This window comes from Lytechinus pictus, chromosome 16 (genome assembly GCF_037042905.1).
Source record: "Lytechinus pictus isolate F3 Inbred chromosome 16, Lp3.0, whole genome shotgun sequence".
Taxonomy (NCBI): Eukaryota; Metazoa; Echinodermata; class Echinoidea; order Temnopleuroida; family Toxopneustidae; genus Lytechinus; species Lytechinus pictus.
Genome location: NC_087260.1, coordinates 3743366 through 3815454, shown reverse-complemented (window position 1 = coordinate 3815454; position 72089 = coordinate 3743366). Strand labels below are relative to the sequence as shown.

Here is a 72089-nt window from a genome sequence, read left to right as displayed (position 1 = left end):
ATCAAAACACAACCCTTTGTAAGCAGGGTCAATGATGAGGAAATCCTGTGTGCATAACATGTACATGTAGGAAGGCTGTAAATTAATTCCCATGTGTCTGGTGTGGTGGGGTAAAAAATAGGTCGAGATTTATCTAGGTCTGTTGTATAGGCCTACTGTTTATATTCTTATTGTTTTACATACATTTTGGTGGAGGGGAAGGGAAGGTACATGTATTTCATTAAGATTTAAAGTGATTGGTTAACATTGGTTTGACTTAAAAAAAATCTGAGCTAGAAGGTCACACTTGTCACCTGTGTCTGTGATACTGTATGTCACAAAAATGAAGCCCAGAAAAATTGCGTTCGAAAATAGTTATTTAGTGCTTCAAAAATTGAAATATAAAGTGACCGAAAACACCATCTTAATTTCATCCCATACACTTATGTGTACTATTTAGGCGTCTATAAGACGCCTATTTACAAAATCGGGGTTTGCCTTGTAGTTTTAGCTTTTCATTCTCAATAATGGTCGTTTTCAGGGTTTATTAGTTCTAAATTTCTAATACATGCACTTGTACACATGTTTCATCTTGGTTTGAGAATTTTTTTAATCGGCTGCTCACAAAGTTAAACAATACCTTTAAGTATGACTTAAAATGATTTACATTGTTTATGAATGAGATCTTCCCGGCGATGCCGCCACGACGACTGTGGACAGATTGGTAATACCGTACGTACCCCTTTTCGTTTCAGTTTATGGATCGTCCTGTCGGCAGGACTTGGATACAAGTTGAATTATTCTGAGTACAGAACAATTTATTCAGGATATTTTTGATGTACTTACACAGTTTGTATCAATGTTCTATTTTAAGTATAAAGAGTGTGGCCAAGCATTAGCCAATCACAGAAGTCAAAATTGTGCGTTAATAATGCACGGTGTGGCAAAATCATCAATATTCATGAGCTGAGCGATAGTCGGCTATTAAGAAAATAGTATGGGGTTAAGAAAGACAGTGTGAAACCAAAAAAAGATAGTATGGGGTTAAGCATAGTCCAGGGTTAAGGAGAGTATGGGTTTAAGGAAATGCAGTGTGAAAATGGCTCATAAATAAGAGGTTATAAATACGACATCTTGCATTCAACTTTTCCTCACAAAAACAAATGATTTTCCTTGTCTATGAACAAGATATTTTTTCCATGTTTACTTATCTTCTGATGAAAATGATTATTTATGGCTGGAACTAGGAAGTTCATGGAGCTGGTATATGTTACAACATAATTAACATAGGTCTCTGTAACTTGTCATTTAATTTCTTTTGATTTCCTTGTTGATGTTGATCAGTAGAATTTCCTATATCCATAAACAGGATCTAATTCCTCAATTGAAATTAGTCCATCATTACTTCATGACGACTTGCTTTTGTTTGCTGTGGTGATAGTGCCAGATTTTATGATCAGGAAATAATAAGCTTTAGATCACATACCTATGTTGACCCAATTTAATTTAGCCTTTATAAAATCATTATGCCATTCATATCACACAGCCTTTCGAAGAGGTCTGACTATGTTTCTAAATTTTTATGCACTTGTAATTTGAACGCATAGGCCTACAGTACATGTACATGTACATAGTTAACTGCATGTAGCCATCTACATGTATGTGTTGCCCCTGAATGGAACAAGAAATTATACAATATACACCTGTAACTACATGTAATAAAAACAATAAAAGATAAGTGCAGTTTAACATACTTTAGATTGATTCAATTGTGCCTTGTGGTACTATAAGTTCGAACAGAGTCCAAAACCAGAATCTAGAAGTAGAATGACTATTTAAATATTTGAAAATTAAACAAATATATATTTGCCAGACAATTCTGGTAGAAAATGTGTAAAATTCTGCTTTTAAATATTGAAAATGAAAAAAAAATAAAACCATGTACATTTTTTTGTAAGCATTGCATTTCCAGCCCGTCTGCTCTATTTCCAAGCAGTAATAATATACATGTAGCTGTCCCACATGTACTTATCTGTGTTGGTGTTCTTTAGACTTCAGTGTGATAATTTTCCATCTTGATTTTAGCGTGGATCCTAGTAGGATTCATGATTTTAGAACCAGATCTACATGTATATCTTTGATGATATGGTGAGTTTAAAGACTTCTGAATCCATTGTGAAGAGCATGTACCGGTAGCTTCGAGGTTTATTGAGTATCATTGACCAGTATTAACAATCATCACTTTCAATTCAAATCGCAGATGGCATCAATACGTCACTGGGCATTTTCACGGTAACTGACATTACACGGCACAATGTTTTCACACCTTTCATTGTGTGTATCTCTAAAACAACAAATGATGGGAGTTTGCTTTTGATAGAGTTAATAAAGTGAACCTTGCTGTATACTCTGATACTAAGTTTTCCTATGTTACCACATTTTTTTACGCATCAGCAAGCAAAAATGTGTCGGTAAAGGACATGCAATTTCAGGGTGTTCATTAAAATTTAGATATCTCATGTCCCTGAGTAGATAGAGTAATAATTTGAATATATAAATATACCTCCGTTACTAGGTTAAGATGTGTCAAAATATTAAACAATTCGTTTTTGTCTTTTGGGGGCTATGATAATTTTTCCACAACCATGCTGGTAACTGACATTACGGTAACTGACATTACACTTAATTTGCCATAGAGATTACACATGGAAGTCAAATGTGTGGAATCATTGCATTGTATCTTCTGTGTAGGGCTTCACATGAAAGTGAGCTTGATGTGGAAGTATACCCGAGTTTCTAGGAACATTTTAATGAAAAAACTTTTTCTTTTTCTTAATTCCTTTCTTTGATTTGAACATTTTTATCATTACTTGTCGGTAACTGACAATACACATTAACATTTACCAGTGCTATATGATTTTCAAAGGCATAATTTTCTTGTTACTTATATGTAAGGCTTTTTAAAATCATAAAAGTTTCATAATACTTCACATTTTTAATTATCAAAAGATAAGAAATGTATGTTTTACTTACTCGGGGGGGGGGGGGGGGGTGGGGTCATAGCAGCTACATGTTTTCCTATAGTAATTTAATGTTGCATTGACTGTACACATGGATTTTTCTGACTATACACCCATAATATATTCATCAGTTTTATATTGACTTTTTAAACCTTTTCCTTCTCCAACCTCCCCCTCCCCTCAAAAAAGGCAAAATGAATAAGGGTCTCCTCCCCTAGGCTACACGTACCCCTCCCCCGAATCTCATGCAGCCATGTAGTTTTATTGATTTCTATTCTGGTCAGTGCAAGCAATGCTTGTTCATATCTGTTGGATTTCAATTCTCTTCATAATTTGTTCAATCATTTTCTTTGCTAATTTCTTTTAAGCTGTCAACAAAAAAATAAACTCCAGCTTCTAAACTGAAACTGAACTATTTGTAAATTAGAAGAAAAAAACCCACAGTTTTAGTAGATCCATGCAACATTGATCAGAACTGTCAAATTTCACTCATCTATAGGGGAAGGCGGGGTAAGTTGAGCATAGGGGCAAGTTGAGCCACCGCCCCCAGGCCAATAATAAATTAGTTAGACATTATGGTGGTGTCATGTATTGATGACCCATTACATAACCCTTAACCCCACCACATTGTTTTCAACTTTGAAACAAAAAGTACTTTTTTAGAGGGAAAAATACAAATTTCAGCCAAAAAAGTAAAAAAAGGGTGTGAAATAGATAAGTGTTTTTTACACACACACTTCTTTACATATAATAAAGCATATGAACAACATTGTCAGTCCAGGTATGGATCTTCATTCTCGTCACAGTTTTTTACATGATGGATACATAAGAAATATGTGGATGCGAAATTATCGCATTAAGTTCGGACAGGGGTAAGTTGAGCCAGCAAACATGGGGCAAGTTGAGCCATGGTAATTCTTATGGTAATGTAAATAAAAACACAATCAAACCTTAATAAGTCATCGATATGCAGGCAGAAAAGAGCAAATTCACATGACAGTTCTTTTACTTTTAGAGACTGTTAGTATTTTTAGAGAATTAGCAAGTGAAAAGACTTTAAATAAAATATTGACATGCTGGTTCTTCCCGCATACATTTTGTACATAGTTTTTGTGGCTCAACTTACCCCCGAAGGTGGCACAACTTACCCCACAGATGGGGCAAGTTGTGCCACTTGACATCGTTTTTTTCAAAGGTCACAACGACTTTCAGTGTGTGGGTAGAAAGTTGAATATAGGTGAAAAAGATTTCCCAATAATCATATTTAAAGGCAAGGTACTTATTTCTACAATATCATTAGTCATATCAATTCTATCATGCAAAATGCAAAAAGTGTCACAACTTACCCCGCCTTCCCCTAACTTGTAAACCAAAAACAAAATTGTATCACACATCCACACTACTAACAGGTATAAAAACCAGGAATTTACTTTTAGCGAGGCAATGCTCAAAAGAATCCTAGAAACTAAAAAAGGGACCCTGGAAATCCCCTTCATCACAATGTTAAGCTTAAAAAATGTTGCAGATTTTAGGCAATAGGTTGGGAAAAGTACCCCCTACCCCCCCCCCCCCCCCCCGAAAACCAAACAAAAAATTGTCTGATACAAACAATTAGGTACTTGGTAAGTGCATGTACAAACAGTTTCATAGTAATTTTTTTTTGCACGATGGGAATGCAACTTCCTTCATAATTTCATATAGTATTCCTTGTGAACTATACCTTTAAAAGTCAATAGCATTAGCAAGCTCCTTCTGGTGTGAATTTTAAAGTGAAAGACTTAAATAACAAGTATACAATATTTCTTCACCATAAAATTGACCACATATTTGCATTTCGATATTGGTAACCAACATTTTATCGTGGTAACTGACATTACATATATTTAATGGTACCCTCTGGCTTCATTGTTAATTGGTAATCTTTAATTTTGGTGTAGAAGGGAGGGGTGTTACCTAGAGAGGAAATCTACCAAGTTTCATATAATAGATCCTCTTTTCCAGGAAATGAGAAAAAAAAGTTCATGTTTTCGGTAACTGACATTACATACCATATCACATACTTCATCAATGTTTTTTTATCAGATGAATGAATTACTGGTGTTTCTTTCTGTGGGATTTTAAAAAGTGTTATAATAGCAAGCTAAATCACAGGCGAAAACATCATGATCAAACCTGTTCTTTAAAAATCTGTCAAAACAAAATATCTATCAATATACTATTTTCAACACTAATTTGTATCCATACTTTGGCAGCCATTTTGAAATAAAAAATGGCTGCCAGAGTCGGAAAAAAATTTTGTCTCAGAAACTTCAGGTCTTGTTTTATTAAAAAACATAAAGCATTTGACATGAATATCAACTTGATTTTTTTGCCTCTGTGTCCATCTGTGGTGAAAATGCCCCACTGCAATTTATATTTCTACTCTTGAGTAAAAGTACATGTACTCCTAGGCTACAGTAGCTCTGAAAGTACATTGTATGTACTGAAAATAGATATTGCTTTTATAGCTCCTGAAGTAGATTGGTGCTGAAAATAGATAATTGCTTTGTAATCTCTTGTATCTTCAATTGGTTTTAACACTTGTTTCCATCCTGGCTGCTATTATAGTCTCCCTCTCCAGTTTTATCCATGCAATTCAGGCATCAAAGATGTAGGCTATATTAAGAATAATGATATGTGATGCTTTTGTATAACAGTTTTAGAAGATAATTGTTTTAAAGATAAATGCCAGTTGTGGTAATGATCTCAAAATTAGTTTGAACAAAATCCAATCAAATGACCACCCAAGTGTTTGTACATGTACATGTAAATTAATAAATAAGTGCCAAATGACTTTGGAAGAAAATGTGTAATGCTGAGAAATAAGCAAAATAAGCATGGAATTCCATCAAATGTCGGGTATTTTTCCAAGCAATATTAATACACTGTCCCACATATGCCTTTTTGTGTAAGTGATCATCAGAATCATAGGTTTTCAGCTAAGGTTTAATAATTTCACAAAGATCAGTTTATTTCAATGTTCCAGATCTGTATGTACCTCTATGATAATATGGGGACAATTAACCTTGCTTTTAAAGACTTTCTGATGAAATAATTGTTAGCTGCAAGTCCTGCAGTTACTCCTGTTTACCTTCAATTTTGATATTCATGTTCCACAGTGACAAATGACGACTTGTAAAACATGCTTTTCAAGGACGTCTTTATAATTCAAACCATGGTTGTGTACAAAGACACACAAGAAATGTTAAGATCAACACGCAGTCATAAGGATGCATTGTATTTCTGCAGGACCGTGGATAAGGGCGAGTCAAGCCCAGAAAAGGGTTGATTAAAATGAAAAGAGAAAGATCAAACTGTGGCAATAACACTGAAAATTTCATCAAAATCGGGTGTAAAGTACGTTAGGTTTTTGCTTCATTTCACTATTACATGTACAGCATGCTACATCCTGGTTAGTATACAAAAGAGAGACTGATGACATCACCTGCTCACTATTTCTTTTGTATTTCATTACACGGAACATGATTTCTTTTTTCCTTATTTATCATTTGGAGCAAGTTTTTACTCATCGAATATGTGACGTATGTATTTCAGAGATGCCAAGTTAAAAAAAATGTTATGCGTGAGATTTTCATGACTCAGCGTCTCTGCGCGCGCGCGGCCAGTACTTACCCTTGTACGTTTCGAAAAGAGATATGGGCTTCATCATGATATCGATCCATACTACAAAACCATGCGATGCACGCACGCGATTCATCGTATCACGTACTACATGTAGCTGTGCGCTGACTGCAGTCTCGATTCGTCTCACGTGCCGGGTAGACGCGACGGCATGCGAAGGCGGTCGGCCAGTGCGTATAATCTAGCAAATAATGCTACTACATGTATTTCCTTTTTTTCTGTCGGGTCCCGATGTGTGAGAAAAATGGGTGCCATGCGTGAGATCGTGAGATGGACCCTGGATGCGTGAGTCTCACGCATTGTGCATGAGACTCACGCATCCAGGTAGCTCTGGTATTTCCATGGGTGCAAGCAACCTCATCTGCTTCATGAAGATGCTTATTTCAAGTGTGCAATAATATATCTTTCGTATTATGAAGTACAAAAGAAATAGTGTCATCATCAACTCTCTCATTTGCAATACTGTGTTGTGCATAATTGTTTTGTAAAAAAAAAAAATTAAAATGAAACTTTGAAATGTCACGTCTTATTTCAAATTAGACTTTGATGAAATATTCAGCATTATGCATATTTGAGTTTTTTCTTTTGATTCATATCTGCTTTTTTCCGGGGTGAACTTTCAATTTAAAAGTCGATTGAACACAGCAGAAATCTAAATTTTCGATCATGATTTTACAATGGCAATCATGATTTTACAATAGCATTCTTCCAGTTGAACCCGGACATGAATTGCATATATAGACCAAGTTTGATCTTAATTAGGACCATTCTGGTTCAAAGTTCAAACTCACCAATCTGTGAGGCCGTTCTCATTATGCTTTATAAAACTACTGGAAACCGATTCAGGAAACCAGTTTGGAAGATTGCTTTGTTAGCGTTCCCATTTGATCACACGAAAGTGGTTTTCAAAATCACTTCACGTAGAGCGATCTTGTTGCTATGGAAATGCTCTCAGTGGGGTGACACCTTTCGCGCGAAAATCGAAACCGCAGCGTAGGCATTCTACACCTGTTGTGTGGAGTAGTGCGCTCAAAATGTGCGAAGATTGCTTCCCGAAGAACGGTTGTGTCCTCACTTGCACTAAAACCAGTTTAACGAGGTGAAGCGAACTAGAATACTACATCGTGAGGTGGTTTTCTGAACCGGTTTGGAAGATCGCTTCCAAGAGTGCTTCGACTGTTCTCACTACGCGTTAAACTAGTTTCCAGTATTAAGTTTTAGGAACGTAGTGAGAACGGTGTCTGTGATACATGCTGGATGGAATTGCATGTGTGCACTGATTATAAAAATGGAGAGGGGGGGGGGGTTCAATGGAACACTCAATCTTGAAATGAACATATTTTGTGTTGGTGTATTGATACTACATGTACATGTATGATGTGTTTCTTGTCAAGGATGCATTTCAATACATGTATCGATATCGATCCATTCATTTTTGTGTCGATCGATCGTGTGAAGATTTCATTGTGCATGTACTTATCCTCATGGAAGTAAATAACACAAAAATTTTAAAATGTAAAAATGCATATAATTCAAAGTGCTACATGTATCTAGTTTCTCTCTAACCTACTGCTCTCTGTAACCTCTCAAGTTAGACTTTTAAAGGTAAAAGAAAGTAGTTGCAGCAGTTCTGTTTCATGAGAAAGTCTCAATAAATCATGGTTACTTGTCAAATATTATTATACATCTACATGTAGATCTGGGGCCCCGTCTTACAAAGAGTTACAATTGATCAGATCAATCGTAACTATGGAAATCCATCAGTGTCATAATTTTTTTCTACAAAAAATTTGCACAATGTTCTTTGTTTGCAAAGAGAAGTGCAGTGAATTTTCAAGAAAACAATGATTGCATGAATATACATCATAGCTAGACAATATTTTGAACAAACATGCATACATGTAATAGATGTTGACGTCGCTGGCTGTCCATAGTTGCGATTGATCGGATCAATCGTAACTCTTTGTAAGACGGGGCCTGATCTTTGTAAAATCATGAAATCTTTATTAGCTTAAAATTGATCACTAACACAGAAAAGCATATATGTGGGACAGTGTATTAATATTACTTTATTTATTTATTCATTTATATTTATTTAGTTTTATTTATTTTATACTGCAGGGTAGGCCTGTTCAGTTCTTAAAACTGCTTTACAAAGGCGCCCTGCAGTTTAAAATACATGTCAAGATAACTATGAACAACAACAACAAACAACATCAAAAATACAAAATACAAAATATCTAACATCAGAAACAATTAACAGCAAAATATAGAGTGGGAAGTGACAATTAGATTTACTTCGAAAAATCCTTACATTTGATGGAATTTTGTGCTTATTTTGCTATTTCTCAGCAATTACACATTTCCCTCCAGAGCTATTTGGCACATATTTTTCATTTATACATACAAACACCTTGTTGGTAATTTCATTGGATTCTGTTTGAACTCATTTTGAGATCGTTATCACAACTGAGGGGTGTTTCACAAAGATTTAAGTCTGACATAGAGTCGCACTGAAATACCGAGTCGCATACGGTATGAAAGGCTTGACCGCATTGGTCAGATCGTGTCACGAGGAAGCACACTACTGCGTATCTATCAATAAGATGAGGCATTGCATATCATGTACGCGTCGGCATTTAAGTGCGACTTAAGTCATACTTAAATCTTTGTGAAACACCCCCCTGGTATTTATCTTTAAGTACATGTACTTGCAGTCGATGATGAGTTTGAAAATATAGTGATAATGTTCTACTTAGAATGACACTCAAGATGCAACTCGTGAGTGGTTGTCAATTTGCAGTGCGGCGAACCGTCCGCATCGTGTCAATCGAGAATGCATGCGTGCAGGAGCTATTGCATTGGTAACGTGAGCATTGTTTTGATCAAGCTCGGGAATGCTAATGATCATTGGTAATAATAATGTCTGACTCATGCGTGGGAGCGCAATGGACATGGCTATATGTCTTCTCTGTTAATATTCAGTCAAGTGCACCAGAGGAGATCTGAGCCCCGTCTTACAAATAATAATAATAATGGTCTTTATTAGGCATCAAAAAATTCTTGGCAGCCAATGGCTGAATTATAAATGTTTGTACACGGTAAAAAGATTCACATACAAATTTGACAGAACAGTATACAAAATATATATGAAATATGATTAATCAATATACACAAGAAAGGGCGGACTCCATCCAAACTTGCAATGATAACTAGAAAAAAAGAGGAAACATTTGATTGGTAGTACGGTACAAGGTTGATTAAGCAGTTTGAAAAAAAATATTAAAGTGACAGGAAAAAAGAGAGACAAAGGAGAACAAAAGCGTAACCATGGGCATGGTTGAGTCGGTTTGTTGGTAATTGGATTAAATTGGGTAAATTGAATGGTTTTAAATATACAAAAGGCGCTTTGCAAAGTTGTGATTGATTGATTGGATCAATCGTAACTATTTGTAAGACGGGCCCCTGAAAAGGGGGGAGGGGTGATACTTTGGGTGTTATGGTGAATTTTAATCCATACAGGTACAGAACTTTATTTAAAGAGAAATTCCAGTAGTTGCAGTAAACACTGATTTCATGAGAAAGTCTGTAAAACCAGGCTTAATTGTCAGTATATCATCGAGGATCTAGATCTGGTACAGTTACATAAACTGAACTTTGTGAAATCTTGAAATCTACGCTGAAAACTGTTCAGACTGAACTTCCCCAACACAGATAAGCGCACGTGGGACTGTGTATAATTATTGCTTTGAGCGTCGGGCCCGACGCTCTACCCGAATCCTGTGCTTATTTGCTGATTTCTCAGCAATTACACAATTTCTTCCAGAATCCTTTGGCACATGCGTTTTATTTATACAAACAGACACTTTGGTGGTCATTTCATTGGATTCTGTACGAACTCATTTTGATATCGTTACCAAAACTAGCATTTACCTTTAATACATGTAGCCACACTGACGTGAAAACTGGACATTTTAAGCATTATTCTGTCGGATTTCTATTGTATTTTTTTCACAAAAACCTATTCCTGAGCTGTGTACATAGTAATATTCTCAAGGAAAGGAGTTACTTTCCTCGGTGTGAAAATACCTTTGGGTTTTTAATTTTTTTAAAGTACCGTATTACAAACTGAAAGTGATAAATCTAGGGGTTAAAAAGATGAGGTGCACCAATTTGACATTGCACCTTTATGAAGTCTGTACATGTGCTTGCTTTAAAACTTATCTCTTTATTTGTATGTAGAGTACAGTACCGCATCAGTGCATCCCTCAAGAATATTAGGCATATGCCTTCATGTATGTCTGCAGTACATATATTACTATATTTTGTTATCATTGGACTCATTTTGCAGTAATATCAATTAAATGTACTAGTAGTGTACATATACATGTATTTAAGTAAAAGTGAAAAATTTCAGCTCTATAGAAAAGGTTTCATTTTTTTTAAATCATTACTGAAGTGTAAGAATGAAAGCTGTAATTAACACAAAATACTTTTCTATGGCTTCTCTTTATAAATAATCACATTCCATGAGCATTATGTACTTTTTGACTGCGAGGCGACTGAAGCACAAGGTCACCATATTTGATGAATTGTGATCAAATCTGCAATGTGTGGTTAGGAAAAAAAGCTGAAAAAAGAGAGAAAAATTGGAAGTAATAAGCATGATAATGAGGCCGATGATATCTTCCTGATTAGGTATTCTTTACTGTAAATATTCATCATCAGAGACCTTTACGTGCCTCGGCAAAGATCAGAGACCGATAAGCAATTTGAGACAATTTGCCCATTTTGATCAGGTTTTATGATAAAATGGGATAGCGATCTTTCACAATGTACACTGGGCTTGCTCGGGTGTCTGTCCATGTGCATACACTGGAAAGTTGGGAAGCATTGAAATTTCATCTAATCTCATTTCATTTGCAATATTTGGCCTTAATAATGCATCTCATCAGTGTTTTTATACACTTAAAATTGTAGAAATATGAAATCGATATTTGAAATGAGATGAGCTCAGATTTTGTCACTCGTCTAAATGTACATGTACATTGTAGGTCTACAGATTACAAGTAAAACACTTAATTTACTATTTAACATTTAATACAAGCTTTGATTTTTTCCCCCTTCTTTTTAAAGTTTACTTGTATTAAACCTGCTACATGTAAATGTATATTAAAGATGTTGTCTGCAATACGAAATATCCACATATTTGTAGGGTCAGGCTGCAAACATATTGTTTCTTTCCTTCATAGCTAACAGATCTGGCATGATGCATATTGTGCAATATAATAAAGAAAAAGTCAAGTTTTTAATAGGAAACTCAAATGTGCACTTTTATATTAGGAAGAATATACATACATGTACAGACAACACCAGGGCCAAGTGTCTGTACATTAGATGTGAAACAACATACAAATTTATGAAGAAGATCTACATGTATTATCATATGAATACAATCAATGAGGATACATTATACATTGATCATGTAAACCCTGTATGAATATGCCAATGAGGAACAACATAAACAATATGAACTTCCCTGTTAGCTGTTTTGCTTTTAATAACACAAAGTCTTTCAAAGCATGATGTGAAAAATCAAAACATACTTGTAATGAAACACGTCCTTTCTCCAGTACAAAAATAAAAGTGAGTTGGGGATTTGCACTTATTATTTTTCAAAGTGCATCGAGTAAAAGTATTCTCTCACATAGCATTGTTGTTATAAGTATTATTATTTGTTTGGCGTCACCTGTGCCTTGGAGGCAAAGTGCGAACTGAATCACTATGACCCTCAAGTCTCTCCTCTCTATTGTTTTTTTTTCTGATTTTCATATAATGAAATGAAGTATCTACAGAACTGTAGGGCCTACATGAATTATTACATGTTATTTGGAGAGCATTTATAGTTGTGGAGAGGCTTTCCATGTTGTTTGATTTTGGTGCCTGTATAAATTGTGGGTTACTGCTCATTATGACAAAGGTTCTTTATTACGAACGTTCGATAGTCCGGAGGTGCGTTAATTTGAATCCAAAAGTTGGAACTTAATCCGAAAAAGAAAAAGGGTTAAATTAAAGTTTTGAAATCCCAATAATGAATAAGATTTGTTGCAAAGGTTTAATCTTCAGACTTGCATAGTTCATCAGCTATATTTTTTATTAAACAAATCTCATTTTGTTGAATTAACATGATGAAATGGAATGATGAAACCTCTTCTCTTTTCAGATTAAGAAACATTTTCAAGAAATGCCTCAAATGATTGGATTAATGAATTAATGAATAACGTCTGTATTAAGAAGTTCTTTATAATGTGATTATTATTATTACATGTATACTGTTTTGAGAATGGAATTAGATTGTAGAAGAGCAGAACTACTGCTAGTCAATCAGTTTTTGATGCGGTAAGGTGAAAGAACCCAAAATCTGATCATCTTTGATCTTAATAATAATAGGCATTTATATAGCGCCATCTATCTAGAAATATTCTATTCCGAGGCGCATTGTTATTATTATAACCCCGGCTTTAGCTTGAGCTGCCTTTCAGCGCTCATACATTCAAGGAATTAATCCTGCCGGGTACCCATTCACCTCACCTGGGTTGAGTGCAGCACAATGTGGATAAATTTCTTGCTGAAGGAAATTACGCCATGGCTGGGATTCGAACCCACGACCCTCTGTTTCAAAGTCAGAAGACTTATCCACTGGACCACAACACTCCATCTTCTTTATTTTTTGTATATCGATCCAATTTGATGCTAGAAAACCCCCGATGATAACATCAGCTTGCTATACAGTAATTTCCATATATTCTCGAGTACATGTATGCATAAAATTTTTATTCCAAATTAATGCAAAGCATTAAAATGTCAATTTGCCCTTGTCTGATTTTTATGAAATTTCTAGAGTTTTGTTTGTGTGATTTGTTTCAGCCTGGAGTGTATGCTTTAACTTTCATAATACCTCAGTCACATTTCCCTTATGGCGGCCGTACAGCGACCGTTTTAACATTTTTTGTACCAGCTACTGTACATATTAAACACTTCAGTTGGTTTGAATAAAATTTAATAAAACTGCTGTTCTGGACTCACCGTACGGCCACTGTAGGGAAAATGTGACTGAGGTACACGTATAATGCGTATATCTTTTTTTTTTTCCTTCTTCTTCTGCCTCTTGTGCTCCTCCTTCACCTCTTCCTCTTATTCTTCTATGACAAGATTCTGCCTCCTTCAATTCTGAAAATACTAATATTGTGTTGTTTTAAATCGAAATCCTTTGATTAGAACCATGAAAGGAAATTCATGGCTTTCTAGTAATCCTGTTACTTTTCATTGTGTTTTCTCCTTTTATCTTGTTCTACAGAGTATTCAAGAAATCAAGCCCCAATGGCAAGGTAGGAAAGTTTCCATTTTCCAATTTCCTTTTAAAAGCCTCGAGCACCCTTCTCATTCTCTTTGTCTTTTTTTCTCTCTCTTTCTTCATTTGCTAAATGTGTATGTTTCTCCTTCTTTTTCTTCTTTTTTTTGGGGTAGAGGTGCCATTTTTTTCTACCTCTATTTAATACCCTTTTTCTTCTTTTTCATGTTTTTCTTCTTTTCCCTCCTGTCCCTTCTTCTCAGCCTTATCCTCTCCTTCCCTTTCTGATTCTCCTCTTCCTTCTATTCTTGTTAGTCTTTTTCTTCTTTTGCTTCCTCCCCCTTTTCTTATTTGTTGTTATCTGTATCTTCCTCCTCCTTTTTCTTCTTCTGCTTCTCCTTCTTCTTCTCCTTCTTCTTCTTCTCCTTCTTGTCCTTCTTCTCCTTTTCCTCTTCTTCTTCTTCTTCTTCTTCCCCTCCTCCTTCTTCTTCTTCTCATTCTCCTCCTCCTTCTTCTTCTTCTCATTCTTCTCCTTCGTCTTCTTCTCCTTCTTCTTCTTCTTCTTCTCCTTCTCCTTCTCCTTCTTCAGCTTCTTCTCCTTCTTCTACTTCTTCTTCTTCATCTTCCTCCTGTTTGTGGTCTCAGTCTGTTAAGTTAACGTTAATTAAACTTAAAGCAGTTTTATTTCTTTCTCCGGGGATGGAAAATGGGATGGATAACTCTATTGTAAACTGCCAGCCCATTTTAGGAGAACCTTTCATTAATCAACTATGACTCTTCAGAAGTCGGCAGAGAATTAGATATATATTTAAAAATCTATATTTTTAGATTATAAGTCTTTAGAAATATATTAATAGAAAAATTAATGTGGCACTTGACAAATTGCCTATGAAATTAAGGAAATTGGTTCTCTACATGTACATGTATGTCCTTGAGGTTCAATTTCCTTTGTGCTGGTTCAGTTGAAGTCAATTAATGCAGATTGCAGTAATTAACAAATTGGTGTATATTTGTTAGCTATAAAGGGAAGTAGACATGATGTAGACTTTCATGCTAGAGTTGCGGCTCTGCCTTTAATTCGGTGGATTCACATTACGGCGCGCCACCTGACCTATCGGTCGCAGCGGACAGGCCGAATTTCGCAATGCCTCATGGGAAAACGTCGACATCTGCTGAGCACACTAGTGCATCATGGCGTATGACCAACGCGGCTCGGCCAGTTTGCACAAAATTATGCTGTTTACCAGGGTCTAAGAGGTGGGAGAGAAATTTACTACAGATTTCTTAGGAAATTTAGACCGTTTTCAGTGAATTCTTCCTCCATTTATCATATGGTTTTCATTTTTGAAGCATCTTCACACCAGCACTATGCGTTGGCTGTGCCTCGCCTGTGCGTGATGTCGACCCAAAAGTTAGAAATTGGCCTGTCCGTTGCCAACCGATAGATGGCTCACCGTATTTTAAATCCACCGAATTGTAGCGATGCTGAAGTGGAATTAACAATTATTAATAATATACATTCAAATCTGCCTTATTATACAGAGAATAATTTTACTTCTCAAATGTGTATTATTAGTATTTATGGTTAAGGACTTTGTGCAGCAGTCATAACAATATGTGTAGCAAATTGCGATGCGATACCTGGAAAATAATACTGTCATATGGTTCGCAAACTGGTTCCAACCAGACTTTGCAAATACTGAAATTAGCAATCAAACTCTGCCCCAACTGTGTATTTATTAAAAACGCACTAGCAGAAATATGGTCAGTTTTTTTTGTACAGAATGGGCAAAAGCCCAGGGAGGGCAACATGGCAAATTTTTACCCTGTTTGTCTCGGATTGAAAGTAGCAAGCAAAATATGACATTTATAATATCTGGTAAACTGCATTGTTTAGGTAATAATTCAAATTATTTTTTTCGTAGGACTCTAGAAAATATACAGTACATGTATGCAATTTTATTTAATATTGCTCCCACTTTTTCTAATCTCGTACATGTACATGCCAAATCTCAAACTGTGCTCAATCTTGTACACGCCAAACCTCACCGTGTGCTCACACGCTACATGCATTCACAATTAATTCATGCAACCCTTCTCAGTTGGTTTCAAGTTCAAAGTTAACACATTTTATTCAATAGATATCAAGCCTTCAGATGGTGAATAAGAACAATTACGGACAGGTATCAATACTGATTAATCTGGATTTCTGACAATTGATTCCGATCTTCTCTGTATTTTAATAAACTTATGTTTTTTCCCTGCTCTTCTCTTATTTTGTGCGCCCTCTACGGCAATAATCATCGGGCGCTACAATATCTCCTCTACATTTTGTCCTTTTCTTTTTTTATTTTTCAGATCACGACATATCTCGGCAAAAGAGATTTTGTCGACCATCAAACACACATCGATCCAATTGGTAAGTGTAATTTCATGTCATTCATCACCTTGTGAGATGAATCTCACAAGATGTTTAATAATGTGATTTGATCATTTTTGTCTCGCCTGCATAGCAGAGCGAGACTATAGGCGCCGCTTTTCCGACGGCGGCAGCGGCGTCGTCAACATTGAAATCTTAACCAAGGTTAAGTTTTTGAAATGTCATCATAACTACATGTAGTATATGGCCCTAGTTCATGAAACTTGGACATAAGGGTATTCAAGTATTACTGAACATCCTGCCTGAGTTTCAGGTCACAGGTCAAAGGTCATTTAGGGTCAATGAACTTAGACCATGTTGGGGGAATCAATATCAAAATCTTAAGCAAGGTTAAGTTTTTGAAATGTTGTCATAACTTCGAAATTATATGGACCTAGTTCATGAAACTTAGACATTAGGGTAATAGTGTATCACTTAAGATCCTGCCTGAGTTTCAGGTCACATGATGAAGGTCAAAGGTCACTTAGGGTCAACGAACTTTGGCCATGTTGGGGTTATTTTAGGAATTGTCATCATAACTTTAAAATTTTATGGATCTAGTTCATGAAACTTGGACATAAGAGCAACCATGAATCTCTGAATATCAGATGCGAGTTTCAGGTCACATGACCAAGGGCAAAGGTCACTTAGGGTCAACAAACTTTGGCCATGTTGGGGGTATTTAAGGAATTGTCATCTTAACTTTTAAATTTTATGGATCTAGTTCATGAAACTTGGACAGAAGAGCAATCGACTTCAAGTATCCTTGAACATCCTGTGCAAGTTTCAGGTCACATGACCAAGGTCAAAGGTCATTTAGGTTCAACAAACTTTGGTAATGTTGCCGGGGGGGGGGGTATTTGTGGAACTGTCATCATAACTTAAAAGTTTATGGATCTAGTTCATGAAACTTGGACATAAGAGCATCGGGTATCCCTGAATTACAGGTGCATGCTTCAGGAACATGGCCAAGAAGGTCATTTAAATGTCAATGAACTCTGGCCGTGTTGGGAGTATGTTTTGAATTGGCATCATAACTTAGAAAGTTTATGGATCTAGCTCATGAAACATCGACATAAGGTTAATCAAGTATGAATTATTGTTTTGCGCATGTCTTAGGTCACATGGTCAAAGGTCATTTTGGGTCAGTGACTCAGTGGACATATTTTATTATCATATTAGTGTTTTTTTTGTGAATAATTATTCATTACCGGTAGCTGTTTTCAAAGGCAGCACTGCTGCTATATCGATTGCGTAATGCAGGCGAGACTGCCAGAGACATTCCACTTGTTTTTTGTAAACTCAAAATGGGTGTTGGTGCTATGGAAGGCAATCTGAACTGTGTGTCCAAACCAACACCCAACACTACCACCCTCCACCAGAACCTACTCACCCAACACTAACACCCTACACCAGAACCAACTCGGCCAACACTAACACCCAACACCAGAACCAACTCAGCTAACACAAACACCCTACACCAGAACCAACTCTGCCAACACTAACACCCTACACCAGAACCAACTCAGCCAACACTAACATTATACACCACAATCAACACAGCCAACACTAACACCCAACACCAGAACCAACTCGGCCAACACTAACACCCAACACCAGAACTAACTCTGAATTGCACATCCAACACCCAAAAGTACACCCAACTCCAGAACCAACTATGAATTGCATTTTCAACACCCAACACTATTACAGCCTCCAACAGAACCAACTCTGAACTTGAAATCACCCAATACCCTTCTAAAAAATATACATAATGTTATCTCAACTCTCGCTCAATGTCAAGTCTGCCCTTACAAATAATTGATGAAAATAAACAGAGAAAAATTAAACTAGCATATAATCCTGGAAATTTCATAAAAATTAGATGAAAAATGAAGTCATGACATTTAAAGTTTAGCTCAATTTCAGAAACGGAATATACATGTAATATCCAAGATCCATTTGTAAACAAAATGGTATGTGATGTCCTTTACAGTAACTGAATATTTATTTACTCTTCAATCTCACCTTTCCCCCATAGATGGTGTGGTATTAGTAGACCTAGACTACTTAAAGGAGAGGAAAGTCTTTGCCCATGTGCTAGCAGCATTCCGCTATGGCCGGGAGGATCTGGATGTCCTTGGGCTTACCTTCAGGAAGGATCTGTACTTAGCTTCGGTCCAGGTCTACCCCAAGCCCACAGAGGAGGAGAGACCACTTACTAGACTCCAAGAGAGGCTTATCAAGAAACTAGGGTCCAATGCATATCCGTTCTACTTCGAAGTAAGTTCTTGCCGGTCTGAGCATTTCACAATACATTGGTCACCTCTTAACATTGTCATGCGAGGCCGAATTAAAAAGAAAGAATTAGAGAAAACTGTAGCAAGACGTCTTCTCTATGGCAAGCCATGATAGACAAATGGCTGATAAGACAAAATGTATAACGCCTGGAACTTATTTGCCTGTTCACAGATGATTATTGCCCAGCTTGGATTTCCATTGAGATAACGTCAAGGTGGAGTTGTCCCTGTTTAATGGTTCGTAATCAGTTAATAGAATATGAGAGATATATGGCAGCTAATGCAGGTTGCACTTATATTGACCAATCTTGCAGGAATAACATGAATGAGTGACATCATAATAAGGACACAAATGTGAAATGCTATAATTAGGGAGCTGAGGGTGGCATATTTGAGTTTCAAGTTTGGAAGATCAGAATATCTCCAACAGTCTATGTCCACATGGCTCGAACTTAGACCAAGACCAGCAAAATGCAGGACTTGCAATATATGAAAAAAAAACCTGCATAAGTACATAAGTGTTGGCTCAGTTGGTAGAACGTCCGCCTCACAACAGGGAGGTCGGAAGGTTAAACCCCGGTTGCTGCTACCCTGTTTGGTGTTCATCATTTAAGGGATAGAACCTCGTCGACCTGGGGCTGCACAATGTCTGCCGGGCCCATGATCAATTGTGTAAAACAAATTTTCGGAATATTTCTATTCTCAGATTTCTATTTCGAACAATAAAATATGGATTTTCATTTTCATAAACTGATCATTGAAAATGGATGAGAAAGCTAAAAAGCTAAATTTGTAAATTGCATTCCCTTCATTTGTTTTTGCTTAATATTTCAAATTTTACTTATCTTTACCTTTTTGAATGTCTGATTTTTGTGTGTGTCCCATCTCTTTAATTGCTGATTTCTAATATTTTGAAGGAAATTTCAGACTTTACAAGCTCTCCTTTTTATGCAGGTTGCTTCATATTTACACATGTATTGTCATTGTTATAATCTACTGTCTTTCTATGCTATACTAAATACTTTCCCATGTTTTATTCTGAATTATAATCAAATGTATTGTCTTGTATTGAGTTGATATTTTATTTTTTTGAAATATTCAAATCAAATCATTTTGCTTGTCATTGTCAGCTGCCGGTCAATTCCCCATCATCGGTCACACTTCAGCCCGCACAGGGCGACACAGGCAAGCCATGCGGTGTGGACTACGAACTCAAAACATATGTTGCAGGTAAAGATAAACATAAACATCACATCATCATGAAACTTTGCTTTTATTCATGAATTAGATCTGGTGGGTGTTTCATAAAGCTGTTGCTCATTTTTGGTTGACTTTACAAAGTACTGGTGTTCCTTTGTTTGGAGCTATATCTACTAATACCAATGAAAACTAGGTAGGATGTGGACGTCAAAGTGATTAGATTAGCATGTGTGCAACGATAAATTAACGGTTGCCCCGATAAATTAACGGTTGCCTTCGCCAGGATACTCCCCAGGGAGTGGAGATGGTGCACCTTATATGTGGAACAGTGATGGATCCTATGACCGGGGTAATGATAATTACAATGTAAAGCAATTAAAAACACAGCGTATGAAGCGTTCTATATATGTAACTATTATTATTACTTTTATTATTATTATGTAGAAACGATGGACGAGAAACCACACAAGAGGAATTCAGTACGGCTTGCCATCAGGAAGGTTACCTACGCCCCGGACGTACCCGGCCCACAACCCACGGCTGAAGCACAGAAAGAGTTCGTTGTCAGTCCAGGAGCACTCCACCTTGAGGCAACGCTCGATAAAGAGGTATGGAATGTTGACAAGCATGAAGTCTCGGTCACACTGGCGAAACCGGCACCAGACCGACCAAATCTATTAAAATTTTTTAATGACATAGCATCCGTTGGTTGCAGTGGTGGATCTACAGGGAGGGTGGTAAAGGGATTAAACCCTCTCGCAATTACCAATATTTTGTGCTTTTCAATGTACTCCGGACCGAAATTACCATTTTAAAGTGAAAACTTTTTTTTTTTGCTTGTCAAAAAACTTCTTTGGTGCCAAAATGACCTTAATTTGTTTGTTTTTTTTTTGTTTTTTTTGTTTTTTTAGGTTGTCAAATTTCTCAGTCAAACCCCTCCTTGGAAAAAGCTAGATCCGCCCCTGGTTTGGGTTCGGTTTTGTTGTTGTGACTGAAACATGTATGATCATCCAGACCATAGTCTTCAAATTCTGTTTTGTGTTTTTAAATCTCTCATAAATATCAAGGGGGGGGGAGCTCTGTAGATGTTTTATTTAATCAAGGTTGGCAGGTTGTATAATCATTTGAAGCTTAGAATCTGTTTTATCAGACTAAATGTGAAAAAAAAATCAAAGGGGGGGGGGTTATATGTTTTTAATTCAGTCTAGTTTGCAATAAGTTGTGTAATCATTTTGAAGCTTAGAATCTGTTTGATCAGACTGAATTTGAAAGAAAAGGATATAAGTTCCTAGTTGTGTGCAATATGATACGCTTGATCACCGCATTAGTCAAATTATCAGAGGACGCACGCTACTGCATATTGATATAATTGCATGTTTACATATCATGTACATGTCAGCATTTAAGTATGACTCTATAAAGTCACATTTTCCTTTTTTTCTAATAGGGTACAGTAGATCAGAAATATTACCCATTCAGAGAATAAATAGTATGAACCATTTTTTTAATCGGTTCGAGAGCATTTAATGTAAAGAAAAACTGGAAGATTCAAAGGCCAAATAAACTGATAATTGGATTCCTGTTTAACATTGCAAGGAAAGTTGGCTCTGATTTTCATTCGTATGTGGAACGTTGTTGCCCAGTGGATTAGTCTCCAGAGACTGAAACAGAGGGTCGTGGGTTCAAATCCCAGCCATGGTGTAGGGTCCTTCAGAAAGAAATTGATCCACATTGTGCTACACTCAACCCATGTGTGGTAAATGGGTTCCTGGCAGGAATTTATTCCTTGAAATGCGTGTGTGCTGTAAGGAATTACAGCTGCCAAGCTAAAGCCGGGGTAATAATATCCAAGTCGTTTGGAAGCGCATAGATAATCATAATGTGATATGTTCTGTAAAAGAACTGTTCCATTATTATTATTATTATTCAAATACCTTCCACATTTTCTTTTTTTCCAGATGTACTATCATGGAGAGAGCATCGAGGTTAACGTCACCGTGGCCAACAATTCAAACAGAACGGTGAAGAAAATCAGGGTGTCGGTACGGCAGTATGCAGACATCTGCCTCTTTTCAACAGCACAGTACAAATGCCCAGTAGCTTGCGTAGAAGCAGAGTAAGTCACAATGTCAAATGCTAAGTAGCTTGTGTAGAAGCTGAGTAAGTCACAATGAATTCTGGTCTGTCAAATGCCCTGTGCTTTCCATAGAAGCGGAGTAAGTCACGATGAAAGTCAATCTGTAAAACACCATGTAGCCTGTATAGAAGAGGTGTAAGTTCTAGGAAAGTCAGTATGAAAAATTTCCTGTAGTTTGCGTAGAAATGGAGTAGGTCAATGAAAGTTGGTCTGTCAAATGTCCTGTAGTGTGCGTAGACATGGAGTAGGTCAATGAAAGTTGGTCTGTCAAATGTCTTGTAGTGTTCATAGAAATGGAGTAGGTCAATGAAAGTTGGTCTGTCAAATGCCCTGTAGTGTGCGTAGACATGGAGTAGGTCAATGAAAGTTGGTCTGTCAAATGCCCTGTAGTGTGCGTAGAAGCGGAGTAAGGGTCATTCTATCTGGATTCACCCAGTGGTTACACCCGACCCTCTCAGTTTATGTTGAAATTTGGTACACATAAAATTCCCAATGGGCTAAGGACAAAACAAAAAAAGTGAAAGTCGGTCTGTCAAATGCCCAGTAGTGTGCGTAGTAGCAGGGTTACAAGTCACAATGAAAGTCAGTCTGTCAAATGCAAAATAGGTTGCATAGAAGCGGAGTAAGTCCCTATCAAAATCAGTCATTTGAACTCATTTTGCGATTGCTGTTAAATACCAAAGCTGGAATTGATGTGTAATCCTTGTAGTCCCTTATATAATCTTTGATGTAACCCCTGTCATATTTATTATTCTTCTCCACAGAACTTCAGAATATGGTCTGCCACTCAAACCTAGCCAGAAACTAACGAAGGTATTCTGTGTCAAACCGTTACTTGATGACAATAAAGACAAGCGAGGGCTGGCGTTAGACGGCAAGCTGAAACACGAGGACACAAATCTTGCTTCATCAACACTGTAAGCTATATTTTCCTTAGAATTTTTTTTCTTCACAATCTCAAAATTGTAGCCGTTTTGGTTACGATTACATTCTAAGGCCTTGTAGGTGCTGCATCAACAACTACGTCATCCAAATGTACGATGGAAGTCTGATGAAGTTTTCATCGTTGCAGGTGAAAAAATACCAAAGATTGCTAACCTTCACCCAGGGGTAGTTAGTGGGTACCCAGTAGTAAGAGATTCCTTGACTGCTTGAGCGCCAAGGCAGCCCATCTAAAGCCGGGGTATTTATGATATTATCATGAAGTGCCCTCGCGGAGAGCAGGGTTTTGAACTTAAAGGAGAATGAAACTCTTGGAGCAAGTTAGTTTTTGTGAAAGCAGAAAAATCCAAGAATAAGATCAACAAAAGTTTGAGTAAAATAGGACTAGCAATAGAAGAGTTATGAGCATTTGAATGTCGAGATCACTAATGCTATGGAGATCCTCCCATTGGTAATGCGACCAAGATCTATGATGTCACAGATGAACAACTCTCCCCTTTTGGACACTGAAAATATACCCCAAAACATCTCTTTTTGCTCATTCTAATCATATGACAAACGATTCATCAATGATATAATGTTGTGAAACCTCTGTACTTGTCCTCTCATAAAGAGAATACCTCACCTTGTGATAGACTCTATAAAAGTGAGAATATAAGTGAAATAAGTACTAAAGTAATGAGGGAGTTGTACGTGTGTGACATCACAGATCTTGGTCGCATTGCCAATGGGAGGATCTACATGGCATTAGTGATCTCAATATTCAAATGCTCATAACTTTCTTATTATTCATTCAATCTTCCTCAAACTTTCAACAATATGTTTCTTTGATTTTTCTCTTTGATATGGATTCAGCTGGTTTCAAGGGTTTCATTCTCCTTTAAGTGATGTAAGTCTTTGCCCGCCACGGACAGAATCACTCCTGATCCACATTAATTTCAAGTTGCATCCTTAAGAGGGGTTTTGCATGGACTATGCTAATTCAGCTCACAATAGATTTTGATTGGTTTATTGTAAAGAAAAGCTTTTTGTGTACACAGTTCAATGCGATGCACACATCACTATTGTGTATGTGTGTATGAACAGTAGACTTAATGCACTCTGTGTCTATTGTGAAATAAATATGACTTGAGTCGAACTTGGCAGTCTGCAGTATGTGACTCTAGTAGAACAAAGCAGGGAATGAGTTAAATATGATGTTATGATTATTGATAATATTAGCAGGTAAAATTTTGTGATTTTGAGAAAAAGAAAATGTTTTGTCATAACATCATACCAATAAGATGAACATCTTTAATTATGTTAGCTATAGAGGTTTCTGCTTTTGTTCATATATATATTCAATTTCCACTTTCATATTGTGACAAAAAGTTATTACGTGGATAAAGAATGTGAGAAAATCAAATACACTGAAGCACATGGAATTTTAACCTGAGCCCATTGAAACAGCACTCCCTGGTGATAGCCTGATAGCATTCTCAAGTTTTTCAAGGAATAAATGACTGACAGGTACCCATTTACTTCACCTGGGTTGAGTGCAGCACAGTTAGACAAGTTTCTTGCTGAAGGAAATTACGCTATGGCTGGGATTTGAACCCACGACTCTCTGTTTCAAAGTCGGGAGACTGATCCTCTGGACCGCAATGACCACATGTGAAGAGATTTTCATTTAATTGCATGTTTCTTGCAGGAGTTGTAGCACCCAATAAACCTTGAGTTAACTAAAATTGAAGAGAGAAAAAAATCCCTCATTCCTCATGTGTGAAGTTTATGTTTCCTCGTAAGTGACATAATTCATCCACAATGTGCTGCACTCGACCCATGTGAGGTAAATGGGTACCGGCAGGAAGTAATTCCTAAAAAAGCCGTGTGCACCTGAATAGGTAGCCTAGCTTAGCCGGGTAATAATAATAGCAGGGCTTGCTGGGAGAACAGTTTTCGGAACTGAAGTGGCTACCTTTGGTAAATATATCACTATTATTATTATTGTATATATGTTGATTCATATTATTATTGTGAAATCTTTTTAAGGGAGACAGGGAGGCGCGATAGCTCAGTCGGTAGAGCAGGGGGATTCGTATTCCGGTGATCCGGGTTCGATTCCCACTTGGTGCGCTAGTGCCCTTTGGTAAGGCATTAATCCTCATTACCAGGTCCTTCGGAGAGGACATTAAGCCGTCAGTCCTCTGGTTGCTTGCTTACAAGCATTCATGCTTTCTTAGCAATCAGGTAAAAAAAATCCCCACTTTCAAACTTTTTTTTGCAGGTTAAATCCAAACACAGATGACAAGCAAAAAGAAAGAGAGAGCTTAGGAATCCTTGTTAAGTACAAAGTCAAAGTCAAGCTAGTATTATCTAACTTCGCAGGGTAAGTAGTAGAAATTAGACTGGCACATCTTCTTTATGTCCAACATAAATTTATAATTCCTTCTTTTGAAGATTAAATGATTTAGAATTTCCTATTTAAGGGAGACAGTTCCATACATGTGGACCTTGGTAGAAAATAGATTGTGTATACAGGTTTATAGGTCTGTGTTTGGATTTGCAAGAATGAGTATTCAATTGATGTTATAAATAGTACATTAAAAACATTACATTAGTATACTTTTAAGTGCTTTAAGAGCCAAAGAAACAAAAGGGAAGAGTTTATATTAATTATTGCAAGGAATTGATAGTATTCAACAATAGATCTCTTTTTCAAAACCTAACATTAGTTTGCAATTATGTGCTACAAGAGCAAAAGAAAAGAAAAAAAAAGATATCATACTGAACTAAAGTCTGAGCCATAGATTCATTGATTGTATGCTTGCATAACGTGTGTCATATTTTGCATGTAATTTTAACAGAATTCACCTAATATCGGCTCATGCCTTTAAAAAACATCTATAGTTTTTCTTAATTGCTCTATCCAAAGAAGGTCCAATTTTCTCAAAAAAACGTGAACAGCGTTAATTTCCAAATAGTGATTTTCATTGATAACTTAAAAGTTACTTAACAGGTTATCATAGCAGCCATCACTGTGCGATTCTGACGTTGAAAGCTACTTGATTTTGAAAATACGTTTTATAATTTTTATTTTCAGGGACTTATCGGTGGAGCTACCGTTCACACTGTCTCATCCTAAACCCGTTGATCCGGAACCAGCACCGGCTCCCGCACCTAGCCAACAAACAAACAAAGAGAGTGAGTATCAAAGTGGTTCTGACTCTGGCCTTGTAATCAGTGAGTCGTATGTTCGAATCCCAACCCGGCATAGAATCCTGTTGCAAAGCAATAATCCACACTCTGCCACTCTTGACCCAGGTGCTAAATGGGTACCCATAAGGATTTCAAAGTCATTGTAGCTAATAGTTTACAGTACTGTGTGCACCCAAGTGGCAACTGGCTGGAATACTCCCCAGGGAGTGGAGGATGTGCATACATTGTGTGTGGGAATGATAGGTTGAATCTGATGACCAGGGTATAATTAATCTGTAAGCGCTTTATAGATACATACCGTAAGTAACGGTGTATTAACCGCACCCGTGTATTAACTGCACCCCCCATTTTCGGATGAAAAAAAAAAAAAAAAAAAAAAATCATCATCCAAAAAAAAAAGTCATCAAACTGACTTTCTATCTCTAATATGCGTATTTAAGAAAGAGTCAAGAACCAAAAATGTAAAAAAAAAATATATCAAAGTATTACTGGTAAAAAAATGATGGGAAATCAGCGCTTCGTCACTTATCTGCAAATTGCCGACATTATTGGCCAACTACACACTCACCTCACACACACATATGGTACCGGTGTTCATTGCAAGTACCGATACCAGCATCAACATGGGGGCTCACCCATTCGAGAAGATCGTTCATACCATATTTCCTGCATCACAGCCCCACTTTTGCTTTCAGAATTCTGTCTAGCATTCAATGTCTTGACATCAATTTCAGACACGGGAATATGGGAAGGTTCAAGATACGAGAAATTTGCGATTTTGTTCAGGTGTTTTTCTTGTGTGCTTTGAACCACTACCGGTAGTTCTCAGTACGTGTGTGGCGGTATCTTACAGACAGCAAATAGGAAAAAAATGCTAGTACCGGTATACCATATTTTCAATGGGAGCTCTGGGCGGGAATAGTCGGAAGGAATGAAGACGGGGATTGAAGATTGATTTTAAGTTGATGGATGATAGAGAGAAATGAAGGAAAGGCAAATGAAAGAAACTTTCTTCCGTTTACCTCCCTCCTCATGGCACAAAATTGTCAAATAATACCAATAATTTGTCAAACATTATAACAGCCACGGAAAGGTAAAGCGCCAGCTTACGTTGACGTTGCGATAAGCATTACATATAATGCGTGTCTTATTCGGCTAGCCGCACTGCGCTGTTCGGTCGATTGTCAATCGGCATCTGAACTTTGCCGCGTTGACTAATAAATGACAACAAAGACAAAGTCACACCATTCAAAATGTCAGTTTCATGAAGGTAGGTGCGTTTGTTACAGTAATCTAACTTTGAGGGACATTTACGGCAGATACCGGTAGTCATAGTTGCTTTTCTTTTAAACCCGCGGCTCATGCCCCTCTAAACGGCATTGGCCCAAGCGGCTACGCTCGGCCACCCGACGCAAGTTGTAAACTAGTAGTGGTATCGGGCCGAGATTGGCTTGGCTCAGACCTGTCACCATGTATAAACCGCACCTCCGACTTTTGATTCTGTCCCGCCGAGAAAAAGGTGCGGTTAATACACCGTTACTTACGGTACAATGTATATCTAATTGAAATGGGGGGGGGGGGGGTCAAATTGTATAATATTCAATGTTATGTTTCCTCGTTCATGTTCAACTTGAAAAGTTTGATATCGATTTATGTCTTAGCAAAAAGGTAAACATTCCTTGAAATGTATGTGCATTATAGTATTTTCTATGCTGTTGAATCTAGCCATATTTTGCTTTATTTACAGGCAATAATAAGAAGAAAATTCGAATTTTTGGTAAAGCAAACCTGAAACATTCTTCTATATATTTTTTTAATGTTATATTGCCAGAGCTTTCTGTTAGTAGGATTTTGTCCTTTTTAGTTGGATTTTAAGAGGAAAGTGACAATGATAGGATTTCCCAAGGAAAGTTTTTTTTTGAAACTTTTAGGAATGATGAGTTTTTGGTATGTTTTTTAAAATTTTAAAGAAATTAGGTTAAAAAGAAATGAAGAATAGGATATTGTCACAATTAAGGTTGGCAGCTATGTATTGCCATTTAAAAATGTTACTCTTCCAAATATAAACCTTATGAAAACTTACTAATTAAGCACTTTTTCATTCTTGTTATGTCTTTTCTATACAGCTAATGAGGTTCCAGTTGACACAAATCTTATCAATTTTGATGCAAAGTAAGTATTCATGTTGTTTTTATCGTTTTCCCTCAATGATACACCATAGTTACATATATATTACTTTATATGCACTTGATACATGTATGTGTTCAGAGCAAATAATGTTTATTCTATAATCACATTTCATTTTGAATGATTCTGTGATGTTTTCATGTCACTGAAAGAGCCGTCATTACCATAGATTTGAATCATTCTTACAATATTTTGATGTCTCTCGCATTCCTTTTATTTATGCCAAAGAGAGTGAAAGTATAATACATGTACAAGAGAGGAAAAATTCTTAACATGTGTTGCAGAGAAATAATTAGAATAATGTATTCTGCCAAATTTTATACTTTTTCTGCTATTAAGAGGCTCATTGCAAAGCAAAAAATGTCCATTAATTGCCAACATATATCATCATATAATGCATAGAAGGTTTAAATTATTTTCTATTTTAATTCATGTTCAAAAGTAGGATCTTTACCTGGTTTTTACAATTGATTTTATTGATAGTTTTTGTGTCACATTTACCAATACTTTGTAATACAAAACTTTGCATTGTATTTTTAAAGGGCTGCTTTTTGTGATTGATTGTAGTAGCCATAATGTGCAATTGTCAAGGTCGATCATACAATTAATCGTTAATGATTATGTTATAAGGTCATATGTCTCTCCATTCTTCGTCCCTTTGTCTTTTTGTCACCCATTAATATCTTTAGATTTAATCCCATGTAAAATGTTTTGCTTTTATATGTACTGTGCATACAATTAATTTTGAAATAAGGTGACATGGAAATTTCAATGACAATATACCATGATAGTAGAGCGGATTAGCTCCAAAAATCACAACAATTGTGCAAATTTTGACTAAAGCATAAAACTTTCACAAGTATTAGTATATGCCATAAGATTTATTTTAAAGATGGGAGGTAAATTTATAAATGCCATTTTCGGCCGTTGCCATGGCAACGGATTGATTTCTCCAAAATAACATACATTCCCATATAAATGGTAAATAAACATGATATAGATGACCAAAATGATAATTTTCAGGCTCCCGATTGAAAACATACGAAATTTAAAAATATTCAAGATCATCAAGATAGTTCCAATTGGTCCGTTGCCATGGTAACGGCTTGTTTTTCCCCAGAAAAATAAAAATTTTGATTAAAAAAAGTTGTAGATTATGATATATCTTTAATTTCCCCTAATTTTACAGTGCTTAACAAAGATATTTTGGTTGCTAAATGTGTAAATTACATTTCAAGCCATTGCCATGGCAACCAAATAACATCTAATTTACAAAAATAACATGGTTGTCAAGACAATGGATAGGTGGAAAATACAATTGGAATTGACTTAATCTGTATGCTTAAGTTTCGACCCCCTCATTTGAACAAAAAATACAAAATTGTTCTTCAGGAGTTCTTTATAAAGATAAAATATTATGTTGCTTTGAAAATGCTTGAACAAATTTATAAAGGAACAATTTTACAAAGGGCCCGTTGCCATGGCAACAGCTTATTTCCCTCTAGAAAGGTAAAAATATTGATAAAAATGTAGAATACATGTACGGTATGATAATCATTCCATTTTCCCTAATTTAAAGGTACTAATCGAGATATGTTTGTGACTAAATTTATAAATATCACATCTTAAGCCATTGCCATGGCAACCAAATAACATCTAATTTTTTAAAAAAGTGGATGATAAGGTTAAAAACAGGTGAAAGATACAATGAATATTAACTTAATGTGCATTCGTAAGGTCTGACCTACTCAACTAATTTAGGGGAAAATAATACAGTCAGTGTTCTGCATGAACTAATTAAAATGATAAACATTGATGTTGCCTTGGTAATACTTGAATTCAACGATAAATATAAATGTTCCAAATGGCCTGTTGCCATAGCAACGGATCATTTACCCAAGAACATAAGCAGTTTTGATTTAAAAAAAGGACTGTATAATCTGATTTTTCATTCATTTCCCTTAACTTTAGGGTAAGAATAGATATGTTTGCTGTTAACATGCAAATAACATATAAATCCATTGTCATGGCAACCAAATAACATCTAATTTGAAAAAATATAACATGGTTGACATGATAATGGACAGGTGGAAAATGCAATTTATATCAATTAACTCAAGGTTTGACCCAGTCATTTAATTTTGAACAAAGATTACAGTGTTTCGCATTAGTTCATTAGAATGATGAAATTTGAGGTTGCCTTGGTAATGCTTGAAGTTAATGATAAATATCAATGTTGCAAATGGGCCGTTGCCATGGCAACGACTCTTTTTTCCCAAGGAAAGCACCAAATTTGATCGAAAAACAGTTTAAAATCTGCATTTTGTCATAAATTTCCCCTAATTTTAGGGTGCAAAGCATAGATATGTTTGCTGTTGATGTACAAATAACTTAAGCCATTGCCATGACAACCAAATAACATCTAATTTCAGTGGCTTAATTTGGTTTCTATGCGATGGTTTTAAGGGTGAAGTAGTACATTGGGACTAGTTACAAGGACAGCCAGTGGTCTGACGTGTCCAAAACCCTAAGACGGCTTCCAAAAATGGAGTTTGAAGTGGCTGTTGATATATAAATGGACATATAGGTAATTTCCTATCAATCTGAGATATATGATTTTGGTGTCTAGACCATGGTTTCAATGGTCAAATAATACATTATGACAAGTTGAATGGACAGTCAGTTGTCCATTATATAAAAAAATCCAAGATGGCTTCCAAAAATGGAGTCTAAAATTGCTGTTGCTGCATTAAAAAAGTAGTTTGTTTGATATCCTGGAATATGTTTATGTCATGGTTAAATGGGTCAAATAATACATTAGGACAAGTAACAAGGACAGTCAGTGGTCAAGTTTGTCAAAAAATGCAAGGTGGCCTCCAAAAATGGAATAGCTCCTGTTACTAACAAATGGACATATTTCGTGTAATATATGCCAAGGGCATATTATTTTGATATCTAAACCATGGTTTTAAAAGTCAGTAAATACATCATGTACATTGGAACAAGTTACAAGGACAGTCAGTAATCCAGTGTGTCTAAACATCCAAGATGGCTTCCGACAATTGGAGTCTAATCGGAGTCTGTTACTTAAAAATTGACATAGTTCATTTAAAATCCACCAAGAAAAAATTATTTCGGTGTTCACACTTTGGTTTCAAGGTTTAAAAAATATGTTTAGACTGGTTACAATGATATCCAGTTGTCAATTTTTTCCTAAAAATCCAAGAGGGTTTTCAAAATGGCATCTAAAATGACTTATATCACTCAGAAATTATCTGAGTTCATACAACATCAACATGTGAGAAACATTTTTGGTGTCTACACTGTGGTATGAAGGGTCCACTATTACATTAGGACAAGTAACAAGGATGGTTAGTTATCAATTTTGTCCAAAATCCAAGGTAGATTCTAAAATTACATCAATGGGTGCTGTTGCCAACTCTTACCTGCTTGCATTTTGAATGTAGGCACCAAACTTATTTCTCACAAGTGGATATTACATCCACTTCAAAGTAACAGTCGTCATTTTAGAACCCATTTATGGAAGCCATCTTGGATTTTCAGGCAAAATGGACAATTGCAACCAGTCCCAAAGTATAATTTGATCCTTGAAACCCTAGTGTAGACACCAAAATAATATCCCCAGGTGTCCATTTTTTAGTAATATTATAACCCCCATTTTTCAAGTCATCTTTGAATTTTTTGACACAATAATGACACCTGACTGTCCTTTCAACTTGACCAAATGTACAGTATTACTTGACCCTTTTAAATACTAGTGTAGACACCAAAATCATATCCCCAATGTATATTATTAATGAACTATATTATGTCCATATTGAAGTACCAACAGTCAATTTAGACCCTATTTTGGAGGCCATCTTGGATTTTTTAACATACCAGTCCACTGACTGTCCTCGTAACTTGTTCTAATGCATTAAACCATGGTTTTATGATTATGGTTTAGACATCAAAATCATATTCCCCAGACAGATATTGAGCAAACTATGTCCTAATTTATATTTGACTCTTGAAAATATGGTTTAGACACCAGAATCACATCTCACAGGCGGATATAGAATGAGCTCTGCCAATTTTTAAGTAACAACAGTCAACTTTAGACCCCATTTTGTAGCCATCTTGCGTTTTTTAACATACCAAACCACCGACTGTCCTTGTAAGTTGTCCTAATGCATTAATTGACCCTTTAAAATATGGTTTAGACACCAAAATCATATTCCCCAGACAGATATTCAACAAACTATGTTAATTTGTAAGCAACATTAGACATTGTTTTATATCTTTTTTGGAAGCCATCTTGGAATTTTGGACATACAAGACCACCGACTGTCCGTGTAGCTTGTCCTAATGTATTATTCGCCTTTGAAATCATAGTTTAGACACCAAAATCATATCTCACAGGTGAATATAAAATGAGCTATTCATTTTTTAAGTACCAGCAGCCATTTTATAATTATTTTCGGAAGCCATATTGGATTTTCGGACATACTTGACTGTCGTTGTAACTTGTCCTAATATTATTAGACTCTTGAAACCAATGATTTAAAGTCAAAATCACTTCCCCTAGGCCAAATTGAAATGAGCTACGTCCGCTTTAGGTATCAGCAACCTTTTTAGATTCATTTTTTTGAAGCCATCTTATGTTTTTGGACATTCCAGACCACTGGCTGTCCCTGTAACTTGGCCCTATGTACTATTGATCCTTGATAATAACCAATGAATAAAAAACAAATTAAAGCCATTTTATCAAGTAATGGATGAGTTGTGGATATTTAGCCTACGGCAGCCAGTGAGGGCACCATCTTGGATTTTCCTGTTACCCTGGAGTACTTAATTTTTCTTTTCAACCTTTCAACCAGTAAGGGTATTTTAAAAAATTTAGATATTTTGATAAGTCTACTTATTATGTAAAATTAGCAGTGAATAGATTATACTTCATGTTGATTAGATTCATAATTATGTTAATTTAAAAATTATCACAGTATTTCAAAATCTCCTTTGTCAAAATCTGTAGTGTAATTTTGAGGGGTCCAGATATGATGTATTGAGTAAAATTTAGTTTTAAAAGTTGTCAGCTAGCCCAGCGAAAGAGTAAAACTTTCGAAATTTTTCATTTTTTTTTAACAAAAATAAAATTTTGTAAAAGATTTTGGGTATAGTATTCGTAAAATAATCATATCTTATCCATCTCTCTTTCACTTTCTCTTTATTTTTTTCTTGGTAATGATTTTTTTTTGGGGGGAGTAGGGTTGCAGAATTTCCGGGAATTTTCTTGATGGAATCTTTTCATGGGAATAAACGGGAATATGGTAGGAATTTTTTGAATTTTTAGCAATTTTCAAGAAATGATGGGAATTTTCAAAAAGTAACAATTTTCTGATATATGCAGTAATTAAAATGCGTACTAGCAGATGATATTTGATAATTCTTTGCCATCAAATTTCGAGCCAAGTATTATGCTAAAACAGTCAGACAAAGCAAAATTTTAATGATTTCCATGTAAAAGTTGATTTACTGTATTTACATTGATTAGGAGCTCAAGACCATGTCAACTCCTCAGATAGACTTTTGATTTTGATTTATCAACGCCTATAATCCCCTTATATATTGATATGATGAACGGCCTTAAAGCACAAATCACACCAAGACGCTTTTTTCAAAATGGCAGCCTGCGAATACTTTGAACGAAATTGACCAGCCTCAAAATTAGAGTTTCGGGAATTTATTTGAGCCCCAAAAAGTCTGATATGATTTTTGTAGGTCTTATTTCGATGCCATGTATATATAATGAAATAAGATTGTGCTTATAATTTAGCATATTTATGTTCAGCACCCTCAAACAATGGAAAAGGAAATAAAATAAACATTTTATTTTTATCAAAATTTGTACTTTTAAGGGCGATTAGCAACAATGATATTTATCATTATGTTCAAGCATTACCAAATCAACATATCGTTAGAATTCATGCATAACACTTAATGTGATTTTAAAATTAAAAGAGGTCAAACCTTACGCATATTGAATTAATTTCATTGTATTTTCCACCTGTCCATTATCTTGTCAGCCATGTTATTTTTTGGTAAATTAAATGTTATTTTATTGCCATGGTAATGTCTTAAGATGTTATTTATACATTAAACAACAGAGATGTACGTGTATGTTTGGCACCCAAAGCTTAGTAGAATTGAATGGAAAATAAAATTCTACAAGGTATTTTTTATCAAAGATGGTATTTTAGGGGGAATAAAATGACCCTTGCCATGGGAATAGAACATACATGTGTAAACATTGATATCAATAAATTCAAGCATTACCAAGGCAACATCAGTTTTTATCATGCTAATGAACTCATGCGGAATACTTACTGTATTTTTTGTTCAAAACTTAATGACTGGTCAAAGTCAAACCTTATGTAGATTAAGTAAATCTTTACTTTACACTCCACCTGTCCATTATCATTACAACTGTGTTAGTTTGTTTTAAAAATTATATCTTAATTGGTTGCCATGGCAATGGCTGAAGATGTTATTTATTTATTTACAGCAAGCATATATATGCTTAGCTCCCTAAAATTGGGGCAAATGAAATAAAAATCAGATTTTACAATTTTTTTGTTTATCAAAGATGATACTTTTCTGGGGGGAATGAGCTGTTGCCATGGCAACGGGACATTTGAAACACTAATATTTATCATTAAATTCAAGTATTACCAAGGCAACATAATTTTATTATTCTGATGAACTCATACAGAACTATTACTGAAATTTTTGTTCAAAATTAAATGACCGGCCAAACCTTTCGCATATTGAGTTATTTGTAATTGTATTTTCCACCTGTCCAAAATCTTGTCATCCAAATCACTATTTTTTTGTATTAGATATTATCTGGTTGCCATGGCAATAGCTTCAGATGTTATTTATACATTTTGCATCAAACATATCGATGTTTAGCACACAAAGATTAGGGGAAATGCAAGAAAAATCAGATTCTACAGTCCCTTTTTTTAATCAAAACTGGTACTAAATGATCTGTTGCTATGGCAACAGGCCATTTTGAATATTGATATTTATTGTTGAATTCAAGTATTACCAAGGCAACATCAATGTTTATCATTCTAATTTAGTTCATGCAGAACACTGACTGTATTATTTTCCCCTAAATTAATTGAGGTGGTCAAACGTTACGCATATGTACATGTTAATTTTTATTGTATTGTTCACCTGTTCATAAGCTTATCATCTATGTTTTTTTTTATTTTAATTAGATGTTATCTGGTTGCCATGGCAATGGCTTAAGATGTTATATTTATAAAATTTAGTCACAAACATATCTCGATTAGTACCTTGAAATTAGGGAAAATGGAATGATGATGATACTGTACATGTATTTTACATTTTTAGCAATATTTTTACTTTTCTAGAGGGAAATAAGATGTTGCCATGGCAACGGGTCCTTTGCAAAATTGTTTCTTTTTAAATTTAATTCAAGCTTTACCAAGGCAACATTAATTTTTATCTTTATAAAGAACTCCTGCAGAACACTTTCTGTATTTTTTGTTCAAATGAGGGGGTCAAATCTTAAGCATACAGATTAAGTTAATTACATTTGTATTTTCCACCTGTCCATTGTCTTGTCAAACATGTTATTTTTGTAAATTAGATGTTATTTGGTTGCCATGGCAATGGCTTGAGATGTAATTTACACATTTAGCAACCAAAATATCTTCGATAAGCACAGTAAAGTTAGGGGAAATTAAAGATAAATCATATTCTACAACGTTTTTTTAATAAATTTTTTTATTTTTCTGGGGAAAAAACAAGCCGTTGCCATGGCAACGGACCAATTGGAACTTTCTTGATGATCTTGAATATTTCTAAATTTCATATGTATTCAATTGGGAGCCTGAAAATTATCATTTTGGTCATCTATATCATGTTTATTTACCATTTACATGGGAATGCATGTTATTTTGGAGAAATTAATCCGTTGCCATGGCAACGGCCGAAAATGGCATTTATAAATTTACCTCCCATCTTTAAAATAAATCTTACGGCATATACTAATACTTGTGAAAGTTTCATGCTTTAGTCATAATTTGCACAATTGTTCGGCTAATCCGCTCTACTATGATACCATGTGGTGAAGAAAATGTTTGTAGCAGCGTCGCATTTCATCACACCGAATTCTGCACATACCATAAACCTGCTTTGTCATATTTAATCATTAGACATTGGCTGTCATTTTAACCCAAAATGCTTCTTAATTTCTTTTGCTACCTTTACCCTTACCCCAAACTATTGCCCCCTCTCTACCCCTCCGCCATCATATAAATGTGCCCCTCTCATAATATTATTGTGCCCCTCTCTCATATAAATGTGCCTCTCTATCGTGTAATTGTGCCCTTTCTCGTAATTCTCCCCCTCTCTAATCATGTAATTGTGCCCCTCATGTAATTGTGTTCCTCTCTTGTAATTGTCCCCTCTCTAATCATGTAATTGTGCCCCTCATTATGTAATTGTGCCCCTCTCTCACAATTGTCCCCCTCTCTAAACATGTAACGGTGCCTCTCATATGTATTTCCCTTCTCTCGTCATGTCACTGTGCCCCTCTCTTCTGTCTCTTACCCTTCTTCCCAACTGCTTCTTTACCCCCCATACCCCATGCCAATCGCCAAACTCCCACTCACCTTGTGCCATGCTTGAAGGAATAGCGATCCAAATGGACGGTCTGACAAATACTGCGTTGGCAGGACGCTTTGCCTTAGTGCTACGAGTGAGGGCAGGTACATATCGCCCTCTATAGTTCTGGAACATGTTTTTTGCATGAATCAAGCACACAACATTCATTCCATTTTAGTTGCATGGTTTCGCATTAATTTTTCATGAATGATGCACTACTGGGGACCTCCCGTTGCATAAATTATCACAAGTTGGTATAAATTGTCATGGTATTAGGTTCTGCAGCCAGAATCCGGGGATGGTATTCTGGATTACTGTCATAACTTTTGTCATAAATTTTGTTCTTTCTCTCCGAGATGTAACACCACTATGACTGTCACAAATTGGTATTCTGAACATTGTCTTTTCCCTGTCATATCTCTCTAAGTTCCCGCCCATCTTTTCAGAGGCCAGCCATTCAAAATCCCTGTTAGTTCCCAGTGGAAGCCCTTTTAACCAATAGGAAGGCCCAATGGCATATCCTCAATACAGTAGCTGGCATTGTGCAACTGCGCGTAATATATTGATGCGCTTAATTACAAAGCGGTACAGGGAGCTGTGAACGATTTTTAGAAGAGAGATAGAAAAAGGAAGACAGAAAAAAAAGAGGAATTAATTTGTTGGGCCTAACTCATTGTGGAATGAAAAAATATTTTTGAAAATAGTCATGAATGATGAGTGAAACTAATACCACAATCTAATCTGAATAATGTCATTGTTTGCTTGACTTATTCGGTAGGGTACTAAAAGATATGACAAAATTTTTGACTGCTAGACCCTGTCATAAATTTGTCATACATGTATCTTTTGCTTGTATTTTGTGATTATGCGCATTTACGAGCTGCATATTTTTGGTGCACGCTTAAGAGAAGAGACAAAAGTTATGACATCCACCAGAATACCGATTCTGTCATATCTCTGAGTAAAGACAAAATATGGAGAAAAGACAATGTTCAGAATACTGCCCAGGATTCCTTGGTAATTATAATGTCAAAGTTACCATTACATTAGACTTTATGTAACGATGCCCTGGATTTGTTTGTTTCATGCCGTCTTGACGTTCTCTTCCTTAAAAGATCTCATCAAGCATGACCCTATCCCACCTTTATCCACTGCATTTATATTGCGCCATATTTCTGTTAGAAACACTCATAGGTGCAGGCTCATCCAATTAAGCTAATTACTATACATCTGCTGAAATAAGTGAGTTTTGAGAGACAATTTGAAGAGTTCAGTGCTGTCAATTTCACCGAGCGAAGGAGGGAGGTAGTTCCAGATGTGTGAAGCAATAGATGAGAAGGCTTTTTCCTTTTTAGATTCTATTTGAGTTCTGTATTAATTCATTTATCCTTTAATTTATTCATTGTTTAGGTTTGCTTCCTGTTTCTATTTCCTGTTATTTATTTGCTCTGAAATGCTTTAAGCATCTGTTTAATGATAATAATAGAATGAGTCTATTTTGATAGAGCTAACATGTGTATGCATATCTTAAGCTGTGACGATTAGCTTGATGTTTGTGCTTGTGTTTATCTCATTATTTAACGAAGCATGCACTTATTTATTTTTTTATGATGTAGACTAATCAGAGCTGCAGCAAGCATTGTCATTACAGACTTTGATGGCGAATCTACATACTACAAATAGATATTGCCTAGTCTATCTGTTAAAACATTTCAACCCCCCCCCCCCACAAAGAAAAGCTCTCTTACCCCCACGTGAGGGTATTTTCCCCCACATCCCTTTGCGCTTCAGGTAAAACAGAATCCCTTGGGAAAAATCTAACCCTGTCAGGAGTGAGAAATGTCATTTTGAAACTCCAGGTTGGCAATATTTGTAAATAATTTGGGGCACGTAAAGTAGATTTTACTTCAATTTTTTTTTTAAATCATGACTTCTCACTTACTGGTCCCTTCATAGCCAACTTAAGAGCGATTGCAGTGAGCAGTTAATGTTTTTACAAAGTCATTGTACCACTTTGTCAGTTCACATATGTAAATTAATTTTATGTCTTTGGGAGTCTGAATGTAACACATTTAGTATATAGAAAGAAATTTGGATGTTCTTTCTAATAACTTTATTTTCACTTTCGTAAAGCACTAAATAATGATTGTTTGGTGCAATTATTACTGTGCTTGTTCTTACAACATCACACAGATACAGGCAACAAATGGTACCTAACAGCTCAGATTTTTTGTCTCACCTGCATAGCAGAGTGAGACTATAGGCGCCGCTTTTCCGACGGCGACGGCGGCGTCAACACCAAATCTTAACCTGAGGTTAAGTTTTTGAAATGACAGCATAACTTAGAAAGTATATGGACCTAGTTCATGAAACTTGGCCATAAGGTTAATCAAGTATTACTGAACATCCTGCCTGAGTTTCATGTCACATGACCAAGGTCAAAGGTCATTTAGGGTCAATGAACTTAGACCATGTTGGGGGAATCAACATCAAAATCTTAACCTAAGGTTAAGTTTTTGAAATGTCATCATAACTTAGAAAATATATGGACCTAGTTCATGAAACTTATACATAAGGTTAATCAAGTATCACTGAACATCCTGCATGAGTTTCACATCACATGACCAAGGTCAAAGGTCATTTAGGGTCAATGAACTTTGGCCGAATTGGGGGTATCTGTTGAATTACCATCATAACTTTGAAAGTTTATGGATCTGATTCATGAAACTTGGACATAATAGTAATCAAGTATTACTGAACATCCTGTGCAAGTTTCAGGTCACATGATCAAGGTCAAAGGTCATTTAGGGTCAATGAACTTTGGCCAAATTGGGGTATTTGTTGAATTACAGCCATAAATTTGAAAGTGTGTTGGTCTAGTTCATAAAACTTGGACATAATAGTAATCAAGTATCACTGAACATCCTGTGCGAGTTTCAGGTCACATGATCAAGGTCAAAGGTCATGTAAGGTCAAAGAACTTTGGCCACGTTGGGGGTATTTGTTGAATTGCCATCATATCTCTATAAGTGTATTGGTCTAGTTCATAAAACGTGGAAATAAGAGTAACCAAGTATCACTGAACATCTTGTGCGAGTTATAGTAGTTTTCAAAATCAGCACTGCTGCTATATTGAATCGCGTGATGCAGGTGAGACGGCCAGAGGCATTCCACTTGTTTAAATGTCAAATCAGTGTTTACAAGTGCCCTCAAAAGCAAACTGTGCTTATAAATTCATTTTCTTCTGCCAGGGATTTGTGTCCCATTTGGATACCCATAAATTGCGCAATAAATTTAGACCATAATTCATGTTGGGTCAAGAGTTCAGAACATAGGCTTTAACATTCCAAACACTGTTTCCACAGATCCCAAAACTGAATCTCAAATTTCCTTAAATTGATAGACATTTCCTAGAATTTTCAAATTTTATTTTTTTATCAAAAATCGGACAGTAACGGAGCAAGCCTAAACTTGGTCCAAGTAACCAAAATCAAGGAATTTATTCTTTTTTGTTGAATGCACTTTTTAAAAATAGCAACAAATTACAAAATGCGAGCGCAAGCAGAACGTTTTGAGCTACATGTACCTATGAGGCAAACAATTTTAAAAATGTAACATGAATATTGTAAGTTGATATGTTTGATTTTAATTTTTCTGATTTCCCAGAATTTCCTGGATTTTTTTCATTTTCAGAAAATTATCTTAAACTGATCCAGATTTCCCTTAATTCGGCAAATTTCCTTCAAACACCGATTCTAAATATATCTATTGCAAAACGTTGCAAGGGGATTGCACATGTCCCCACCATCTGCTCGCAGACACACAATGTCAATTGTTTGGGTTTGTTGTAATATATTATATATCATTCATTTCATTCATTTAATAATCTCACATACTCGTATTTCCACATTAAATGTTATCTGGTGTTTGATGTATACATGTTACCTTTATGTGTATTTTTCTCATGGAGTTCCTGTATAGTACTACAATTGTTCAAGTTCATATCTGTAATTTCTTTTGTTTTAATTTTGCTATTTTAAGATCCATCATTTATTTGAGTGTATTTTGGTGTTAATTGATGGTTTCATTTGTAGGTTTCCTGGGTCTTTGATGGTGAAAACAACTTATTTATCCTCCACAAACAGTTATGGGGAATGATTTGAGAGAAAAATGAGCTGATACACTGAAACTCTACTGTTAGAGATTTATGACACTATTGGCTTTCCATACTTAAACCACGTCTTTAGACCATAGTTTAAGTTAAACCCGACTTGAGAATACAGGAAAGTGTTTTTACAAAACTTGATGTAGGTGATCCATTCACATTTTGTTAGAATGGAAAATGTGTGATACTTAATCTCTCATTTTTGCATGAGAGGGCCACTAGTCATTTATCTGTAAAGGCATGAGTAACTTACAAAGAACATTAAGGCCATGTCACATCGTTCTGCGCAAGCCTTTTAGATGAGCTGTCGGTAATAACCCGCAACTCATCCGCAACAATGTTTTGAGCATGTACAAAACTTTTCTGCATGCAAATCAGACTTGCGTGTGCTTCTGTGGTCAACTACATGTGAGATACTGTCAATGCCGGCGACCTGTAGGTAGCAAATATAGTCACAGGCAACGCTTGCACAGAACAATGTGACAGGCCTTGATGAAGCACCACCTTTGTTGATTACTAAACAAATTATATTTGCAGTCATTCCTAAATTCATGTAAATATTGATATTAATTAGCCATTGATTGTATTTTACTATGGCTACCACCATTGATAGATATACAATTAATTGTTAAATGCCTTATCAGTCATTCAATTCAAATCAGTCAATTTTTTTCACATCGAAAAGAAAATTTGACAGACAAAATTTGACAAACCATGGTCATGGCTGCCAAGTAAGTTGGATTTCAAAATATACCTGCTGATCCAAGCAAGGTTTTTTTTTCCGATTCAGAAATTGGAGGATCGGAATGTATAAGATTGCTGAGCAGGATTCCCGCCAAAGGCAGCTAATGCTTGTTTTGTTATTGTATGGTTATGAGATGCTTATGAGGTGTAGCAAGAAACTTACAATCAATCATAAGTCTTGCAATTATTCCAAATTTGCTCTTGATTTGCAGATCTGTTTCTTGCAAGGAGTGTAAACCGACTTGCTATATATGTACAGCTGAAATTGATCTTTCAACTTTAAAATGTGATAGACATTTGAAATTGCTTGCAAATATTGTCCTGTAACAACCATAGACTAAGTTTGTTTATATGGTTATGTAACACTTAATGTAACAAAGCACAGGAGAATATCTACATGTAAAATGTGAAATGTCATCTGTCATCTTTTTATCATTTCTCGCTATTACTCACCATCTTTTTATTATTTCCAATATTCTATTTCAACTTATTGTATTTACACCTGCAAATGAGTCCGATTTCTCAAATGTTCAATATACTTTCTTAGGGGATCCACGCTCTACAAGCAATGCTTTTTAGTGGATCCCCTCATTTCCATATCAGATTGTGTTAAAACTATTTTACAAATATTTTGGAACCTGCAATTGATTTGTAATCATTGTTATCATATTTCTTTTGTATTTGTTTATATTTATAATGTATGTTTGATTTGTATTTGCTTATGTTGATAATGGAAATGGAAAATAAACTTGAACTTGAAATGCATCAGCAAGATTCTCATTATTACTTTTTTAATCCATCTTGACCTTTGTCCTTTCACAGTGGTACTGACGTGCAGCAGAAGCTGGAGGATGAGGATGATGATCTGATCTTTGAGGATTTTGCCAGACTGCGACTGAAGGGCACAGAGGGTGAAGGAACAGAGGCCTGAGGGAGGGAGTCTTGGACCCTCCAACCCAGCATCACAATTGCATCAAAACCACGGGGGTGTTTCACAACAAATTGAGATTGACTTAAGTTGACCTTCAGTTGGTTTTATCTTAAGTTGACCTTAAGTTGACATTTTACTTTTCTTTTTGGATTGGATCCATTGCCTACACGAATCTGGTCATGCATAAGGTTAAAATTTACCTACGTTAGACATATCAAATATCTGTAATGAAATAAGATTCACTTAAGTTGAATTTAAGTTACCTTTACCTTTGCGGCTTAAATAGTCAAAATTGACTGAAAAGCCGTGAAAATAACAAACAAACAAAATATATGTATACAAATGTGGTCATCTGTAAGGTGAATATTCACTTAACTTAGACTTTACCTATTGTCTGTAATGTCTTAAGTTGGATTTAATTCATTGCCTATAGGAATACGGTCATCCATTATGTCAAAATTGACTTAAGTCAGACTTGACCCATTGCTTATAATGAGATTAAGATTACCTTAAGTTGGACTCGTTTCCTAAAAAAACCTAGACAAAGCTGGACTTAAATATTGCTATCAGGGAATCTGGTCATTCCTGTAACTCAAGGATGAGTTAAACTGTGGAGTAAATGAATATGGCCACTTCAGTCGTGAAATGTATTTTGTAACCACTCATATTTTATACTCTGTGTGATTTGATTTGAATCGTGGAAGGCGCGCTACTATCCATGGGCTGGACATGAGTGACCACTCTTATTCATACAAATAAATGGTGAAGAAATTGGCATATTTGATGGGTTGCCATAGTTCATACCAAGTCAATCTTCACAATTTGTGGAACACCCCCTTAGCTCGTAATCCCGTTGTCAAATAAGTATGTACTATAGCCTGTTAAAGCTTGTTGGCAACTGGCTTTTGTAGAAGTGTTTTCTGAATATGGGCCCAGAAGGTGATCGATTTCAAATCATCACAGAATCGATTGCAAATTCTCAGCAATCAATTGCAGGCGATTGCCTATCATCATCAATGGTTTGCAAATTATCACCAATCGATTGCAAATCATCATCAATCCATTGCAAATTATCACCAATCGATTGCAAATCATAACCAGTTGATTGCAAATTATCATCACTCGATTGCAAATCATCATCAATCAATTGCAAGTCATCACCAAATTGATTGCGAGTTATCAGCAATCAATTGCAGTCTATTGCCTATCATCCATCAGTCGATTGCAAATAATCACCAATCGATTGCAAATCATCATCAATTGATTGCAAATCTTCACCAATCGATTGCAAATCATTACCAATCGATTGCAAATCATCACCAATCGATTGCAAATTATCATCAATCGATTGCAAATCATCATCAATCGATTGCAAATCATCAATCGATTGCAAATCATCAATCGATTGCAAATCATCATTAATTGATTGCAAATCATCAATCGATTGCAAATCATCACCAATCGATTGCAAATCTTCACCAATCGATTGCAAATCATCACCAATCGATTGCAAATCATCATCAATCAATTGCAAATCATCATCAATTGATTGCAAATCATCATCAATTGATTGCAAATCATCATTAATCGATTGCAAATCATCACCAATCGAAAGCAAATCATCACCAATCGATTGCAAATCTTCACCAATCGATTGCAAATCATCACCAATCGATTGCAAATCATCATCAATCAATTGCAAATCATCATCAATCGATTGCAAATCATCAATTGATTGCAAATCATCATTAATCGATTGCAAATCATCACCAATCGATAGCAAATCATCACCAATCGATTGCAAATCTTCACCAATCGATTGCAAATCATCACCAATCGATTGCAAATCATCACCAGTTGATTGCAAATCTTGTGGTTGCCCTGCTGCAGTAAGCACCTGATTTGCTACTACTAACCGTGATACAAGAATTCCATCCTCGGCAAATACCTTTACCTACGCACATGCATCGTATTTGCAAAAAAAACAATAAAAATGTTCATGTTTGATATATTGTATTTATTGAAATTGTCGAAGTTTGCAATGCATTGACTTTGTTATGCTTTTAACCATTTTAGATACAGAATGAAAGTTTTTTTTAGGTGATGTTTAATCACCTCATCCTTTGATTGAAGCAAAGGAAGATATGCTATGTCAGGGAGGGCTCGGTGTTTATTTTTAAAAATTTAGGCCAAACTTGATTAAGGAATACATTGGTATATCATGGCAAAGGAAATGTGAATGGGACTGGTGTATAAAAATAATTTTTGGTTTATTTTCTCCACCCCCCCCCCCCACGATAACCCCTAGAAGTATTCCATAGAAACAATTCAAAGGCAGTGATTTTAATGCATAAATTTAAACATTTCACAGAATGGCATATTGCATCAGAAAATGTAATATGGAGCAACATAGAAAACGGATTGCCGAAAAAAAAATCTAGGAGTCAGGGGTCCAAACGTCTTCACAACTCAACTCCTACAGGTTAAAATCACGTCTACCCAATTCCTTTTCAGGTACACATGATCCCATGGCCGTTTGAAGCTGGGGACCGGACAGTCCCCCCCCCCCCCCCCCCCCCCCCCGGAATTTTGAAAACTTGCATTTTTTACTGAAAATTATTCACAAATTTAATTTCACCAAAAAGTGTGATCATAAATAATCTCATAAAGCTCGCTTGCCTTGCTTTGGAGTTTCTTCAAAATCTTTTATGTATTTTACCCCACTTTAGAAAAAAAATCTACAAATGTCCATGAATGATCTACATCTATGGCAAACAGAGTTTTGATTTGAAGCCAAATTCACTATCCCTTAATGACTGCCAAATAAACATCATGCCTTATTTTTTCCTAAGAATCATTGTCTTACACATTAAGTTAATGTATGGCAAATAATTTATCACGTCATTCTAACTCCTCCCCCACTCATGCACCTACATTTGCAAGACAGAAATGACGAGAAGTACGACTTGTATTTTTAAAGTTTTCCTTGTAATATATTTCTTGTCTCAGTGTTTGACCATCCGATCATGTTCCTAATGAAATGTATATACAGATGTAGAAACTGGAAGTAGATCTTCTTTATATTTTATGACGAGCTAAGAAGTGTCATTTTCCGTTTTAAAGTGCTTGATGTCGTATTTGATTCTCTTTCTGAAAAAACCTGACAAATTGTGCTCTATGTTTTTTTTATTGTTCGAAGGTAACTGGGAATCTATAAAGCAGGCTTTATTGTGAAAAAATTAATAAAATGAGTCATACATGTATGACACCTTGTGTTTGCATTTGTTAAGAATTTGTGATTTATTTTGGTAAAAAATCATGATGAATATATTGAGATAATATAGCAGTTTACTGAAGAAAAAAAAGGCTGAGTTATTTGTTCTTGAAGATTTTGAAACATCCTTATAATTCTATCGTTCATTTCAGACTTAATACTGTTATCTGTTGGTAAGTTTCCATTTTTTTTTTTCATTTTTGGCTATACCTTGATTACACTTTAGATTGGAAACATCTGAAGTACTTAAAATAAATGTCGGAAAACATAGTTTTTCGACTACATTTTATATTTCATGCTTGGTATGTAAGCTTTGTGGTTCTCTGTATATAATTATGTGTTCAATGGAATAATTATGATACTTATACAAATGTATATGAAGTGAATATTGATATTCATTGTGGTATTTTTTTTTCTTTTAAATAGCTGACCACCATCTTAGCATTTTGTTTGAAGAAGACGACCAATTGTGGTTTGATGTACTGCAATATTCTGATAGTTTAGTGTATAGGCATATAGTCTCGTGACCAAAATATATGTACATTTGAATACCGCCGTGGCGCAAAGATGTCTAATCCACGTCAATCTATCTTGTTGCGTTAATTAACTAGTAAGTAGTTGAGTTTCATCCAATTATTTCAAATTTTCAGAAATTGAGGTAATAAACTTTGCTGAAATTTGAATACCTATTTTTTTTTTTTGTTATCCATGTTTCCAGTAAAATACAAAATGATATTGCAAGTACTTGTTGAACTGAAGCGACAAGGCTTGTTGTATAAAATTTAAGGGGAAAATCATTCTAAGGTATTAAATATCTTGTCAAAATTTTGTCTCTCTTTTTTTAATAAATAGGCCTCCAAACCATGTCAAAGGAAATGATATCTCATTTAATAGTGTCAAGGGACTCGTGGTGGGTCTTTTTTTTTATCGTTTTAAGATTGATTCTAAATGGAAGTAGTACAAAAAGTGTACACAGAGACTTATGAGAACATCAATATGGGAAGATTTTACTATAGATCCTGCTACAATCTAACCCTTGACTTCTTTAAATGTAAGCAATCAAAAAATAATAATTTCGTCTTCTTTCACTCATGGAAGATTTTCCTTGAAATAATGTTGGGGTTGTTTTATTTTCTGCTTTTATTTTCGTGTCCGTCCTTTTCATTTTTTTTTTTTTTTAATGGTAGTACAGGGCTTTTGTATAGAAATATGCTCGGTAATGTTTATAGATATTCAAAACACTCGGCCCTTCATAATTAAAACCCCGGCATTTGCTTGCCATACATTGTAGCTCTAAGCCTCCAGAGATCTCATAGAATTGATTGATTGATGTATGGACTTTTAACTTGGTGTATGTATTGAATCATGCATGGTCTAATGGCAATATCCTGGATGAATTAGTCCAAGGTCAAAGGTTATAAGGGGGTATGAAGTGCTATTCTTTGCTTTTCATTGGCACATCCAGATTTTATGACCAATTCGTTCAACATACATTACGTATTAGTAAAGCTAGATCTAAGAAAACTGTCATCTGCCATCACGTTGGAGCAAAAATCTTCTTCTCAAAACACTTGGATTTTGACAAAGGAATGTTCACTCACATGCTGTCATCCTTATACCACTTGCTATCCAAACCAAACCTTTTCTTTCTTATAATCATAATTATAAAGTTAGATTCACATAGCACTTTTTGCCAGAGGATACAAAATGTAACTTTCATTATCCCGGCTTTAGCTTGAGCTGTTGCTTCATCAGCAGTGCTTTGTACATTCTATCAGGGAAAAATGCTCAGGGCAATTTCACCCTGAAATGCTCAAGAGCCCTGAAAATTCATGAAGGTGCTGTGGAAAAGGCCTATTCATTGCACTATTAAAGTTTATCTAATTTTACAGATTTAGGCAGTAAGTTGTGAAAAGTAGCCGCTAAAAATAAACAAAATAATTATTTTGCCTGAGCTCTATAATAATAATAATAATAATATAGGTATATTTACCCAGGGAAGCCACTTCAGTTCCGAAAACTGTTCTCCCAGCAGGCCCTGCTATTATTATTACCTCGGCTTTAGCTGGGCTGCCTAGGTGCTCAAAAGCATTCAAGGAATTTCTTCCTACTAAATGCTATGTCCTCTAGTACACTTCATAACTTGGTTTATGTTTCAATACTCAAATCTTTGTTATTTATTATTGATTGATTGGCTGTATATTGTATAGGAATTATGTGAGCGCTGTTTCATAACATCTTGTGCAATGTGGGACAGATTCAATGTACATATGTTTGATTTTCATTTCTTTTCTCTTGTAATTGTGTCTCTTTTCTTTTCGAATCAGATTTCCACAACAAGCAAAGTTGTTTTTAAGATATAAAGTCAGGTGCTTTTCATTAATTGAAACCACCTTGATCATCCATAAGAAAAAAATATTTTTGAAGGGAATATTTTAAACATCTACTCTTTATGGTGCTTTTTCTTTAATTTTCTGTAGTTTTGATTATTTCTATTACCTTGTGTCACTAAACCATACTCTATATAACTAAATGCTAGACTTCCTCAAAATTTCAGTGGACTTTACTTCATAATTTACATTTACACTCATATACATAATATCAATATGACATATATTGCATTATGAAGAAAAAAATGCTGGTAGTGTTTTTAACAAAAGGATGGCAAAAGAAGTGCTGTACTTAGACAAATATTAATATTCAGTCATTAGAGTATAACAAGCTGATTGAATATGAAATATGATAATTGAATGTAAACACCTTGCCTGACAGTCTTGCTGCACAAAACTGTGACTGAACTAGATAAACAGAGACTAGATAATTAAATAACCACTACAATTTATTTTTCTAAGAAGTTTTTATCTGTCGTCATATATAGGAAAACATAGCCAAACATTGACAAATCCGGTTTACAATATAATATTTTCTTATTAGCTGAGTTATAGTCAAGTCATACATCCATGATAATCTTGTTTATTATTTCACGTTAACTGCCATATTCAAATCATTGAAGTTGAAAACCGAAAAGCAAGAATATATAAGCAAGCATAAAAATCAAGATAAGTGTACACAACAATTATGAAATTGAAGTAAATTTGATATTTAGAGTCACTGAAATAGTTAATCTAACCATATACTATAGGCTCGCATCAGACTGCAGAGTTGCACATAATTTATCTCTATTGTTATAAAAAAAAAAACACTCATCCAATAATAAATATGGATTATCATTGATAGCCCATACAGCCCATAAATTTATGAATATTATGTTTATCTCATTTAACACCATGAACAAAGATAAGTGATCAAAAGTCATTCTTTTTAATCGTTTTCATTGCTGTCGAGAAAATTTATGTTTTCATTTTTTTTTTTTAGTCACTTGAAAATGTGACGATGTAGTTGAATAATACAGTATAGATGCTGATATCACTATTTCGTCCTCTTTTATTTTCCTCTCCAGCCCAGCCATATTGTATCAATGTGGAGAGTCGTTATTATTCTTGATTTTAGGGAGCCTTCGCTTCCACGACGCATGACAGATTCAAGAACATTGAAATTGTATTGTCAAATGCTCTTTCTTCATGACGAAGCACAACCAAGAGGTCTTTGTCAAAAATTGGTGAATCAAAACGGCCGTTTCGTCATGGACTCTGGACAAACAACATATTTACGATTTTTTGTCAACTCCGAATCTTAGGACGAAGTCATTTGACGGGCAGTTTCACTTCATTTACTGTGTGCTTGAATCCGTCCTCGTTGCGATTGCGAAAACTCCTTATTTTGGTAGGTTTTTAAAAAAAATGCTGCACTCATCGAGGGCAGGAATAATTTATTGATATTTGTGACTGAAAAATGTGTAAATCTATTGTATATGAATGAACTAATTTTCTTTCCTTGAATCGAAGTAAATATTTAGACATTTATTTGGAATAGCTAGTTAGAAATTTGTATCAATTTCTTGAAAATGTATTTTTTTTTGTGATTTGCAAGTTATTATGTATGGAAAAAAAATTTAATGTCTGCATGCCTTTATGTCATGGAAAAATATCTGTCCTGAATTTGAATCTTATTTTTACTGCAAAGGGTGTACAATATGTCTTTTATGGTAGTTTGTATAGATGACTTTGATGATAGACATGTTTATGTTTGGCCCTCTGTTGGTGATCCAATTGCAGTTTTGCTTAGAATTCCTTATTGCTATTAAGTACGTAGTTTCAAATGCTCTTATTCCCGAGGCATTCTGGGACACTGTAATAGCGCCACCACCAATAGAGGGCCATTTGCCATTAAATTGGGTATACCACATTTTTATTTGTCTCTTTTCATCGACAGTGACTGACCTCGTTAAGTTTATTGCTATGTTTGGTGCAGATGATCTTGGTTCTTTGGAACATTTTAAATTTAAGTTTGTATACAAATGCACATGAGTCTGCAAGTATATGTATTGTATATGTCTGATTGTTCTTAATGTATTAAGCATAGTGGACTGTGTATAAATAATTAAACATATATATTATCAACACGATTTGACCTTGTATATTTCATGCTTTGTTTTGTGTGTTTCACCACTCTAATGCCGTTTACACACTGAAGGCGAAGTGGAGTTACTCGGGAGTAGCTTCAGATTGAGTTGATACGCTTGTACTGCGGACCGACATTACACCCCCTTTCAAATTGGCAAGCTCTGCAGCGATGTACCCGTAGTCGTTTTTGCTTTGCAAGTTCGCTTTCCAAGCGTTCTAATTTCTTCACCTTTCTCCTGAAGTGATTTTCCAGACCCACTTCAGGTAAAGTGGATTGTTTCTATGGGAACATTCTCAGTGGCATGGCCGTATACAAAAAATAATTCCTGGGGGGGGGGGGTTAAGACGTGTAAAAATTCGAATAAACTCAGCGGGGAGGGGGGCGAAACGACCAAACTTCTCGTGAGGGCACTTTTGCATAGTGATTTGTGCACAGTTTTTATAAATTATATCAACATTTTTAGTCGAAAAATTTAGGTTTTCAACTTTTCTGGGAAGTAACTGCCCCCTCCCTGTATACGGCCATGCGCAGTGTGGTCACATGTTTCACGCAAATTTTGAAACCACAGTGTACAGGCATTATACACACACGTCAGTGTGTACCGAGTAGCGTGCCCAACAGATCGATTGTGTTCTAAGCTACTTTTAAAGTACAGATTAAACGAAAAGTGGTCTTGAACACCTCATCGCAAGGTGGTTTTCCAAACTGGTTTGGAAGATCACTTACGCTTCCAAACAGCTTTTTCATGGGGAGTGGCAAGGCCCCCTCGTTTTGTACCCCAGTGCTTTACAATTTTTTTTAGCACACTCGGTCGCTAGATGGGTATTTAGAGAAATATATAACTATGGAGAGTTTTTGCTCCCACTCTTTGACGACCTATTGAATTTTACGAGAGATTATATTATCTTCCGATGACACCTTCCGAATGCTAAGGAATGCGAGAATATGAGCAAACACAACGGGGAAGGAGTTTCCCCCAGTGCCAAGACTTTTTATAAATGACGAGTCCTCGGTAGCTTCATTTTTACAATCAAGCTGTGGTATTTCGTTAAACCATGTAGGTCCATGGTTAAACCTATACCTAATACTCGCGCTTCTAGCGAGCGAATCACTCTGAAAAAAAAACAGATCTTAATAAGCACTTTTATTGTAAACTGTGGTTCCAATTGGGTTATTTTGGTCATAATAGCATTTTGTTCGTAAGCAATTCCTAATTTTTAAGCATACGGAATCTGGGGCGGATCCAGGATTTTCCAAGGGGGCGCACATTTTTCCGAGGAAAAATTTGACAAGCAAACAAAAAGAAAGAAAATAATTTTAACCAAAAATAAGGATATTGCGTCCCCGAAAAAATTTTGCAAGCAACCAAAAAAAAGGTCTTCACATTCAAAGGGCGCACTTCTGTTTAATGGCATTTTTACATAACAAATTTTAATTTTGTTTCTCAAAGGGGGGGGGGCACGGGCCGGCTGTGCCCCCCCCCCCCCCTGGATCCGCCAGTGAACGGAATCAAGCTAAAGCAAGTCTGCTAAGTTTTTATGCATCTGATCTCAGAGGGCATATGGTTAGAGTTAGGATTGTAATAGTGTTTTTGATTCAGAATAATGTTAAGATAAGAATTAAGGTTTATTTAGATTTGGAGGTTAGAATTTATGTTTGTCTTAACGTGCATATTTTCCAACGGAGCAATTGTAACGTGTTCTAATGTCCTGGAACCTGATAGACCTATTTAACCAGCACGTAAGCGGATGTAATTAATGAAATTTATATTTCTTAAAGGTCAAATCCACTCCAGAAAATATGTTGGTTAAAATCAAACAAAGCATGTAACACTGAAAATTTCACCAAAATCGGATGTAAAATAAGAAAGTTACCCTAAAAAAAACACTAACAAAATGTTTACCCAATGTTGGGTAGAAAGGGAACATGCATGTTTGCTGGGTATTTTTTTTACCCCATATTAGGCTATTTCAACGCAACATTGCGTTTCTTTTTACCCAACCAATATGTATGTTCCCATATTACCCAATATTGGATAAACCTTTTTTTAAACTTTCGCTCATTCTTCACAAAACAGTTACTCAGCGATATGCAAACGAGATTCGATGTCCCTCACTATTTCTTTTGTTTTATTTTACTGTTTGAATTACACGATATTTAATTTTTAACAATTTGAATATAAAGACCAACTTGACTTTGCCATAAAATAAAAAAAAATTGGTAATTCCACATGTCCAGGGAGGAATAAAACTTTGTTTCACATGACACGTGAGGAGAAAACTAGAATTCGATGAAAAACAAAAGAAATAGTGAGTGGGTGACGTCATCAGTCCCCTCATTTCACTGGCGTAAATCCGTGTTGATGGGTGGGGGGATGACTGAAATATTTTGGAATTTTTTTTGCAATCATGTTTTTAGATATGCAAGGAATTGTCATTGATATGTCCACAGTGGCGTACCGTGGGTCTCGGCACTGGGGGGGGGGGCACCAGCAACATTTTTGAATCACTGAGTGAGTGCGCTAGTGAGCGCGCGAAGAGCGCTCAGTTGCCAGTTATACTGACCTAATAGAGACATTTTAAGGACAATGTCATTAAACGGATATGTATCTCACTGATCAAATAATGCGAGCGCGAATCGCGAGCTGAATATTTTTTATATTCACACCTAAAAAGGAACATTAAATCAAATTTGTGTAATCAAAAAGACTCGAAGGATTCAAGTTTACTTTATCAAGATTTTGAAAACATATTTGCTGTAAAAGGCCTTCACTTTGTACATCTAAATGTTAGATCTATTCTAACAAAAATTTCAGAACTTCGAATTCTTTTTAAGAGAAAGAATCTTGCAGTCATTGCTTTCACAGAAACATGGCTAAATAACTCGGTGAACGATGAAGAAATCAATATAGATGGATACAAAGTAATACGCAATGATAGATTATCAGGCTCTGGGGGTGGTGTATGTTATTATGTCCGAAATGATATTGCATTCAATATCATAGATGTTTTAAGTACAGGTGATTCTGAATCACTGTGGATTAATTTGCTTCTACCAAGATCAAAACCAATTATTGCTGGCGTCATTTATAGGCCTCCGAAAAGCAATCAATTTATTGAGAAGATGTCAAATATTCTCGATATATTAAAGAAAGATGATGACATTATACTTTTAGGCGATATGAATGTTTGTCTTTTTCAGAAATCTCCACTGGCTAAAAAATATACTGACTTATTGAGTCTTCATGGATTTAGCCAACTCATCAAAGATGCAACCCGTGTCACTCACACATGTTCTTCTTTATTGGACCATGTGATTTGTAATAACGAACAAAAAATAAGTCAAAGTGGTGTTATTGATCTTGGTATAAGTGACCATTCTTTTACTTTCTGTACACGAAAGAAAATTAGGCTGGCTATAGGTGTTCACAGAACCACTGATATCAGATCGTTGAAAAAATATAGCGAAGAATCTTTCAATCTTAAACTGTCTGCCGTTGATTGGTCAGATTTAACCCAATGCACTGACGTAAATAAGGCTTGGTCAGTTTTTCAAAATACTTTTATTTCAACGTTGAATATGATAGCGCCTCAAAAACGGATTAGAATTAAACAGAGATCAGAAAACTGGATGACTAAAGATATTATTTCTCTTATTCGAGAAAGAAATGTGGCGTATAAAAAAATGAAGAAAAATCTAAGCGATCAGGATTATGACACGCTTTCCAAAAGATACAAGAAATTCAGAAATATGGTTCAAAGAGAGGTGAAAAAGGCCAAATTAGAATACCTACAAAATAAAATAGAAGAAAATTTAAATGATTCTAAAAGACTTTGGCAGAATCTAAAAAGTTTGGGATTAAAAAAGAAAAATGGAAAGGACCAAGAATTGGTCGTTTCAATTGACGGAGAATTATGTCATGATAAGATAACTATTTCCAATGAATTCAATTCCTATTTTACAAATGTCGCAGCTACGTTGGTAGATAAACTTCCATCTTGCAAAGACATTTTCAGTGCAGACAGTGAAAACATTCGTAAATTTTATGAAAAAAAAGTATAAGCCAAGATAAATTTGAATTATTACCTGTTAGTGATCAATTCATTTTTAATGAGTTGCGTAAATTAAATGTATCAAAAAGCACTGGGTTAGATTTGATACCTGCTAAATTTCTAAAAGAAGGAGCAAAGAGTTTGTACAAACCATTAAATTTCTTAATAAATCTATCTATCTTTACTAGCACTTTCCCAGAGGATATGAAAATTGCAAAAGTAACTCCTATTCATAAGAAGAAAGATAAAACTGCTGTTGAAAACTATAGACCTATCAGTGTTTTAAGCATAGTATCAACAATTCTAGAAAAGGCGGTATGTGTTCAGATCGAAAAATATTTTAAAGAAAATGATATGATTTACGAATATCAGTCAGGTTTTCGACATGACTATTCGACTGAGACATGCCTTATTCACTTGACTGATTATCTGAGAACAAATATGTCTAAGGGACAATTCGTTGGGATGGTACTCCTAGATCTTCAAAAAGCATTTGATACAGTTAATCACGGCATCTTATTGAAAAAAATTACAAATAATGGGTTTTAACCAGGCTACACTCTTAAAAACGTTGGGCAACATACGGTCCACACAACAATTGGTTAAAACATTATCCAACTCTGGGTAGTTTTCAACCAATACTGTGTAGTTTTCACCAAAAGCACACATTATTGGTTTAAAGCTACTCAGAATTTGATAAAGTTTTAACCAATTGTTGTGTGGACCGTATGTTGCCCAACGTTTTTAAGAGTGTACTGTAGCATGGTTCAAATCCTACTTGTCGAATCGACATCAAGTAGTAGCTATTCGCGATATTTGTTCCAAAATTATGCCTATAACGTGTGGAGTTCCACAGGGAAGTATTTTAGGCCCAATCCTATTTTCAACTTATATCAATGACATGTCTATTTGTTTAAAAGCTGACTGTAAATTATTATTGTATGCAGATGATAGCGTACTACTTTGTTCAAATGCCAACCCAAAATTTGTTGAGGAAAAACTTAGCGAACAGCTGTCTACATGTGTCGATTGGATGACTGATAATAGATTATCGTTACACTTTCTGTTTTGTTCTAAAAGTAATCATAAAACTTCATTTGAATTTGAAGTATCATACAATAATAAGATAATTCATAGGAAAGAATCTGTAAAGTATTTAGGCATTGAGTTGACTAGCTCCCTTTCATTTTCATCTTTAGTAGAATCAATCGTAAAAAAGGCGAATGCCCGTTTGAAATTTTTGTACAGGTATCAAAGTTGTATGGATCAAAAAGCAAGGCGTATTCTCTGTTTTGCTCTTATTCAGAGTTTATTTGACTATGCCAACCCTGCTTGGTTTAGTGGCATATACGAACTCGATAAAAAGAAGTTGAAAATTATACAGAATAAAATGGTTAGATTCATTAGCTGTTCTGGTCCCAGAACCCATGTTGTCTACACCGAACTCTCTGGAGCAGGTTTTCTTGAAGTCAACAAAAGATCAAAACAGCTTATTTTGCACCACGTGCATAAAATCTATCACAATAGATCGAATCATTACATTGGATCAAACTTTAATCTAGTTACCGAAATACATAACTATAATACAAGAAACAGCCATTTCAATTTTTGCTTACCAGAAAGGGTAGGTAGTATTGGTAACTCATTTTATTACAATGCTATAAAACATTGGAATTCCCTTCCCAATGATATAAAGGAAATAGGAAACTTTTTGCATTTTAAGAGGAAATTGAAAGAATATCTTTCACTTGAGAGTCAAAAAGAAGATGCAAATGATATGTTGTACGGTTGATTTAGCCTGAATACTGACCTAGTTCTTTTCTCTTCTCTACTAGGTATTATTATGTATTTTACCTAGTTTGATTGAAGCTTCGATATGTCCTTTCTTCTATTTTTTCTATTTTATTCTATTTATCTCTTCCTATTCTCCTCTTCTTGTTGTTATTGTCGTCACGTTTATGCTGTTGTTCTTCTCCTTATTTATTTCCCTTCGTTATCAGTTTCTTCCGTCTCCTTCTACTCCTCTCTTCTTCTGTTCCTCCTGTTCCTTCTCCTTCTTTTCTTCTTCTTCTTCGTTATATTCTTGTATATATCTTATTTATTGTCTATATATCTTATTTATTGGTAATAGTAAATTCTGATTTTTTTCTTCATTTTAATATGTAAATAGTATAATTTTAACATTTTATTATCTTAATTCTGTATATTGAGGACCCCACTGGAAATAAGCTTTCGAGCTTTCGTGGGTCATCCTGTGCAAGCCTGTTGTTTTAATGCTACTGTATATATGTTATGGTGACTTGCCAAATAAAATCAATCAATCAATCAATCGATAGGTACCTGTCTCGCTAAACAATGCGAGCGCAAAGCGCGAGCTGAAAATTTAGATAATTCAGACCTGAAGTGCGGCATTCTAAGTTTCTTTGTAGGAATTAACTAGGACCATACGTATTTCATTAACCAAATGATGCGAGCGCGAAGCGCGAGCTGAAAATTTTTGATATTCAGATCAGAAGAAGGGACATTTTAAGGACTGATTTTAGGAATTCATGAAGAGCAGACATATCTCACCAATCCACTAATGCGAACGTAAGCACGGACAGGAAATTTTTCATATATACGAAGACCTTAACATGGGGCAATCACCTTTTGAGTCATGAAAAAGAAGCATGTGTCACTACATAAAACAATGATAACTCAAGTGCTAGGAAATATATTTGGTTTATATTGAATTGAAAACGGGATGTTTTAGTACAACATGATTATATATCTCGTTAAGCAGACAATGCGAGCACCAGGAACAATGAAGACGTAGGCCCTGGGCAAATTATGTTTCATAAAGTTATGATAAAAATGTTTCTTATGTAATGTAACATAACATAATTATAATATAATCTAACATTATAATGAATAATGTTTTTTTCTTTTTTTCTTTCCCACTACGTTTTTTTCCTTTCTCCCTCTTTTCTCCTTTCCCCCCTTTCCCCGTTTTTTTTTTTGGTCAGCCGATGGGGGGGGGGATGTGTCCCCCATGCCCCCCGTATTTACGCCACTGTATGTCCATATGGCAAATACCCCTCCAATATTATTATCTTTTTTACCCCACGATGGTTTAATGGTTTTATTAGAGATTACATTAAAAAAAAATTAACATTCCATCTTATTCCCTTCCCAAAGACCCCCGATGAATTGGAAGAAACGGGGGTTTCTCTTTAATGTTATAATAAGGACATAAGTATTTCGTTTGGAAATGGTGAACTGGCTCTTTATTTGCATTTTATGATTCAATAATATTATTTCATTTGTTAAGCGGTATTTTAGGAAGAATTTTCACCAATAAAACAATTATCTCTTGTGAATTTTTTTTTCATTTCTTTCGTAAAAAGTGGGGGGATGTTTGTACAGGCCATCCCCCCCCCTCCTCGAAAAGTGGGGGGATATATTCCCCCCATCCCCCCGGGATTTACGCCAGTGCCTCATGTGCATACTAACCATGATGTGCATATAACTGTTTTGTGAATGAAGCGAAAATAAGAAATTTAATAACTTTCTTATTTTACATCCGAATTTGATGAAATTTTCAGTGTTCTGCTTGTTTCATTTTTATTCATTTATTCAAGTCAACTTTTTGTTTGGGTGAACTTGTCCTTTTTATTGCATAAAGTGTATGATTTCTTGCTCTAGCTAGGCCTATTTGAAATAATTATGTTAACAAACTGAAATACAAACAAAAAGTAATGAAAGAAGTGTACGCCGTTCAACTTGAATATTAATATATACTTTATTGTAACGACAGGTATCGGAATAACTGAAATCGGGGGATAAGTTCATTGTAAAAAAAACCTAAAAATGCGAAAAATGTACAAACGTTCATGACTGTTACATATCTACACGTATTCACTAAATATACTTTGAACCGACGAGCGATATATGGCGTTTCGCACTGGCTTTTTATTTCGCTATCTCCCACGTCACTTGGGAAAGCTCGAGTCCGCCATTTGTAAAATACCCCCTTATCCACGAATGGTCCAGTCATCAAACCAACGTTTCGTCAAAAAACATCGGAGTCGGCCAAAATGATTATACCATGGTTACGTTCATAGAGATGTATTATTAGTATATATATATCTATGGTTACGTTATACCAGCATGGACCCAGCCATTCGTAGATTTAGGGGTGTATAATTTCACAAAAGGTGGATGCAACCCTTGGCAAAGTGGAGTCATCTAGTAGCTAAGCTATGTGATTTTTTACAACATTCCACCAAAAAATATGCTATTTCGTTTAAAACATGAAATTCAAATTTTCCTCTTCATTTTGATACCATGATATGAATTCGTTACGCACAGATGAGCAAGAATAGTTTAAAAATTTAATCTTAAAACCAAGTCATGAATGTTTCATTATTTTTGTGTAAATGATGTGTCTCCATTATGATGAAATAAGTTGCGGCAATGAACAACTAATGCACTTAATCAGTTGTCAATCCAATTGTTTTAGTTTTTGGTAGAACAATTTTGAATAAACCTAATTTCATATATAAAATACAAAAGAACAAGTTGGGATATGACATCGTCAGCCCACCTAATGAGTATTCATAGAGACATGCCTAGAACTGTTTCGTCAGAATACTGCAAATCCAATAACTTTGTTATTTGTTATCCGATTTTGATAAAATTTTCAGCATTTTGCTTTGTAAATTTTACTCTATTTATTGAGATTTAAATATCTCAAACCTGGACCATCCCTTAAAAGCTTAAGTTGCAGCACCTTCGTATGCTCATTATGCACTTCTTCGTAGTATATAATTATATAGACCAACTTTTTACATTGTCTGTGTTATCTACTACAGTATGATAAAGATGCGTGTATAATATGAAATATATAAATAAATAAATTAATCCTTTTTTATTTGTTCATATTAAATATAAAACCAATGAAAAGCTGTATTGCACATCTGTTTTCATCAAATGAATTATAAACAATCTATAGTGCTCAAAGCAGAAAAATAAGTCAATAATATTATTCAATAGTAAGTACAGTTTTTCCTGTCGCTCCGCTGCGCGTTTCGATGTCTCGATGGCTAGCGATGACGTCATCAAGTTTGAATCTACCTCCGATGTAGGGTTTTAGCCAGCCTTCTTCCACGCCACGGTAAAGTGTGTCGTGCATGTCCAATCTCGCTTCCTGTAAGATGATATAGACAATGATTTAAATAGGGCCTAATTCAATCTTATACATGCATACTCGAGCTTGTTCTATTGTATCAAATTATCGCGTCGAGTAGGGTCGTCGGGCAACCCGACCTTTCTTGGAAAGGGCCCCCTAAATCCTTAAAGGCCGGGTCTAACATTCGGTAAATAAACCCCTTTTATCGTTTGGGGACGGGATTTTGACCCCCCCCCCCCCTCTCTCTCTCTCTTTCTCTCTCTCTCTCTCCCTATCTCTCCATCCGATGAAAATACTTGATTAACTACGTTCATGATTTTTGCCGATATATTGTCGCAAAATGAAAATACCACTTTTTACAAACGTTTGCGTAAAATACTACTTGTAAGCACCAAATAAAAAGTTCAAATTTTACCATCCGATCTATCCGACCTTTTGGGAACTAGGTCTAGGAGCACTTTTCACAGAAGTTAGGGCTACCTGACGACCCTTCCTGACGCAATTTTTCGATGAATGACATTAGCCCTTTCCTGCATGGAAAGCGCTAAAAGGGGATGGGACAATTTTTTCCTTCCATAATTTTGTTGATTAATGAAAAAATTGGAAAATGAGGGGCAATAATAACAAGAGGAAAAAACACTAGAGTGTTAACATAACTTGGAAAGAGATCTAGATGGATTAGTTCGGGAGCACTTTAAAAACTTGAATCTTAAACGGGTCCTTCTCAGGTGAAAGGGGCACAGGACACATTCGTGAGGGACACTTTTCTTTGGTAAATAAGGGCACTGATTCGAGAAAGGGCACTTGCTAACATATAAATCGGGTCCTTCTCGGGTGAAAGGGAGCATTTTTTGTATAAAAAAATAGCACTTAATGAGAAAATGCACTTTGTAACACCTTAAGCGGGTCCTCATGTGAAAGGGGCACAGTACACATTCGTGAGGGGGGGGGGCATTTTTCTTGCGTAATAAGGGCACTTTTTCAGTGCACTGTACCCCCGCCCCCAAAAAAAAAATTAATAATAAATAAATACATGAAAATGAATGAATAAATAAATATATAATTAAATAAATAAATGAATAGATGAATAAATAAATGAATGAGTGAATGAATGAATGAATAAATAAATGAATAAATAAATAAATAAATAAATGAGTTAATGAGCGAATGAATGGAAGGATGAATGAATAAATAAAAGAGTGAATAACTATTTAACTAACTGAATAAATGAATAAATAGATTTAAAAAAAACACAAATAAATGAATGAATAATATATAGGCCTATCACTTACCGTATCACAGAAGAACAACGCACTTCCGGTTACTGTACTTTCTTTTGTCACCATCTCTTGTGGATCGCATGATGTGATTCCTCGCTTGCCAACGATCTGAAAGGGATCAGTAAAAAACATTTTAACGCTTGAAATTATGGAATTTCAAATCATGTTCACTACCTCCGGCTATCTGCAGTGAAAGCTGTAAATCTGAGGGGGGTGATGTATTTCCCTTTCCATATATTCGAAATACTTTTTAGGGTTTGCTTTTGAAGATAGACATGTAAAGCAGTAACGAAATGAGCCAAAAATTTGAGGGGGGCAGATATGGCGAATTGGGAAAAATTTATAAAAAGTTTCGAGCTAACTAAGCGCGGGAGCAAAAATAAGAAATCATTTTTATTGCAAAAATCCAATTCTGTGTTAAAGTTTGACATAATATTTAAAAAAATTAATATAAAATTTCACCCTTCTCTCTTTTCTTTTTCCTTTTCTTTCCTTTGTTTTTTTATTGGTCGTTTTTTTTTTTTTTTGGGGGGGGGGGAGTGCACATCTCTATGCCACTGCTGTAAAGATTATATTTTTTCAGGAAATAATATACAACAAAGAAAAATAGTTGTCTAGTACAGTTTAAAAATCATAAGTTTTATTAATCATATTAATCATGTTAATTGACAAAAGAGAGAAGCAAGGTGAGTTATGAAGATACACAAACGATTCACTGTTACTGTAAGATGGACTATACACATGTATATACACAACAAAAAAGTAAGTCCCCCCTCAATAAAAATGCTGTAACTTTTGAACGGAATAATTTTGAGATAGAATATTTTGTAGGTGGTTTTTTACACTCACTAAGCAACTCCTGGGGGAAAATGAGATTGATCAGTTGTGTCATGCATGAGTAATCAAAGACTGAATTAAAAATGACAATTTTTGAAATTCACAAGAGTCGTTTTTCAAATTGTGTAAATACAAAGTTGGGCCAAGGTTGTTTTGGGGTGAATTTTATGATGTTGACTTTGTTTTACTATCCATCATTCCCGACCTTTCGTTGGAAGAACGCGAACGCTTATTTACGACGTTAGTCGATTTTAGAAGAGACTTTTGGGCCCGTCGTCATGGTCTTAAAACTCTGTCCTGCAATGCAAATTGTGTGACATGAGATTTTTTTTTCGTTTCGCATCTGGAACGGAAACGTTCAATTTGCGTTTCGTGTGCAAAATTCTGGTTGCTACTATGGTAACAGCGATAATCCGATTTAGGACGACTTTCCAAATCCACAGTTGGTTCCTCCCAGAGCTCGAGAGGCCGCCCGGGGGCCCACTTTCATTGAAGACTGGATACCAGGCGCAACAACGCGTAAAAAGGGAAATAGTGGGTAAGTACGTTACGTATAGGCCTATGTAACGTTATAAAGGTGTCAAAAACGATGATTAAAATACTGGAAAAGGGATATATTTCCAATACTTGTAGGGTTTCACAAGCTCAATAATTGTTAAAAGATGCATTTTCATAATCTGGAAAAGACTTGCTTCCCTTGTTTAGGGTACTTTTCGAAACCCCATGGTCGTGCCTGGTATCCACTCATCAATGGAAGTGGTCCCCCCGGAATTTGAATCTAACCCCACATTTCTGGGGAAAGTAAAACATAATACCCTTTACATCGTGTGCTAGAGGCGTATCGTTTGTGTAGAAGGAGTGAACAAAAGAAACAAAAGAAACCCGCATGCAAACGTATTGCATACGCTGTGTACATATGCGAAATGGGTTCGGCTCAGTAGAGAGGTGATCTGACCAATGGAATCAATTGCCAGAGATCCACCAATAATCCACATTAAATGCAATATCGATTCGATGGACTGTAATGATCTATATCTAAGCCTTAATTAAGTAAGTTTTTCCTCACTCAATATGTACTCGATTTGTTTGAAAAACCACTTTCTTATCCATGTCATATTCTATTTTGGGTCCTGCATTTCGAATATCTCCAGCCATCAGTCGTAATACATGCATGTATGGCGCGCGGGTGTCGCGGGAAAGAATTTTGCACACGAAAAGCAGATCTGTAGGGCCTGTAACCCCCCCCCCCCCCCCCTGTAACACAAATCTTAGCATTGATTGTAGAGCAGTTTTCTACGTTTGATTCTATTGACTATGTACAATCAATCTTAAAAATCAAGTGTATGATTAAGCGACAACTTTTGTGTTAGGGGACCCTAATATTAGCGTCCGTGATGATTGCGAAAGGTGGCGATTGAGCCACTCCACAGAAAATTTTGATAACGTATGTTTATGCTTGAGTGAGCACATTTTTTGTGACGTATCATCTCAAAGGGGGTTTATGGTAGTATCCTCTGTAACTTGTTAAAACATGTTAAAATTGGAAAATGTTAGTGGCTCCCCTCCCCCAATTTCTCGGCACCTCCCCACTTTCAAATTCTGGATTCACCACTGATTTATCCATAAATTCAACTGATACTGAGAAATTATTAGGAAAAGAGTGCATTTATGCAGTAAAAAAGTATTAATTCCTAAGTTTTCGAGTGTGCTCGTTCAACCATGACAGTGTAAAAAAGTTCGGAAAGTGTGTGGTGGTAAAAATAATGGATGATAAAAGCAACACCAATTAAGTTAAACTTGAAACCGAATTTGCCCCCATTATTCACTTTATAACCCCTCAAAATGAGTCTGTGACATTGAAAATGACCCTTTTCCCCTTTGGGGTGTGCTCACTCATCCATAAACAAACAAATCGATTTCTTTTTTTTTTTTTGCATAAAATTCTGCCCATAGGTCGATAAACATTACTGCCAAATGATACTACTAAAGACAGTTCCACCACTTTGAATAGGGGGATACTTATTCTCAAACATAATATGCACCCATCGTGTACACAATGTCTATGAGAGAGGAAGTCAAAATTTAAACAAAAGTGAAATAAGGGTTTGTTTCATAATTATAGTCGGTTTTTGTTACTTCTGCCAATAGTTTTCTCATGAAACTTCGCACATGGCTTCAGAGTGACACTATCCAAAGGGCTCGCACACTCAAATAAGCATTCGATACGGCACAGAGTGGGGCCAAGGCCTTGGACTTTCTTCTCATTTGCATAATTTTTTAATACTGTGTGCACACTGAAGCATTAGATATCGAGATTTTCATAAAAATCCAATCAAATTAACCAGGGGCCGCGGAACGGTTTTCAAAGTGGGGGGGGGGGGGCTGAACATGCAAAAGATCACAATCAGATGGTCATTTTTACGTTTTTGTACATGGTTTTGGAAAAAAAGTGGGGGGGGGCTTCAGCCCCCCCCCCCCCCTCCCCCGCTTCCGCGACCCCTGTTAACTATGCAAGAAGGTTTGTGACAGATATCCATAGATAGCAATTTCATTTTTTCCAATAACGTAAAATAGAGCTAATCACATTCCACATGTTCATTCAAGCGTGAATGTTTAATTAAATGCCTTTGAATCCTTAATTGAAGTATGTTAATTGGTAATGACCATAACGAAAAAGGTTGAGAAAAGATCATTTCAGTTACCAAATTGAAACATTACTTGCCAGTGATATTTGAAAATCGTATTTTGGGGGTTTTCATTAAACTTTCATTGAGCCGTGAAATGGTGAATATTGTTGAAGATACTCTTCCCAAAAATAATTGTCATCATATTCGATCATTTTCATCGATAGAAATGTGTAAAAAAAAATCCAATAATAGCACATTTTGACTGTGTTTATTCAACCGTGAAATTAAGCAAAAAAAGTTGTATCGTCTTTTAAAAAGTACATTTTACAAGCCTTCTGACTATTTTTCATGATGAGAATGTGGAAATCGTTCCAATAAACTGGAATCAAAGTCATGCCACACACACCGAACCGACCACAGATAAATCAAAACTGCTACGTTATTTTTCAATGACGTACCAGCGATCGATATGAAAACGATCTCGGTGGTGTGACTGCAGTGTATAAGAAATCAACTTACCACGATGTGACCGTGCTTGGATACGATTTCGAGATCGAAATGGAAGTTGACGTCGACGTTTGTTTCCAAGATAACGTTCACTCCCTTTGGGCCGATTGCCGCCTGTTCGAGAGTTACAAAAAAAATATTCAGACTAGATGATAAACAGTTTAATGAAAGTTGAGGGGAGTTCACCCTGACAACAAGCTGCTTTTAATAAAAGCAGAAAATTGTAGAAAAATGAAAATTTAGGTTCGACTAAAATCCATCTAAGTATGATAAGGAAGTCATATTTTTTTCATTTTATATTTGTGATGTCATTGTGCTAGCAACTATTTAGATATATATATCTGTTTTGTCACCTCTGTGTCCGTCTTCGTAGGCAATTTTACAATAATTATTTAGATGGGTCCACATAATACAAGCACTGCTTTTTAGTGGATCCCTCGATTTTCTCAGAACTTTATTTTATAATGTTTATGATATTTTGCTCATATACAATACTCTGTTTTGTTTTCCTTATATAAAAATATCATATATTGTACATGTCTCAATTTATATTGTCTGTATAAGTTCATTGTACTTATTTCGACCACTTCACTTTGTTCTGTTGAAAATTAAATGAATTGAAATTGAAATATATAGGCCTACGGAATGTGATATAATTTGAATATTGATTATTCTACTGAACCTTTTTAATTACAATTTGAATTTCATATTTGTATACGTTACTTATCACAGGGATCTTACATAGACAAGCGATGCTTTTCAGTGAGTTGTATTTTTTTTTCATTTCTATCTATACCCTGCTTTGTACAAACTATGATAATCTGTTTGAATTTGATATATAAAAAAAGAAGAATGAATTCAATCATGCAATACGCATTTTCATTTTCATACTGTGGTTTATTCATTAGACACGTATCGCAGTAAAAACTGAATTATACATGCTTTACAGGGTATCAATTAAATACATGGTAAAAAAAAAACAGAGACAATTAAAATTATTCACATACATTTGCACAGTAAGTTATCGATAAAGATGAATGAATAACAGGATAATGCATATGATAGATTGATAAAATTATTCATAATAAAACTTTTAAGAACACAATAAGTCAATTGTTATTAAAAAGAATTCACAATTTCTAAGCATGTATATATATTAAACGTTTAAGAATTTTCAAATTACTTCAGTTATGATTGGTAATATTTGTTAAGCACACGTACAACATTAGGGAGGGCACTGTTTTGAAATCTGTTTGTCTTGTATTTGAATTCTGTATATTTGTTTGCATTTCGAAGAAAATTATTATTTCGTTGAGGAGGTAAGGTAGTAACCAAGACTGGCATAAGTTATTTCTTTCAAAACAAATGTCAAAATCTTGAGTAAGTTTTTCTCTTCGGGACAATAGAGTTGGTAATCCTAGCTCAATCAATACTTCAATCAATTTCCTTAAACTGGCATACCAGTATATTTAAATGATTTTTTTGTGACTAAGAATATTTTCTCATATTAGCGGATTTGCGTCGATATGTCTCATGGTATATATCAGGGGCGGATCCAGGATTTTCCAAAAGGGGGGCACATTTTCCCGAGGAAAATTTGACAAGAAAAAAAAGGAGGTTCACCAAAAAGTGAAGGTCATTTTCGTCCAATTAAATTTTACAAGCAAAAAAGGTAGTCACTTTCCTATGAAATATGCTGTGAATTTCAAAGGGGGGCACATTTTGTGTAAGAACGGCATATTTGAATTGCACATTTTTATTATGGCTCTCAAAAGGGGGACACGGGCCGGATATTTCATTTCATTTTCTTTTCCCATCTTTTGCAAACTGGTCGGTATATTCCCCTTCTTGTTGTTGACGATGGAACAATAAAATACAAACATTAATTACAGAGTGATCCAATTTCGGTCTACGTTCGTCAATGTGTCATGAAATTCAATAAAGAAAACGGTCGAAATGAAATGATTGAAATATACCTTTACTGTTTCTTTGAAATCTCTCTCTTTATAGTCGAATACGTCATCCGCCCCCATTTCTCTGACAATTTGGCGCCCTCTTTCGCTACCAGCTGTTCCAAATACACGCGAAGCACCAAGTCCTCTCGCAAGCTGAACAGCAGCCAGGCCGACCTGTGGGGGAATTAGAAGCATAAATTATATGAATAAAAGGGGCGAGGTTCCAGGGGCGGTGTTTTCAAGTTGTTTCAATTTTTTTCAAGTAGTGAAATAAAAAGAAGAAATAGGAGATAAGGAAGAAAAGGAGAGGAGACGGGGAAGAAAGAACTTGTTATAAGTGTAGTCCAATTGTATCTTCAATATTTGAATGGAATAAGCTTGATAATTCAATTAGAACAGCTCCTTCTGTCATTTCATTTAAGAGAATGTTTAGAAGAACAGTTTATAAATAACTTGCGGAACATCCACTGTTGTGCGTATTTTGTGTTAGCATGACCTTGATGATTTGGTGTATATTATCAGTATTTTCAAGATGTCGTTCTTAGTTAATTTGATTTATTGATATTTGATTATACGTCAAACGAGTGCCCGTCTGCGTTTTGTTTGCTGCTAAGTTTGTTAATGTTTCGTTTTACATTCAAATCCTAATGTGAATCTTAATGCCGTAACATTCTGTTCATACGTTATGCATTTTGTAAATATGCTTATTGTTATTCAGGGCCCCATGGAAGACCACTACTTATTGGTGAATGGGCTACCCTGTCAAAATATCAGAAATAAATAAATGAATAAAATAAATAAATGGAAGAAGAGTATAAAAAGATGGTATGTGTCATGGGCCCGTATTCTGAAGTCGGGTTTAACTTAAACTCAGGTTTAAAGTTGTGGTTTAAGTATGGATAGCCAATTGTTGCATAAATCACTAACAGTATAGAGATATCATATTTCAGCTCATTTGGCTCTCAAATCAATAATAATTGTCTAGGAAGTATAAAAAGATGATTGTCTTCACCATGGATGAATCAGGAAAGAGCACAGTAAACATAAGAAACATATAACTTAATAAAAAAATTGACACTTTTGGCTTTCCATAATTTTAGCACAGAGTTAGACCCATAGAGATGTATACTAATTACGCTAGAGTGCGGAGTCGCCATAGGCGCGCGTACTTAACGTCTGTGATTGCGCGGAGCGTGGTCGGCCATTGCTCGATAGGTCTTGATTTGCAAAAGTACCCGGATGTACACATAGCTCGTGCGTTGTAACGCTGTGAAAAAGGGAAAAAGGGATGCCGTCTCCGGCCTTTTTTCTTGAAGAAAAGAATCCAACCTCATTACAATCGAAAATATTAATGGCAAATTGCATTTCGATTGATTATTAGTGTGATTACATGGGGATTATGCTGTGAATTTGGCATTTATACCTGACTTCTCAGGATGAAATTCCCCTGAAATTCTCTTATATAATGTTTGCATTTACCTCTCTGTTTATAGGCCTATTTTAGATAATAATAGATAATAATATCTATTATATCAGATAAAATAAAAATATACAACGTACATTAATGGAAAAATTGACAATTAATTCAAAAGACAGTGAATTAGCCAATCTTCTCCGCTTGATATCCCTACCTTTAACTGCATCGTCCTTTTCCACATTTCCTTCATTCACGTCACTTGATGTTCTCATGACCAATTTGTTTATGTTGGATATAATATTTTAATTTCTATATAGGCCTACTATATGTAACTTGCTTTAATTTGTAAGAAATATATCATTAACAATAATTTGTATAAGTTAGTGTTTTGATCTTTGATTATGCGGTATTATAATAGCAAGTAGTAATTATAAAGTGTATCTCATTACTTTTCTTGGCGTTACACCAGTGTACCGTGACATTCTAGAATCGATTTTTATTCGCTTTTTAAGGGGTGGGTGTAATTAAAGACTAGTGTCATACGCACCCAATCAAAATTACTTTGACACACTAGCTATGATCAAAATAAAATAGGGGCGCGACTGCATGGATCCCTCCCGGGGGGGGGGCACTCAGTATATAATGCATAGTGGGTATGTGCCGCGGAGGGAACCCCCATTTTCACACTCAAATTTCCGTTCCAAGGCATAGCATTTTTGTCTAATTGAGAAAAAGAACAAAGAAAGCCGCTTCAAAGCATAGCATTTTCTTATCGAGAAAAAAAAGAAGAAAGATATCCGCTCCAAAGCTTCGCATATTTTCCGTTACGCCGTTCCGGTCGCATTGATCTGCTACGATGAGCCGCAATTTGGGTGAAAAGCGGCCGCAGAGCGCTGTCCGAACATCGCCTCTGCGCTAGCGTACCCGGCGCCCGTGCTAGCTGCATGCACGTATGCCCGTTCCATTGGGATGCACACGCAGGCGACCCGTTCCAAGGACCCCCGTTTTCACAAACATTTGTAGTTCCGAAGCCTGTTCCGAGGACCCTCCTTTTTACAATACTGAGCGCGCTCCAAGGCCCCCGTTTTTTGTCTCGCCCGCGGCACATACCTACTACTTTTTTGGTCGAGTACCCCCCCCCCCGGATCCCTCCCTAAAGTGAAAATGAACATGACATAATAAATTATTGTGATTTTATGCACCCCCTGTTTCAAAATCATTCTGCGGCCCCGTATGTCAATAATATTATAATTTTGTTCATCCGTGAAAACCTTATTATAAAACAAAACTGAATAATCAAACTCAGGTCCATAGGCTAGCCAATGTAATTAAAAGAATAAAATTAGAAGATTAAATTAGTTATACTTTTAAAGTGACAAACAAAACTGAATATGCAAAACGCATGTTTACCGGTTTATGACATAGGCCGGTGCCAGTGTTTGGAAATCTTTGCCATAAATTTAACACAGACACAGTTAATAAATATTAACACAATCTCAAGACAGGTAATTATGATGATCACTCAACAGCTGACAATTTGTATAACATCTTATTCCAAGTATTTTCAGTTTTGCAATATTATGTTTGGTTTTAGTACTCACAATTTTGCAACCGTTTTTATATAAGTTTATTAAGTTTGCATTTATGAATCTCTTTCATGATATTGTTATCAACTGGTTTTATACACTCAGTTTTAGTAATAATAATCCTTGTAGTATAAAACAAATATCCTCAGTCTTCCCGCCCTTTTTCTTCTCTTCTCCTCCTTATTCCTCTCCTTCTTATTATTCTATCCTTGATTTGTTCACATAATATTGGTCCAATCATTAGGATCACAAACGCCGGCCATAATTATATCAACAGAATATTTCAGCCGGTTTGCCGATCTGCATAGTATTTCAGCCGGAGTGAATCAAGTTTAGACTTTCCAGAAAATCAAAGTGAAATTGTTCTATGTTGCGTTAAACACGCATTGTAATTTGTTTACTCTCTGAAATATTGAAATGTTTGCAAGTCAATAATACATGGTAAACATCCTACACGTTACCCCATGGCCTCATGTACATTGCAAAATTGTACTATATAATGCATGCGCGCATTTGATATGCAAATTTTGCTGTCAACAAACATTTCTTAATTGCTCGCACGTATATAAGTAATCAATATGACCGGATTGAATTGAATTGAATTGAATTTATTTTCATACTTCACAAGATAGCAAAATAATAACATAATAAAATTGAGAAATACATTTGATTACATACAAAATACAAGATATAGCATGTATAATAGCAGTAAATAAAGTGAAATATGAAGGAACCTGCATAAAAAGCAGAGCTTGTAATGTCTGCAGGTTCCTTAAAGTAATTATGAAATTAGTAATCAAGGAAAGGCCAAAGATTAGCGGAAAATCGCGGGGTAAAGAATGAGAGGGAAAGTGGACAAATGTGAAATAGAAGGGGGGGATGAGCGAAGAATGAAAAAATTCAAACTAGGCAGTATACCTTTAAAAAGGTACAAATCAAATACATTATATATATTCAGCCAGTGCGTTTTAACGGGGTCCATAACTGGACAAAAGAAATGATTTCAGTTTACATTTAAACATACTTAAGGATAAACAGCTAGATATTTCGTTTGGAAGATGATTCCAAAACCTTGGTCCTTCAAATACAATTGTTCTTTGAGCAAATAACGTTCGAGTACGTGGAAGGTGAAATGAGTCCCTTTGGCGGGTTGGATAAGAATGGATGAGGTCGTTTCTTTGAAACAAGGAAGAGAAAATTTCCGGTAGATCATCTTTTGAGAGTTGAAACATGAATGTACCCAAATGAAATTCGTAAAGATCATGAATTTTCAGGATTTTATTTTTTATAAATAATGGATTTGTGTGTGCATAAAAGTCAGATTGGTTAATCAACCTAATAGCCCGCTTTTGTAATTTAAATAACATTTCTAGTACCGTCTTGTTTGTATTACCCCAAGCTAATATACCATAATTTAGTCGTGATGAAATGAGAGTCATATATAAGTTTAATAGTATATAATCAGGAAAAAAGAATTTTAGCTTGCTTAAAATACCGATACTTCTAGAAGTCAATTTACACAAGTAATTAATGTGACACTTCCAAGACAAATCATGATCGATATAGAGCCCAAGAAATTTGGTGGATTCAACCTGTAATAAATTTACATTATCCATGACTACTTGACCAGGTAAACTTTTAAGAGAATTACTAAAAATCATAAAATTGGTTTTCTTAACATTAAGTGACAACTTGTTAGCTCTAATCCAAGACTGAACTGATTTAAGTTCTGTATTTAAAATATTAAGTAGTGTATGTGGGTCACGGTGAGACAGAAAAATATTAGAATCATCAGCAAAAAAAATAAATGACAAAATATTGGAAGAATTTTTAAAATCATTAATGTAAAGTATGAAAAGTAAGGGACCAAGGAGTGATCCTTGGGGTACTCCGCAAGATATTGATT

General features: G+C 35.4%; 2 protein-coding genes across 4 annotated transcripts in view; one reads left to right on the top strand and one right to left on the bottom strand.

Annotated features, from left to right (window-relative positions):
* The first annotated feature begins 14041 nt into the window (after positions 1 to 14041).
* LOC129278998 (beta-arrestin-2-like) lies at positions 14042 to 45380 on the top strand. Of its 2 annotated transcripts, XM_064111093.1 has the most exons (12): positions 14042 to 14068; positions 16390 to 16450; positions 18492 to 18733; positions 19881 to 19980; positions 20395 to 20558; positions 21909 to 22066; positions 22852 to 23004; positions 25296 to 25397; positions 26112 to 26212; positions 28354 to 28399; positions 37141 to 37218; positions 42846 to 44925. In XM_064111093.1, exons 5-12 carry the CDS (start codon positions 20400 to 20402, stop codon positions 42952 to 42954), a joined length of 906 nt encoding a protein of 301 aa, XP_063967163.1. In that variant the 5' UTR covers positions 14042 to 14068; positions 16390 to 16450; positions 18492 to 18733; positions 19881 to 19980; positions 20395 to 20399; the 3' UTR covers positions 42955 to 44925. The 2 variants fall into 2 exon arrangements, with proteins under 2 accessions (XP_063967163.1, XP_063967164.1); XM_064111094.1 differs by lacking the exon at positions 37141 to 37218 and having other exon boundaries at positions 42846 to 45380.
* Positions 45381 to 58566: 13186 nt separating this feature from the next.
* LOC129279450 (quinone oxidoreductase-like) overlaps positions 58567 to 72089 on the bottom strand; it is a 22069-nt gene continuing 8546 nt past the window's right edge. For both annotated transcript variants that reach the window (XM_064111444.1, XM_064111445.1), the window contains exons 5-8: positions 67202 to 67354; positions 65238 to 65339; positions 61267 to 61362; positions 58567 to 59992 (exon numbers count right to left, since the gene is read on the bottom strand). In XM_064111444.1, coding sequence (XP_063967514.1) covers positions 59828 to 59992; positions 61267 to 61362; positions 65238 to 65339; positions 67202 to 67354 — 516 coding nt within the window. In that variant the 3' untranslated portion in view covers positions 58567 to 59827. The remainder of the gene's footprint in view (positions 59993 to 61266; positions 61363 to 65237; positions 65340 to 67201; positions 67355 to 72089) is intronic.

What these genes read in the sequence shown, in the direction of transcription:
- LOC129278998 (XM_064111093.1), top strand. Translation starts at nt 20,400, where the DNA reads ATGGACGAGAAACCACACAAGAGGAATTCAGTACGGCTTGCCATCAGG. An exon ending in AATCTTGCTTCATCAACACT is followed by an intron (nt 23,005 to 25,295) that starts GTAAGCTATATT and finishes TTTTTTTTGCAG; the next exon opens with GTTAAATCCAAACACAGATG. An exon ending in CCAACAAACAAACAAAGAGA is followed by an intron (nt 26,213 to 28,353) that starts GTGAGTATCAAA and finishes TTTTCTATACAG; the next exon opens with CTAATGAGGTTCCAGTTGAC.